The sequence below is a fragment of the Hypanus sabinus genome, chromosome 11, assembly GCF_030144855.1.
Source record: "Hypanus sabinus isolate sHypSab1 chromosome 11, sHypSab1.hap1, whole genome shotgun sequence".
NCBI lineage: Eukaryota > Metazoa > Chordata > Chondrichthyes > Myliobatiformes > Dasyatidae > Hypanus > Hypanus sabinus.
The window spans coordinates 33,454,502-33,526,590 of record NC_082716.1 but is presented as its reverse complement, the minus strand read 5'-3'; the positions used below and the strand labels follow the sequence as shown (position 1 = coordinate 33,526,590).

Here is a 72,089-nt window from a genome sequence, read left to right as displayed (position 1 = left end):
AGTATGACTCTTTCCATCAGAATCGAACAAATCCACTCCAACTTTGAAGGACGGTCTGAATGGTACTGAGTGTGGTGCGAGTAGTTCTGCTTGTTGCTTTGATCTGTAGATAAGTCATATTTCACATGAAGCAGTGGTCTGGCTGATGTCTTGGTTCATTTTTGGCCAGTAAATCACCTTACAGGCTCTTCATTTACAGTTTTCCTCACCAAGATGCCCTTCTGGGGCATTTCCTTGCATAGCAACACTGGAATCACAAATCTATCTCCTTGGAAGACCGTATCTTCCACTATTGATAGTTCAGCTTTGTATGTCCAATAGTCTTGAATATACATTGGACAGTCATTCATAATTGCTGCTGTTCTGACCTTGGGGATTGTGCAGTCTGCCCATCTTCCTGTCTATTTTTTCCTGTTCAACTTCAATGAGGATTGTGGAGATATTTTTGATCTCCAATCTTTAACTGACAGATGAAGAGAGACACACTGTTGACCATAGCTGCGTGATGTGGAAGCAAGGCTTCACTCAGAGAGTGGTGGGTGTGTGGAATGCAGTGCCAGTGAAGGTGGTAGTGGTGGACACAATAGAGTCTTTTAAGAGGCTCTTAGATAAGTACACAGCACTTAGAAAAACAGTGGGCTATGCTTTATTGAAATTATAGGCAGTTTCTACAGTGGGTTACATGGTTGGCACAACATTGTGGGCCAAAAGGCCTGTAAAGTGCTGTGAATTTCTATGTTTCTGTTAAGGCTGGTGACTTCTTCATCATGTTCACACTGTGCAGCACTGGCATCCTGACTGTCATGCAGTTATAGCTGGTACAGATGTCCATGAAAAGTGGAGTTCTTGTGCTTCCCTTGCATTACCTATCCGGAGTTCATATGATGCTGTTACGGGATCCTTAAGTAAGAACAGGTAAGCAGCTGAGCCCCTCAAAGACATCTGCATACTCTTCCATGAGTCTTGTGTGGTCCTCTTAGATCTGCAAAGCTACTATGAAAACTCTTTTCACCATGTTGAACGTTTCGCGTATTGGCTGTACTTTCTTAATTACAAACAGTAGCTGTGCCTTTAGGTGCTGCTCTTTGTGCTTGAAGGTCACTATACAGCCTCCTTTTACTGCAACGTTCTCCCCTGCATAGCCTGTAACCTTTAATTTAACTGGGTAAATCTTGCTGTTTACTTAGAGACTCTCGTAATCAACCATGGATACCTATTCACTTGGGGTCTGTTGTCCAGCTTGAATGGAATTACTGTCTCACTCACAGTCAAATTCTGTCTTACCAGCACCAGCTGTCTGTACAGAATACAGAATTAATTTCTCCATTTCCTCAGTAACTTGTGCACCTCTCTCTTGGTAGCTCCAACTTTGCAGCACTTTGATTCCTCTTCCTACAATGACTGCAGGACTTCCCATAAGCAGGACACATCTTTGGGAAATGCCTACCGCCATGTTTGCTGCATTTACTCTTTGAGCCTACCTCTTCGCTTTACTGTTGCTTTGGGAAATGCCTTGTGCTCCGCCTCCACTTTCACAGCCTGCATTGATATTTCTGCCGTGTGCAGCTCCTTAGCTTGAGATTGTGTGTTCTCGCAGCTCTACACATACCCATAGCCTTTTCCAGAGTTAAATCTTTTTCGCAAAGCAATCTTTTCCTGGGCCCATTATTTGAAGTTCTGCAACCAATTTTGTCTCTACTAGTGAGGCTCTCAAACCTCCAGTCTCACAGGACTTGCTCAGAGTGTGAAGCTCAGCTAAGTATTGGTCAAAGTTAACGCCTTGTTCCTGGTGACAGGAAAATAACTTGTATCTTTCAAACATGATGTGTTTACTTGGGACAAAATAATCTTCAATTTTTTATATCAGAATGTCCAATGTAAAAACAGTGTCATCAATTTGAAAGCTTTTGTAGATGTCCAAAGCATCTTCACCAATTATGTTTACAATGATAGATGCCTTCAATTTCCCATTGCTCCTCTGGCTGTACTCGCTGCTAAATATATATTAAATCGCCTTTTGAAGTGCTTCCAGTTATCAGCTGGATTTCCAGTCAACTGCATAGGTGCAGGAGAACTTAACACATCCATTACAGAACTTTTCAGGCCCTCTCACCTGAATTTCTCTTGGTGACATCGGTGAACAATGGCAGCAAAATAAGCTGTGTGAAATAAAACAAAGTTCAGGAAACAAAGCAAAAAGATTGAACATAGAACACTGAAGAGCCTAACACAGAAAGAGCTTCTTCTGCTCTTCATGTCTATGCCAAGCATTGATGTCAATGTAAACTAATTCCTTCTGCTGCACATGTCTGTATCTCTCTATTGCCTGCCTGTACATTTGCCTGTTTAAATGCCACTGTATGTGCTTCTATCATCTCACCTGGCAACTATTCCCTGCACTTGTGTAAAATGTTTACCTTTGTAAATCTCCTTTAAACTTTCCCCCTTTACATTAAAACTCTAGTATATGACATTTCCACCCTGGAAATACAACTCTGACTATCTACCCATATCTATGCCTCTCCTAATTTTATATATTTCTACCAAGTCACCCCTCAGCCTTTGATACTCCAAAGAAAACAATCCAACTCTCCTTATAGCCAATGCACTCCAATCCAGGAACATGCTGGTGAACTCTTCTGACCCCTCTCCAAAGCCTTCACATTCTTACTATGGTGTGGTGACAGAGCTGCGCAGATCCATGCGAAGATCCCAGCAATCTCCTTATTTGCTTCCTTCAGTTTTCCAGGATAGATCCCATCAAGCCCTGGGGAATCACTAACAGGAGAAAATCTGCAGATGCTGGAAATCCAAAGCAACACACACAGAATGCTGGGAGATCTCAGCAGGGCAGGCAGCTTCTGTGGAAAAGAGTAAACAGTAGACGTTTTGGGCTGAGACCCTTCTCCAGGACTGGAAAAGAAGGGGAGAAATCAGAGTGAGGAGAGGGGTAGAGCAGAGGGAGGAAGAAACACAAAGTGGCAGGTGGGAGGTTGAAACTGTGAAACGGGGAGGGTGAAGTAAAGAGTGGGGAAGTTGGTGAAAGAGATAAAGGGCTGGAGAAGGGGGAACCTGATAGGAGAGAACATGAAAGAAAGGGAAGGGAGAGGAGTTAAGATGAGAATGGAAACCAGAAATGGGGAATGGTGAAGATGGGAGTGTTAATTACCAGAAGTTCCAGAAATCGATGTTCACGCCATCAGGTTGGAGGTTACCCAAACGGAATATAAGGTGCTTCTCCTCCAATCTGAGTGTGGTCTCATCACAGCAGTAGAGGAGGCCATGGACTGTGATATCAGAATGAGAGTGGGAAGTAGAATTGAAATGGGTGACCACCAAGAGAACCTGCTTCTTTTGGCAGATGGAGGTCTCCCAGTCTACATCAGGTCTCATCGATATAGAGGAGGCCACACCGGGAGCATCAGACAGAGTAGGTGACTCCAACAGTCTCGCCGGTGAAGTACTGCCCCACCTGGAAGGACTGTTTAGGGCCCTGAATGGTAGTGAGGGAGGTGGTGTAGGGGCAGGTGTGGTATTTGTTCCGCTTGCAAGGGTAAGCACCAGGAGGGAGATCAGTGGGGGAGGAAAGAGTGGACAAGGGAGTAGCGTGGGGAGCGATCCCACTTGAAAGTGGAAAATGCGGGAAGGTGTAGAGGGAAAGATGTGCCTGTGTGTGATCCCGTTGAAGATGGCACAAGTTAAGTAGAATCATGTGCTGGATGCAGATGTTAGTGAAGTCATAGATGAAGACAAGAGGAACCTTATGGTGGCAGGAGGATGGGGTGAGGACAAATGTGTGCAAACGATATGGTGAAGTGGGGTGGGGGAATCAACATGGTGCAATAGGAATGGGGATTAGAATTAAAATGGTTGGCCACTGGGACCCATTTCAATTCTACTTCATTCCTAGTCCAACGTGTCAGTCCATGGCCTCCTCTACGGCTGCAGTAAGGCCAAACTCAGGTTGGAGGAGCAACAGCTTATATTCCATCTGGGTGGCCTCCAATCTGATGGCGTGAACATTGATTTCTTCGACTTCTGGTATTTGCCTCCCCCCTGCATCATTCCCCATTCCCATTTTCCTCTTTCACCTTATCTCCTTGCCTGCCCATCACCTCCCTCTGATGCTCCTTTAGTTTTCTATCCCCTCCTGTCAGATTCCCCCTCCTCCAGCCCTTTATCTCTTTCACCAATCAGCTCTTTACTTTACCCCCTTTCCCCTCTCGGTTTCAACTATCACCTACCACCTTGTACTTCTTCCTCCCCTCCCCCCCCCCCCCCCCCGCCTTCTCACTGTGACTCCTCATTTTCCTTTTCAGTCCTGAAGAAGGGTCTCAGCCCAAAACGTCGACTGTTTACTCCTTTCCATAGGTCCTGCCCAGCCTGCTGAATTCCTCTGGCATTTTGTGTGTGTGAGGCCCTGGAGATTTATGTTTCTCCAAGACTCCTGAAACCTTCTCCTTCTTAATATTGACGTACTGGAACACTAACATACCTTTTCCTGATTGCACCGTCATTCTGCTCCTTCATGAATACTTGTGAAAAGATGAATTGTGCACTTGCAAGTACCAGAGTTTGTTTTACCCTGGCTACTTCCATCCTCCATTCCAGTCCAGATGAAGAGACTCATCCTGAAACAGTGACTGTTTATTCCCCTACGTGATGTTGCCTGACTTCCTGGGTTCCTCCAGCATGTTTTGTTTTCTTAATTTCTTTCAATTGACAAATCAAGACATTATCTAATTATGTGTATATACTTAGAACTGATTTAAAATGGAACCAAAACAAGAGGAGCTTAGAAAGTTAAATATGTATATTAATGAATTTCAGGGAATAGATGAAAATGCTGCATTCTAATTGAAAGGTTCTATTGTTTACAAGAAGCATGGAAATCCTCAGGATAACTACAACACTTCCATACAGTCTGTCTCAGGAAGGCCACATCCATCATTAAGGATATCAACTTCCAGGTCATGCCCTCTTCTTGTTGCTGCCATCAGACAGGAGATATAGGAATCAGAAGACACACTCCTCAGAGGCTCCTTCCCCTCTGCCATCAGGTTCTTGAACAAGCCTGAGAATCTCTAATTCTACCTCAGGCTATATTTCCCCCAGCTTGTACTGATGTCATTTCATTTTTGTTTATGTGCTCATGTATGGTATCGCTAATTTATGTCAGTCTGTCTTAACAATTTATAGTTGTCATGCACCGCACTGCTGCAAAAAACACTAATGTTCATGGCATTTACATCCTGTTTATGTATGCCCATGACAATTAACTTGAACATGAGAATTTAGATGGCTTGGGCAAGGAATCACTGTGGTGGCCACAATTTGTTTTTGTTTCTCTCTCAGCACGTTAGGCTTTTGACGGTCTTCTTTTTATATAGGTTCTTTTATGTTTGTTTGTTTTGTGCCTGCCTACAAGGAGATGAATCACAAGGTTGCATAATATATACATACTTAGATAATAAATGAACTTTGAACTTTGAGCTTTGAATTTCCAATCTAGGAAGCAGTTTGGTTGGTTTATGTAATAGAATAATGAAGCTTGGAAGGGACTATTGTGGTGATATTACATGCAATGATGTGCCAGTACATGATTGGACAGAGCACAGGATTGCTAGAATGTTCCAGCACGTGGCTGGGTTAAGACATGTTTGTTTATTACTGTAAATACAAGTTAATCTTCCAGAATATGATTCTTTATTGTTAACCCACAGTACGTTTAAACAGAAGTAAGATAACACGGTGTCAGAAGTGGTTCTGGAAGAATAATATGGGAGAATCGAGAATCAAAGATAATTGGAAAAAAAGAAGAAAAAAAAGTTCGAACTGTAAATGGTAAAATGGAAGGGTTACAACCCTCATCAAAACATCAAAACTGACTGGCAACGTAGCTGAGAATTGGAGGATATTCAAGCAACAGTTTGAACTGTACTTATCGGCGATCGATTATGAAGAAAAATCGGAAAATCCCAAAGCTGTGATTCTGCTCCATGTATTTGGGAATGGCGCAGTAGAGGTATATAATAATTTTGTCTTTGAAGAGGGAGATCATTTCAATGTAAAGTCAACAATGGACAGATTTGAAGTATTCTGTATACCTAACTGTAATTTAATGTATGAGCGATATAACTTCCTCACACATGTGCGCAGAGAGCTGCTGAAACAATTGATCAGTATGTTACTAAGTTAAGAAAGTGTAGTAGAACATGAGAGGCTGGATTGCTCACTGAATCTCTCGTTAAAATAGAATTGTTTGTGGCATTCGAGATAATGCTCTGAGAGAAAGCAAGATTTAAGATTTTCTCTGTTGAGAGAGCAAGATTTAAATTTGAAAAAGCTTTGGCGCTTTGCAAAGCTTCTGAGACCATGACGTTGCAGGCTGAAGAGCTTTTTGTCAAAAACTCCAATGTAGATGCTGCAAAAAAGCACAAATATATCAAGAAATATAATGGCAAACTCTTTACATTTGGAGAGACTGAGTATGTAATGAGGACAGAGGGGACATCTTTGAAAGGATATCGGGCCCTATATCGGACCTCCTTACGGGGTGACAACTGAGGTTTTTTGGTGCAGTGCACCTCTGCTGTGTATGTTTACTTTTTGCCTTTATATTTTTTTCTCTTTTGCTGCTTAATATTTAATTTGATTTTGCTATGGTTGTGGTTTATGTGAATGTTCTGTATTTTTTATGTTAGTTTTTTCCAAGTCTGTTCACATAAAATAATAAAATACATTAATTTAAAAAAAGAAATACTGTGGTGACCCGCTTCCCAGCGCACTCAAACCGGCTCACAAAGCGGCGCGTGCCGGCATTGAGGCAGGGCCCAAAGAGAGCGCCAAGCCTGGTTCACCAGCAAGGGGGAAAGCCCGCGCGCAGGACGGGACTGTGAATACACGCCCCCTACAGCATTCCCACCCGGGGAGGGCAGGATCAGGAAGGCTTTAAAGCGAGGTTGCGAAGTTTGAATAAACCTCTTTTGTAACTGCAGCTCATTGACTACGTGTCGTTATTTCAGCGCTGCGTGTAGCACACCGCTACAATTGGTGACCCCAACAACCCAAACGATTTTTGGACCGGAGATGAATGATGCCGCATCTGTTCATGCAGTTCCGTTAAAACTGCCAAGCTTCTGGACGCTGTGACCTCACCTATGGTTCCAGCAAGCAGAAGCCCAATTCCACATTTGGCAGATAACCTCAGATGCCACACGTTACTACTACATGGTGAGCTCCCTCGACCAGGAGACAGCCGCCCAGGTTGAGGAGTTCATACAATTGCCCCCAGCAGACGGCAAATACACAGATGCTCATAAGGACTTTCTGACTCTCACGGCACGAGCGGGCTGCCTGCTTACTGCACCTGGATGGTTTGGGGGACAGGCCACCATCGGCTTTAATGAATGAGATGCTGTCCCTGGCTGGAGGTCACAAGCCCTGCCTCATGTTTGAGCAGGCATTCCTGGAGCAGCTGCCCGAAGACATACGCCTGCTGCTGTCCGACGTGGATTTCAGCGACCCCCGGAAGGTGGCGGCCCGGGTGGACTTGCTGTGGAACACCAAGAAGGAGAGTGGGGCGTCCGTCGCACAGATCACCAGGCCATGCTCCCAGCAGCAGACCAGACCAGGCCCGGCCGCAGAGCCCGCCAACCCCAGAGGCAGGGGTGAGGAGCCCAATGAACAATGGTGCTCCTACCACCAGTGGTGGGGCGCAGAAGCCCGCCACTATAGCCTGCCCTACAAGTTCCTGGGGAAACGCCAGGGCCAGCCGCTGCTGATGGCTATGGCAGCTGGCCATCGGGATAGCCTCCTGTATGTCTGGGACAAGCGGTCAGGACGCCGTTTTTTGGTCAACACCGGAGCCGAGATCAGCGTCTTACCTCCAACGAGTTACGACACCCGCAACAGAGAACCGGGTCCCACCCTGAAGGCCGCAAACAGCAGCACAGTAAGGACCTATGGCACCCGTCAGGTGCAGCTACAGTTCGGCTCCAGCCAGTTCACGTGGGACTTCACACTGGCCGCCGTAGCCCAACCGCTCCTGGGTGCGGATTTTTTGTGGGCTCACAGCCTACTGGTCGACCTGCCAAGGAAGAGACTGGTCCACGCCGAGACCTTTCAGACGTTCTCCCTGGGTGCAGTCCAGTTTCCAGCCCTACACCTCGACTCCATCATGCTGTCCGACAACGACTTCACCAGAGTCCTGGCGGATTTCCCATCGGTTCTGGCACCGCAGTTCACGGCAGCCATGCCCAGACACGGCGTACAGCACCACATCCCGACCCAGGGACCACCCCTCCATGCCCGTGCTCGAAGGCTTCCCCCGGACAAGCCCCGGCTGGCGAAGGAGGAGTTCAAGAGGATGGAGGAATTGGGGATCATACGGAGGTCCGACAGCCCATGGGCCTCCCCCCTGCACATGGTGCCCAAAGCGACGGGAGGCTGGAGACCATGCGGTGACTACTGCAGGCTGAACGAGGCTACAACACCGGACTGCTACCCTGTGCCGCACATTCAGGACTTTGCAGCAAACCTGCACGGCGCACGGATCTTCTCCAAGGTAGACCTCGTCCGAGGGTACCATCAAATCCCAATGCATCCTGACGACGTCCCCAAAACGGCTCTCATCACCCCGTTTGGCCTTTTCGAGTTCCTCCGCATGCCGTTCGGCCTGAAGAATGCCGAACAGATGTTCCAGCAGTTAATGGACGCGGAGGGACGGGACCTGGACTTCGCTTTCATCTATTTGGACAACATCCTCATAGCCAGCAGCAGTCGTCAGGAGCATCTGTCCCACCTCCGTCAACTCTACGCCCGACTGAGTGAATACGGCCTGACAATCAACCCGGCCAAATGCCAGTTCGGGCCCGACACCATCGACTTCCTGGGCCACAGGATTACTAAAGATAGGGCAACCCCTCTGCCCGCTAAGGTAGACGTGGTCCGCAATTTCCCCCGACCCACCACAATCAAAGGCCTTCAGGAATTTGTGGGTATGGTGAATTTCTACCACTGCTTCCTCCCTTCAGCTGCCCGAATCATGCACCCCCTGTTCGCCCTGATGTCGGGTAAGGGCAAGGACATTACCTGGGACGAGGAGTCCGCCGCCGCTTTCATTAAAACCAAAGAAGCCTTGGCAAATGCCACGATGCTAATGCACCCCAGAATGGACGTCCCTACCGCCCTCACAGTGGACACATCTAACACAACAGTCGGTGGGGTGCTGGAACAACTCGTCAAGGGTCGCTGGCAACCCCTGGCATTTTTCAGCAAACACCTGTGACCACCCAAGCTCAAATACAGTGCTTTCGACTGGGAACTGTAGGCGCTATACCTGGCAATCTGGCATTTCAGGTACTTCTTAGAAGGTAGGCCCTTCACCGCGTTCACGGACCACAAACCAATTACCTTTGCATTCACGAAAGCATCCAACCCCTGGTCGTCCCGCCAGCAGCGACATCTGTCCTACATCTCCGAATATACGATGGATGTCCGGCATGTCTCGGGAAAGGACAATATCGTGGCGGACACCCTCTCCCGCCCTAACATCCTAGCCCCGTCCCAGGGGGTAGACTATGAAGCACTGGCGGAGGCACAGCAGGCAGATGAGGAGATCCCGAGTTACAGAACCGCAGTCTCCGGTTTGCAGCTCCAGGACCTCCGCGTAGGCCCAGGTGATGTCACCACCAGCCAACCCCACCCCGTCATCCCGGCAGCCTGACAGCAGCGCACTTTCAACTCCATTCACAACACCGCACCCCTCCATCAGGACAACTGTCCGGATGGTGGCCAACAGGTTCGTTTGGCACGGACTCCACAAGCAGGTCAGTGAATGGGCCAGTACGTGCATGCACTGCCAGACGGCCAAGGTGCAACGGCACACCGAAGCCCCACCGCAGCAGTTCCACCCTACCCGCCGGTGTTTCGACCACATTCATGTGGATATCGTGGGCCCCCTGCCAGTGTCATGAGGAGCTCGGCACCTCCTGACTATCGTGGACCGGTTCACAAGATGGCCAGAGGCGGTCCCGCTCACCGACACCATCTCTGAATCTTGCGCCCGAGCCCTGATCGCCACCTGGATATCTCGCTTTGGTGTACCGGCCCACATTACCTCCGACAGAGGCGCCCAGTTCACCTCCGGCCTGTGGTCAGCTATGGCCAGCCTTTTGGGTACTCAGCTGCACCACACAACTGCCTACCACCCACAGTCAAACGGACTAGTGGAGCGTTTCCACCGTCACCTAAAGTCGGCTCTCATGGCCCGCCTGCGAGGAGCTAACTGGGCGGACGAGCTTCCCTGGGTCCTACTCGGCATCCGCACAGCGCCCAAGGACGACCTGCACACCTCGTCGGCCGAGTTGGTATATGTCGCGCCCCTGGTCGTCCCCAGGGAGTTCATACCAGCCCCAAGGGGGCAAGAGGAAGAACCCGCAGCAGTCCTGGGCAGACTACGCGAGAGGCTCGGTGACCTGGCCCCCATACCAACTTCTCAGTATGGGCAGAACCCGACCTGCATACCCAAAGACCTGCAGAACTGTAAGTTCATTTTTGTACAACAGGGCGGACATCGGGCACCGCTACAGTGGCCCTACGAGGGGCCGTTTACAGTGATTGGAAACAACGGGTCCACGTTCGTGCTGGACATTGGGGGGAAAGCGGAGGTTTTCACGGTGGACCAACTCAAACCGGCCCATGTGGACTTGGCGCAGCTGATCGAGCTTCCGGCACTGCAGCGCAGAGGGAGATCTCTCAAACAGAGTCCGACCCAGACTGAGGACATTGGGGGGTGTATCGCCGGTTCTGGGGGGGTTATGTGGCAACCCACTTCCCAGCGCACTCAAACCAGTTCACAAAGCGGTGCGCGCCGGCATTGAGGCAGGACCCAAAGAGGGCACCAAACCTGCTTCACCAGCAAGGAGAAAAGCCTGCGTGCGGGACAGGACTGTGAATATGCGCCCCCTACAGCATTCCCGCCCGGGGAGGGTGGGATCAGGAAGGCTTTAAAGCGAGGTCGCAAAGTTTGAATAAACCTCTTTTGCAACTGTCAGCTCACCGACTCCGTGTTGTTATTGCAGCACTGCGTGTAGCACACCGCTACAATATAATAATATGTCAACAAGACTAACAGAGACAAGGCGGCACTTGAAAGTAAAAGGTCATGTGATAGCTGTGAGCAGGAACATCATCCAAATCAGTGTCCCGCATAGGGCTAAATTTGCAATGGCTGTAGTATGAGTAATCATTTTTCACGCTGTTGTAAAAGTAGACAGAAGGAAAATAAAATGAAACAAGTAAATGCTGTGGTTGAAGATGAATGTGAAGAATTTTATATAGATGTGCTTTGTGAAAATAAACAAAGTAAGAATGACTAGACTGTTCCATTGCAAGTGAATCAAAACAATATTCTGTTTAAACTTGATACTGGAGCACAAGTAAATGTTCTTGCAGAATCTGAGTTTAAAGCTTTAAAACCAAGACCGCAGTCACATCAGACAAATATAAAAGTGACTGGGTATTCAGGTGCAGACTTTCCAGTTAAAGGAACATTGAGGCAAAAGTATCACAGAAAAATATGGTGCGCACGCTTTCATTTGTGGTCGTGCCAAAAATGTACAGTCAATTCTGGGTTTATCTGCCTGTGAAAGACTTAATTTGTTGAAAAGAGTTTTAGTCTTGGATAGCGACGCAGAGCTGAAGCGACAGAATGTTGCATTACAGTCGGTGAATGGTGATGTAAATCGACTGCAGGTCCAGCTCGTGGAGGCAAATGCTGACATCGAGAATATAAAAGCTGTAGCTGCAGCGTCTGAGACAACCAAACAGGAGGCGATTGATGATATGAAAAAGCAATGGCAGGAGAAGGTTGTTTCAATGCAAGCGATAATGAAAGAGACACTGAGAGAATATGAAATTCGGTTTCATCACCGTCTAGAGCAAGAACGCTCACAGTGGGCACAGTATAAGAAAGAAGTGAAAGCACAAGTGAAGGAATTGAGAAGTTTTATTGAAATTATGAAATCTCAGATAAGAAAGAGATTACACAGTTAATGAATGAATTCGATGAGGAAAAGAAGATTCGTATTTCATTACAAATGGAAGTGGAATGTGAATTGACTGATCCAAGGAGAAATTTGTCTGAAGGACAAGGAGACAAAGTGAGGACACAAGATAAAATAAACACATGGACAGAGACCAGATCACACATGGTCCAAACAGAGGAGGGGGCAGTGTTAAGAAGAAATCACAATGACCTTAAGAAAGAGCCAACTTCAGAGTTTCAGTTATCTGATATAGGTGTGTTTTGATTAATGTTGTTAATTGTTTTTTCTTCTTAAGGAAAGGAAGATGTGGTGATATCACATGCAATGATGTGCCAGTACATGATTGGACAGAGCACTGAGCATGCGCAGGATTACTAGAATGTTCCAGCACGTGGCTGGGTTAAGACGTGTTTGTTTATTACTGTAAATAAAAGTTCTCTAATTCTTCCAAAATATGATTCTTTACTGTTAACCCATGGTACGTTTAAACAGAAGTAACATAACAACTATCTAAATAGGTAGATGCCTATCAAACTCTGAAATGTACTCAAGTAATCCAACCGGTTGTTTTTTTCTGTGTTTTCTTTCTTGCTGCCAGTCAGCGGGTGAGTGGCATGTTACATTTTTTGGGCAAGGAAGGGGTTGGGGATCTGAGGTCTGATGTTCTTGATGGTGTTTTTCCATGTGAGTGATCTGCTAGATATTTGTATGCGAGAGGTTTGGGGTTTGATGTTACTGTCAGTGCTTTTTTTACATGGGAGGGGCTTGGGGGTTAGGGGTTTGCTGTTTTCGCTGCCGTATCCGGGTGAGTGACCTGTTAGATTTCGTGCGAGGAAGAGGTTGGTTTAGTGGTTTGCGAGTCTTGTTTCTTTTTCTTTCACGCGCGGTGGCGGGGGGGGGGGGGTGGCGGTTGATGTCTTTCCTTTTAATGACTTTCATGGTTTTTCAGTATTTTATGGCTATCTGAAGAAGACAAATCTCAGAGGTGTATTCTGCATGCATGCTTTGATAATAAAATGAACCTTTGAAACTTTGACTTGTGGTGGAATAGTTCCAAATCACTGAGCATATTGAAGCAGGAATAGGTAGATTTTTGATTACAGAGGGAATCAGGGAATATGTGGTTAATTCAGGAAAGTGGCATTGAGGTAAAATATCACTGAATTGGCCCGGCAGCGGGTAAGGCTGAATGGTGTAAACTTCTTTGTTTCTTAACTTGTGTCATGATATTAACTTATGCCATCAAATTTCAACTAATTTATAACTACCTGCAATCTCACTACAGAGTTGATCCTACATTATGCTGGTTTTATGTCACTTCTTTTTTGTCATTAACTGCAACTCTCAGTCAAGATTGGGGTATAATGTAATCAAGTGACTAATCTAATAAACAGTTGATGATTAACTGTTTAATAGCAACATATCTTACAAACTAGAAAAAAGAGCTTTCAATTCCAATAAATGTTTAGCCAGTATGTAAATTACCAGAAAGTTAGAAAATGATTCTTCGTTTTCTTGGAAAAACCGCAGTAAATCATACGAGTTGACATTAATAGATAACATTGCTGCTATTTCAATTGCGAAAGTTGCATTAATTAAAGATTGTCTAACATTTTTTCAAAATAATTCATATTATTAGGAGCCAATGTCATTGTACTGATACTGAGGGAGGTTTCTGTTTTGTTTCAACAGGCTGGAATCAAAGGCAGAGTAGCAGCTCTAACAACCCAGGGTCCATCCTCATCTCCAGTGCTCCCTTTGTGGTATTTTTTAACTGTATGGTGTTTCCTCCCACATCCAAAAATCTGCTGGTTGTTAAGTCAAATGGCTGCTAGGTCAAATTGTGCCTTGTATCAGAGGGCAGTAGGAGAATCGGTGTGGGGTGAAGGGTATGAATGGTGAATCACTGGTAAGGGAGGAGAATGGGATTGCACTGAAAGTCAGGCCAAGTCAAGTCAACATAGATTTCAATTTATATAAAGGAAAATATGAGACAACACTTTAAAAGACCATTAACAAAAAAAATTGAGTTCCTTGCAAATCCAGCACAAATTGGTCATGTATCGGGAATAGGCTGAGAATCTCTGACGTTGAAGCCATCTCAAATGTTGTTCGATTAGCTGCAACTTAGATTGTGAAATCTCCCGAATTGATTCAGACTAAACTCCTCCATATCACTTCGTTCATGAGTTTGAAAATTATCTATCAGTACAACAGGGAAGTGACTTTTATTAACAATAACACTGAAGGTAAAGTGGTTTTTACAATCTGAACACAAAGTTCACTGCACTCTGGGTGAAGAAGCTTCTTCCCGCCCCAGTTCGGAATGGCAGACTCTGTATATGTGATCACAGACTGTGATCTTTCATTCTAGATACTGCTACTTCAAATCTCATGTCATCTTCTGATCTCAAGAGATTTAAGGCCAGTCCATTTATTCTCTGCACATGTGACAAATCCATAGCATAGTGGCTAATGTAATGCTTTACAGAGCCAGCTGTAAAATCGGGGGTACAATTCCCACCACTGCCTGTAAGGAGTCTGTACGTTCTCCCATTGACTGCATAGGTTTCCTCCAGGTTATCTGGTTTTCTCCCACATTCCAAGGATGTACGGTTAGGGTTAGTGAGTTGTGAGCATGCTCTGTGAGCACCAGAAGCATGGACACACTTGCAGGCTGTCCCAGCACACATCTGACTGTGTTGGTCATTGGCACAAACAATACATTTCACTGTATGTTTTGACAAACAAATAAAGCTAATCTTTAACACTAGGAATCAGTCTAGTGAGCTCTCACTGCACCTCAACCCTCACAAATGTGAGCCCCTTCTTGAATAGGGAGACCAGACCTGTACCCAATAATCCAGGTGCAGAGTCACCATGGCCCTTAACAGTTTCAGTAAAACTATTTTTATTTTTGTACACAAATTCTCTTGCAATAAAAGGCCATCATACCACTTGTTTTCCTAATGGCCTACATGCTAACTTTCATCTCCAGGTGCCTCTGAACACCAGCATTTCAGTCACTCCTTTTAACAAACACTCCACCTTTCTGATCTGTCTCCCACAGTGGATATCTCATTTTCCATAGTTTACTCTGCCATGTCCTTGCCCATTCAGTTAATGCATTTGTGTCTCTCTGAAGCCCCTCTGCATCATCCTCACAACCCACACTTATATTACCGAGATCAGCACATACTTCCTAATCATTTCTAGAAACATTCAATCACTTAGACTTGAATTAATCCACACATTAATTTTAAACAAAGGCTTTCAATACTGCCTATTCTTACAAGTCAAGAGTTGCACCTCTCACAAAATTTAAACCCATTAAATTGATATGAATTACCAAAACTGAAGTAAATAAAATAATGAAATGGTCCAAGATGGGTTTGTGGACTAAATTTTTAAAAATAAAAATGAAAACTCTGTGATCAAATGACAAAGCAGACTTTATTCTGCTCCTGTACCTTCATGGTGTCTTAAAAGCCCCCATGGCAACAGCAAACCAACATATTTTAAATAAGATTTCTAAACTTCGAGAAAACAAAGCCGATCAGACAGTCCTCAGCATCATTGTAATAAATGGAATCAAAAGAAAGGGTTCTCACTTAAAATTTATCTTACAAATCACAGGTGGGATTAGTTTTATGATGCTGCAATCTAGCACTCCTATAATTTAAACCCCACCTTCACTTTCATTTGATTACTTAACAATTATATGTACATAAAGGAGATTGAAGCTATTGAAAATGACTCACTAATTGCAAACCCCACCTCTATAAACGACCTGGCTCCAGAACCATAAACCTATTTCAAAATAAGCATAATCCATTTAACCCTCCCCCAACAGCAACAATGTGGATTGCAGAATCTTTCCCACAAAATGAAGATTGCCCTGCAGATGAAGAAGTTAACCTGAGATCAATTCTAAATAAAAATACTAGAATAAATTATTAAGGTCATGATAACAGAGCATTTTTATCACAACGTAACATGATTAAGCAGAGATATGACAGATATCTTGTAGCATTTTAAAGAATCCAAGTAGCCTGGATAAGGAAAACACAGTATATTGGATGAGATGTAATTGACTATGAGGTAGGCCAGGACTCGTGGGAAGGACTAGCTTATGGAGAGAAAATAGAACCAGCTCATCTTAATCATGAAGACTCCCTTGAGGGAAACTCACTTCCCTGCACCATGCATCTCTTCCTGTACAAACAAGGAAGGAAAGAGATGCCTGGGATGGCAAGATTATGATAAGAAAAGAGATTTGAGTTAATTCTGCCTATATTCACCGACGTTTAGAAGAATGAGATCATAAAAGCCTCTAAAATTCAAACAGACCTGTACAAACTAAACACTAGGATGGTGACCTGATATCTTAGGAATCCAGACCTTCAAGATACACAGAATGCCATGTGGAACTGAACTCTGGAGAAATTACTTCACCAAGAGAATAGGGAAGCTGTAGAATCCTCAAGAAGAAGGTAGGTGTACCTCTGAATGCCAAAGAATTCAAGGGATATGGGGAGAAAGAACAATTTATTGAAATGGATGATTATTGAATGATAGAACAGGGTCAAAGAGTCTAATTGCCTATACTTGCTGCTATTTTCTCTATTTTCAGTCCCATTGTGTATCAGAGATCTTGTTCAAAAGTAGGGCTGTCAGTCATTTCCCAACAGCAAATGTTCAGGGAAAGACCAGTGCCATAGCAACATCTGCTTAATAATGTTACTGACAGTAGGAAGAGGGATTTCTATCTGTGTGGATTGTATTGCATTTTAGAAAGTTTAGTTGTTTGATAATCAAAGCAGAATTTCAGTTATCAGATTACGCTTTAACTCAGTTTTATCACCAACATGATTGCAGAGTTAACATGATGATTTACAACTCAAGTTGGAGATCATTACTGTAGAATCTTCAGTCACTGTTATTACTCATACAACCTGGATGTAAAATCATAGATTAATAGCATTGATTTTCACTGGAGATGTAAGGCAATGATAATGCCACAGTAATTGTTTCATTCAATGTACAGGGAAAGAGAAAAAGTCAGCTCATGTTAAGAGCAGAATAGTCTCCTGCCTATAGTAATGGACAGGACATCAGGAAAGTAATGTTTATAAAGTATGGATCTTCTGTCCTTTCTGCCACTCTATGTGGATTCATATTGTGATCCAGATTTAAAAAGAGAATAATGAGGTTACCTGCTCTGAAACATCATCATTACCACTCTGCTACCTGCCGTCACAGTCATTTTAAAGTCTCAACACCTAAACAGTAGAAGTGTTTTACTAATATGCGTCTGGTGGGACAACAGCCGGGTCAGGAGGCTGAGGGTGCGAGTGTAAATTTAGCCCTGGGCCAAAGGCTTTGATGTTGTGAACAAGAGGGTAAGTGGTGTTTAGGAGATTCTTTGGAGCTCCTGGCTCAGCACGCCTGTTCCTGCTGGACAGCAAGAAAGCTGCAGAAAACTTCCATTTTTATGCTTCCTTTGGCCTCTTCCTGCCCTCTATCAAATTCTAGCAGACCTCTAAACTGTGGAAATTGTGAGGCCATTGAAATATGGGAGAGCTATTGAATTCTGGGCAGTTCTGCAGAAACATAGTGGCTTTTCCTCGGCGTCCATTTTAACTGAGCCCCTGTGTCACTTCTGCAGGCCAGTCAGGGTTAAAATCAGTCCCTGTTGCATACAGTCCCTTCGTGCTCAATGATTCCAAATTGTTTCAATGTACTCACAAGTTTTTAAATATAGCACCAATGTGAACAAATTACCAGGAAAATATACACTTCTAAAAGTAAACTCTGACAATTTGAAGTGCAATATTATCTTCAATATTTTGAAAACTTCTACAAATCACTTCAGTGGTTTATTTATAGCCAGATTTAATTTCCCTAACTTTTCTTCATAAATTCCTGAGATGTACAGCTAAATGAAGACATGTGGCTAGATCCTCCTTGCTTGCTGTTTTGGTAAACTACATTGGACTCAATTGGTCTACCCCACCATTTTGAGAATTAAACCATGCCCTGATTATTCATAGACTTACAACTAAGAACGGCAAAAGGGACAAGTAAAGCGTTTCACAAATTGCAAAGGTATTTGATTTCCCCTTCATGCACAAACAATCTGCCAAATGTTAAGTAAGTACATAACAGGATATCGAATTCAAACAATCAGTGAAATGTTATAAATAATAGTTTTACACACTTAGCCTAAAGCTAAGAGCCTCTGCTAATGTCTGGATTCCAGTGTGTACAATATATTCCCTTAAGTACAAGCTGTAAGTTCCAAAGCCAGGCTTGTTAAAATTTAAGGTTAATTGAGCAATCTGTCTTGCATCAAGTCTGTAATCAGACAAGAAACCTTAACGTTGGGACACCTTATAAAAATTTTAAATGAAGTATTATTAGTTTTAATTTTTGCTTTTTGGTCACTTTGGGTAATACTACATCTTACCAAGGGCAGTTATTGAAGTCGGCCTTCCTTGAACGGGAAATGTATTAGCATACAAGCTAGACCAGTGTGCTGCGATTGTTTTGTTAGCAATAATAGCTTACATGCTGGAGTATGGCTCTGTTGGCAAAGAGACGAATAGCCATATAATCCTGGTATTAACGGTGGGAGAAATGCTGCTGTGTAAGCAAGCAAGATGCTCCGCACTGGTTTCTTTCTATAGGGTGGGAAATAGATTTCAAAGAAACACTGAGAAAAGTGAGAACAACAAACCTTTCTCAGAGGAGGCTAGGCACATGACTTCATGGGGGTGGAGCTAAATGTTTTGCAATGGAAAATTGAAAGTTGTAGAAATATATTGGGACAAGCTACAGATGAATTTTCTGCTTCGAAGAGTGGGAAATGGATTATTTCACAGAAATGCTGCATGCATCAACAGATGGACCCTTCGGATTGAATTTTGTAATATGCTGTTAGTAGCATTATGAAGAAGTAATAGATAATAACTAGTATTTCTTTAAGTTGACTGCGCTCTTGGTTGCAACATAACATTACCGTGGAATACTAGCCCCACAGCTCATAATGTTGTGCCAACGTTTTAACATACTCTAAGATCAATCTAACACTTCCCTCGTACATAAACTTTGATTTTCCTGTAATCCATGTGCCTTTCTAAGAGCTCCTTAAATGCCTCTAATGTGTCTTTCTCTAACACCACACCTGGCAGGGTGTTCCATGCACCCCCAGTCTCTTTGTAAACAATTTACCTCTGATTTCCCCTCATACTTTCCTCCAGTCACCTTAAAATTATGTACCCTTGTATTAGCCATTTATGCCCTAGGAGAAACTCTCTGGCAATCCACTTAATCAATGCCTCTTATCGTCTTGTACATCTCTATCAAGTCACTTCTCATCCTCCTTGAATCCAAAGAGAAAAGCCACAAATCTCTCAACCTGTCTTCATAAAACATACCCTCTAATCCAGGCAGCATCCTGGTAAATCTCCTCTGCACTTTCTTGCTATCTGGATCCCAGTGAATTTCCTGGCATACTCACTGAGTTTTGCTTTCCATTGTTAATGCTTATGAATCTCACTTTTTTTTCACAATTACCTCTCAGGCTCTTGACCACAACTGTAGTTTCCGAAAATGTCTGTGGAAGCTAGTTCAATGTGGTTACTCAGTGTTACTTCACTGAGCGACCCCCAGTGATGATCTCATTAAATGAAATACTGACTGCCCTGTAAGGGCAATAAGCACTATATAGGCATCCAAAAACATTTTGACTGAATGAGTAACTTTCCTCTATTCACAGGTAGTTGTTCAGTTCACTATCACCTCCTCCTGCCGCTTCTTTAATTTTGTTGGTGTACAGTTTTTATTTAATTCATTTTCATGATCTGGGTGACACAAGCACTTATAATAGCACTGGGAGAGTGGCGGTGAGCTGTCACCTTGAGCGACTGCAGTCCTGGTGAAGGTACTTTCAGGATTTAGACCCAGAAGAACTAGTGAATCTAATTGTGTATGACATGCACCCACTGCCCTTATCATTCTTGGTGGGAGGTGTTGGCGAATTGTTGGTGCATTGGCGAAGAGAAGGTGCTAATCAATCGCCACCTAAATGGTCTTGAGCACTTGACACTGTTGTTGTTCAGTCATTGAATCGAGTCTGACTCTTTGTGACCTCGTGGACCACAGGCAAGATACGGAAGTAGATTGCCAGGCCTTTCTTCCAAGCAGATACCGCTGCTGCCCAGGATGGGACCCGGCTGGCTTTGAACGCAGGACCATCTGCCTTGAAGTCCAGTGCTGATGCCACTACACCACCAGCTGGCCTGCCACTGTACTTACCCAGGCAAGTACAGAATATTCTATTATACTACTGGCTTTTCCTTGTGGATGGTGGAAATGACTTGAATCAGAATCAGGCATGTGTCGTGAAATTTGTTAACTTAGCAGCAGCAGTTCAATGCAATACATAATCTAGCAGAGAAAAAAAGTAAATAAAATTGAAATATTAATAATAAATAAACAAGTAAATCAATACATATATTGAATAGATTAAAAATACACAAAAACAGAAATACTATTTTTTTTTAGAAGTGAGGTAGTGTACAAAGATTCAATGTCCATTTAGGAATCGGATGGCAGAGGGGAAGAAGCTGTTATTGAATTGCTGAGTGTGTGCCTTCAGGCTTCTGTACCTCCTACCTGATGGTAACAGTGAGAAAGGGGCATGCCCTAGGTGCTGGAGGTCCTTAATAATAGACGCTGCCTTTCTGAGACACCGATCCCTAAAGGTGTCCTGGGTTCTTTGTAGGCTAGTGCCCATGATGGAGCACTCATGATGGAGCTGACTAGCTTTACAATCTTCTGCAGCTTCTTTCAGTCCAATGCAGTAGCCCCTCCATGCCAGACTGTGATGCAGCCTGTCAGAATGCTCTCCAGTACAACTATAGAAGTTTTTGAGTGTATTTGTCGACATGCCAAACCTCTTCAAACTCCTAATAAAGTATAGCCGCTGTCTTGCCTTCTTTATAACTACATCAATATGTTGGGACCAGGTTAGATCCTCAGAGACTCTTGACACCCAGGAACTTGAAGCTGGTTGCTCTCTCCACTTCTGATCCCTCTACGAGGATTGGTAGTTCCTTTGTCTTACCCTTCCTGACGTCCACAATCAGCTTTTTCGTCTTACTAACGTTGAGTGCCAGGTTGTTGCTGTGGCACCACTCCACTAGTTGGCATATCTCACTCCTGTATGCCCTCTCGTCACCATCTGAGAGTCTACCGACAATGGTAATATCGTCAGCAAATTTATAGATGGTATTTGAGCTATACCTAGCCACACAGTCATGTGTAGATAGAGAGTAGAGCAGTGGGCTAAGCACAGACCCCTGAGGTGCGCCAGTGTTAATTGTCAGTGGGGAGGAGATGTTATCATCAGTCCACACAATTGTGGTCTTCTAGTTAGGAGGTCGAGGATCCAATTGCAGAGGGAGGTACAGAGGCTCAGGTTCTGCAACTTTTCAATCAGGATTGTGGTATTGTGGTACCATCGGTCCGATGGTATTAAATGAACTGCCTCTGACCCACACTCGCAACCACAATATTAACGATCAATGGTGATTTCCAGAATATTGGTGGGAATTTTGCAATGGTAATGTCATTGAATCTCAAGGGTAGGCAGCAAAGCTTGTTCTTGTGGCATAAGTGTTACTTATTACTTATCAGTCTATGCATAAATTTTGTTCTTACATGCAAGTATGGTCTGCTTCATTGGCTAATTTGCAAATGGAATTGAATACTCTAAAATGATCAGTGAACGTCCCCACTTCTGGCCTTATAGTGGAACGAAGTTTGTTGATGAAACAGTTGATATGTTTAGGCCTAGGAACCTGGCTTGAGAAACCCATAAAGTGATTTCCCGAGGTCAAGGTAATTGATCTCAGACAACAATAACCACCTATAATAAACACAAGAAAGTCTGAAATTGATGAAATTTAAAGCAACACGCACAAAATGCTGGAGAAATTCAGCAGGTCAGGCAGCATCTATGGAAAAGAATGAACAGTTAATGTTTCGGGCCAAGACCCTTCTTCAGGACTGAGAAGGAAGGTGGAAGATGCCAGAATAAAAAAAAGTGTGAGGAGGGGAAGGTGGCCAGCTGGAAGGTGATAGTTGAAAGCAGGTGGGTGGGGAAGGTCAAGCGATGCAGAAAAAAGAATCTAATAGGGGAGGAGAATGAACCATAGGCTAAGGGGAAGGAGGAGGGGACCTGGGGGAAGTAATAGGCAGGTGAGAAGAAGTAAAAGTTCAGAGTGAACAATAGAGGAAGGGGGAGGGGGAATTTGTTTACTGTCATACCCTCAGGTTGGAAGGTACCCAGATGGAATATAAGGCATTGTTCTTCCACCCTGAGGGTGGCCTCATCTTGGCACAGAGAGGCATTGAACCAGCATGTTGGAACAGGCCTTTAAGTAAGATGTAACTCCTGTTACTGCAGTATGATGCTCAGTGACTATGGTCCAATGCTGCCTTACTGTCAAGGGGAGTCACTCTGTCTTACCTCCAGCGTCTAGCTCGGCATTCTATGTTTGGCCCAAAGCTGTGACGAAGCCTGGAGCAGAGTGGTCAGCAAAACACAAACTGGGCATTGATGAGAAGGTTGTTAGTACCACTTGATAGCACAATCAATGATACCTTCCACCATTTTGTTGATGATTTAGAACAGATATATTAGATAATAATTAACCTTACTGGATTTTTCCAGCTCTTTTTGTTGCCAGGCAACTTTCCATATTGTCAGGAGTTGCCAGCCTTGCAGATGAACTAGAACAGCTTGCCTGAGGCTCAGCTAGTTCTGGTATGCTTTGCCAGTAAGACAGCTGGGTTACTGTCTGTTCTGATTGTCCAATGCCTCAGTCAGTTCTTTATATCACAAATATATTTGTATCATTGAACGGAGTCAGTTAGAGACAGGTTTCTGTGATGTCGAGGCGGATCATATACCGGACACTTCTGGATGAAATTGCTTGAAAACGTTTCAGCCTTTTCCTCCTGGGCCCCATGGTTGTTGTGGATAGTGGTAGTCTTAGAACTTCCTCCTCTTAGCTATTTATCTTTCTATCCTTCTACTTCTACTCCATAATTAAGACATCTTTCATCATTTAAAAAGCAACACTGCTCTTATAACAAGATTCTTTTATGAAGCTGAACATGCTTTTCTACCCCGTCCTGCAGAATCCTCATGATATGTTTTCTTAAGTCAATGTGTGAACCAGTGACCCATCAAATAGCAGTGATTAGTCACAAGGATTTCTTCTGACATTTACAGATTTAATTATATTTAATGATTCATATGTCTGGTATGATAGTCACCATACCCATAGCCTGACAGATCATACAATTACTGTCAACTCTGTCTCCACCTGCAGGGCAAACACATAAATGCATTGCTTTGTTTATTGAAAGATATGAGCTTACTTTATTGCTGCTTCCTCCATAAAACTCTTTACATATAGTTAAAATTGTTAATGAAAGGATGCAGGATTATAAACTGCAGATATATTGCACCTTACAGTTTAATGAATAGCTCTTGTTGGACCATCTGCAAGGCACCTTACCGTTAGTGAATAGCTCCCGTGCCTCTGAGTCAGAGAGTTATCCTTTCAAGTCGTGCTCCAAAGCCAGGAACATAAAAATATGTAAGAGTGCTGCACAGTGTTTCAGGTGAGGACCTTCAACCAAGATCTTGTACTTTTATTAAGAGGAAGTAAGAGAAGTGGTGCCAGCGTACAGAAAAGCAAGTGAGCTATTACAATATCCTGACCAATACTTACTTCTCAATCACTGTTGCTAAATACAGTCACCACGTTTATGCTAGTCAAAGGAATCTGCCCTCCGTAAATGGGCTGCTGAAATTCTTCAATCACAGCAGTGATTATACTTCAGAAAAAGATACCTAATTACTTCCAAATCCTTTTGGAGCATCTTGAAACAGAGATCAAAGCTATCGTGGTCAAATCTCACAGTCCAAAGTAAATTTATTATCAAATTATACACTCAGTGGCCACTATATTAGGTACAACTATTTGATAAATGCAAACATTTAATCAGTCAATCATGCAGCAGTAAGTCAATGCATAAAAGCATGCAGACATGGTCTAGAGATCCAGTTGTTGTTTAGACCAAACATCAGAATGCAAAAGAAATGTGATCTAAGTGACTTCGACCATGGGATGATGGTTGGTGCCAGACAGGGTGGTTTGAGTATCTCAGAAGCTGCTGATCTCCTGGGATTTTGATGCACAGCAGTCTCTAAAGTTTACAGAGAATGGTGTGAAAAACATCCAGTGAGTGGCAGTTCTGTGAACAAAAACATCTTGTTAATGAGAGAGGTCAGAGGGAAATGGCCATTCTGGTTCAAGCTGACAGGAAGGTGACAGTGACTCAAATAACCATATGTTACAGCAGTGATGTGCAGAGGAGCATCCCTGAAGGCACAAGACATTGAACCTTGAATTGGATAGGCTACAGCAGCAAAAGCCAACACCAGATTCCACTCCTATACTTAATAAAGTGGCCACAAGTGTACCTCAACATATAATTCCTTGAGATTCATTTTCTGGCAGGCATTAACAGTAAAACAAAGAAATACAATGAAGATGAAGTTTTACTTTCTGGCTAAGTTCTGGTTGGTTACTTATGCCAACCAGCCAGTGATGTAGTGGCATCAGCACTGGACTTCAAGGCAAGTCTCTGTAAGGCCCTGGAGAAAGTGTTTTGACTTCAAATGACAAAATTTTTGGATTTAAAAGGAAACTGAATCTTTGGAAAAATCCTGTTGCAAACGGAAATCTTGAACTATTTCCACTGCTGCTTGGGCTTGAGAGTGAGGAAGAGTATCAGAAAGTCTTATTGAAAACAGTATTGAAAAAACTGAACAGTGTTTTTCTTCCCTTTCAACACAAGTGTATGACTGGGTGAGGGACTCTTTCTCCGAAACTTCTGTTCTGCCTGAGAACTTGACTTATAGTGAAGAGGAAGAACTTTGAGAGCAACTCTGATCGGGCACTTGATGAGATTTACTTACCTGCCCCAGACAAGTTCTGGATTTCTGTGGAAGAGAGTACCTGCCTTCAACTTGTCGCAGCCTTCAACTTCTTACATGTGCGAGCAAGCTTTTTCTTGTTTAATAAGCATCAAGAGCAAAGACAGAAATCATTTCATTTCAGTTGAAGGCAAAATCCATGTGTGCTTATCTCAAGTTCAACCCAGAATTGAGTAATTGTACAGAAAAAACAAGTACAGTTTTCGCATGCTAGGCCTATATTTGAGCCTGATCATGACACATAGTAAGAAAATGTTATTTCAACGTCTTGTATAAAATTGTGTCTTAGGCCTATTTTTATTCATATTGCTTTGATTTATGGTTTTTAGTAACTTTACTATTCAACATTGTCAATAAATTTTCATGTTTTTAAGTAGCATTAATTAAAATCAATTTACAACCTTTATTTAAATTAAGTCTACCAAGCCTACCTTTAGAAAAATTAAATCCCATTTTGGCTTAAGCCAGATATTTAACAGAAATTTATTATGCTTGCCTTTATAAGTTTTAAAATTTATGAAAAGGAAAGAAAGAGATTAATTTCAAGAAAGATTGGCTAAAAATTTATTCTATACCTAAAAGAGTATTGACAATTATTTTTGGATTATTATATCTACAATTTACCGATCATGCTGTAGATATGATAATTTTTACACAGATGTTCTCTGATACCTGAAAATTATTTCAAGGGTTCTTCCAGGACAGAAAGGTTGAAATAAGCACTTTTCTGATAACTGTCACAATTTCACTGTTCATATACAACGTAACAAAGGATCAGGTTATGCCTTTCCTTGGGGCTGCTTTGGAGAAAAGATCAACCTGTCAAAAGAGCAGCCAGGTATTTCCAAGATGTACACCTGCTTTGCCATCAGCCCAGAGCCATCTATTCAAGAAGGACACCAAAAGGTACTCACAAGATCTTCTACTGAGTACTTGGGGAAGTGAAATGAAGGGAGTTCAGGTATGTAAGGACCTAAATCTCCAGCCTGAAAAACAAGATTTCATGCATAACCTTTCAAGACAGCTTTGGTGCAATCAGACTCTAACACTGCTTGAGCCAATGAGTTGAAATGGGACTCAGCAAACAATCATGTGTACAGCAGACAAAACCAATTTGTTCAGAAAACAGAAATTTGATCTCATAATGTTTCTTTCTTTTTCAAAAGCTGAAAGTTGCCTAACTCAGAGTTAATGACATGTCCAGGTCAAAATTCTATGGGGCATTTTTTGTTCTGAGTCCCCTGTGTGATATGCAAGTGATTTCTGCTTGAGGACGGCACAGACTGATTTTGTTCCCTATGAAAATCTCCTTTTGGAGCACCCTAAGAGAACATGAACCATGTTGTCCTGTTTTTCCCATCAATGGGTAACAGCAGAGCAGAAATGAGAAATCTTTCGGTTCCCCTACCTCCCCTGATACTTTCTGACAACCCTTTCCCACCAGTCTGCTGACCCCTCAGCAACATGCATCCAGACCAGCCCCCAGCCCATCAATGTGATCCTGTCCCTAATCTACTCCACTCCTTCAAATGCAAGTCTCAAAACCTCATCTCCTCACATCAAGTATCCCAACCACTTTCCATCCTCACAACGCACAGTCCTGCTCCACAATCCCCACCACTCCATGTAGGTGCTGCTTGCCTCGCACTCCAACCTTGTGCAGTCCCACTCCCTGACAACCCCTGTCTCCCGCTTATCAATCACCACTCCAACCACATCATCCTCCAAGCTCCTCTTCTCTGCTCCAACCATATCACATACCATCCCACCCAGCAACGTGATGCACCACTCCCCAATTTTGCCCCCTAACTAAGCACAGTACTGCTCCCCAATTCCCCCTCCTTCATCATGTGCTATCCTCTCTCCCAATTCTCTCCGCCACAACAATTACCATCCCTCACGCCTGTTACCAGCAGAACCAAGTTCCCTGACTCAAGTCCCATCTGTTTCTTTGATTCTGCCATCTTCCTCTCTTCCCTGTTGTGTCTCTCAAAGTCCTTAAGTGGCTCCTATAAAGCAAGGAACATTGCTGACCTGAGACCTATCCCCCCCCCCCCCCTCTCTCTCCCTCTCTTCCTCTCTCTCACTCCCTGCTTCTGACTTGACCCTGGAAAATCTTTAATATTTTGAAATGAGCAAAGCTTGGTAAATTGTAACTGTAGACTCTTCCACTGGATTTTGTTGCGTTGAAGAACAACCAGAGGAGTTTTTGTTCCACTGCCATTCCTACACACCCTTTAGAGGGCCCCAGAACTTCTCCGGAAACCTGAGGAAAGAGCTGCGGAAATGGAAACCACAGCAATTTCTTCCATAAAAGCTAAATTCTTTCTCCAGAAGTATGTGGTGAGTGGAAGATAGGGGATCGTGCTCGTAATTTGGTGCAATTTCTGACGGGGGAATTAACCAATGCTTCCATTGTGGCCATTATATTTGCAATGAGTTAAGGTATGTTTTCCTTGCCATGCAGAGCACATTGAAGAGTGTACAGGAGATATCTGCTCCCTGATCAAACATTCCCAGCAAGAGTGTGGGCTTATAGACAAACAGACATACTTTATTGATCCCGAGGGAAATTGGGTTTTGTTTCAGTCGCACCAACCAAGAATAGTGTAGAAATATAGCAATATAAACCATAAATAATTAAATAATGATGTAAATTATGCCAAGTGGAAATAAGTCCAGGACCAGCTTATTGGCTCAGGGTGTCTGACACTCCGAGGGAGGGGTTGTAAAGTTTGATGGCCACAGGCAGGAATGACTTCCTATGACGCTCAGTGTTGCATCTCGGTGGAATGAGTCTCTGGCTGAATGTACTCCTGTGCCTAACCAGTACATTATGGAGTGGGTGCGAGACATTGTCCAAGATGGCATGCAACTTGGACAGCATCCTCTTTTCAGACACCACAGTCAGAGAGTCCAGTTCCACACCCACAACATCACTGGCCTTACGAATGAGTTTGTTGATTCTGTTGGTGTCTGCTACCCTCAGCCTGCTGCCCCAGCACACAACAGCAAACATGATAGCACAGGCCACCACAGACTCGTAGAACATCATCAGCATCTATTCTGTATAGCACTATTCTGTACGGATATTATGGGCAATAAGGTTTATTTTGAAGTATTGCCACAGAAACTGCGAAAGCCAATACACAAATATCAACATGACTGCAGTTCTGATTATCCAACATAGATAGTCACTGCCGTGATTATTGCTACTTACTCTGGTTTCAGGGATATGAATCTGTAATTCATCCTGTTGCATTTTTTTTTAATCATGAGGACTGCTCTAATGGATTGTCACATTCCATGATCATAAAGATGATTTCATTAATAGCAGACATTACTAAAGTGCAATAGCTGGTTTAAACTACACTCATTTCTTTTAAAAGGATGCAACTTCTACATGTGAAATCCATTTGTTGTGCATCATGAAGAAATAAACTAATCCAGAGTGACAGAACCAGCTCTCTCTATGAACTTTTAATCTCAGCATTTTTCTTGGAAACTGTGCATCCTGCAGCATAAACGGAAAGAAAATTCTGAAAATAAGAGGAGCATGGAAAAACGCATTCAACCCATTTTACTTGGCCTGGCCCTTGAAAGAGTGGACCATTTCGTGGCACACGCTTACTGTTTTTCCATAGCAAAATTCTCCCCGACAGATTTTCCCAATCAAATCCTCCATTTCATGCCATTGATATCAATAGGAGGGGTAGTTTTATACCCTGGTAAGCATTACAGTGCCATGCTTTTGTAGACCTGGCTTTAAACGACATTACAGTGTTTACTAACAAACAAAGCTCAGCAGCGACAATGGGATCACAGGATACAAGACTTACAACAAAGCTTGAAAATTAGCATTCCTCATTAAACTCACTTTACTGGAAAGTATTCTTAGACCTAACATCTTATTTGAAGTCCTCGTGATCCCTCATTATAGTCACGTGTTAATTGTAGAAAGCCCAAAGCAATTTCCAGGCAATAAGGTTTATTTTGAAGTGTTGTCACATAGAAACTGTGAAAGGCAATTCTCAACATGACTGCAGTCATAATTATCCGACAAGCATGTGGATAGTCACTACCACGCACGCAAAATGCTGGAGGAACTCAGCAGGCCAGGCAGACCAATTGAAAAGAGCACAGTGGACTGTACTCTTTTCCATAGATGCTGCCTGGCCTGCTGAGTTCCTTCAGCCTTTTGTGTGTGTTGAGTGGGTCTCCAGCATCTGCAGATTTTCTCTTGTTGGTGATTGGATAGTCACTACTACACTATTGGTACTTGGTCTGGTTTCAGCCCAGCGGCTTAGTGATATCCAGTGATTACCAAACACTAACTTCTGTTTTCACCATCCCGCCCAATGCCACTGGGGAAAATTATCTCAAAGCCTGTGCTCCAGAGGCCGGCCCTCCTTCCAGGGATCCAGGCTGGTTCCTGAATGGAGGCCTCCAGTCGTATGAGTCCCCAGGAAGCTTCAGAACCTCTGGTTCAATCTGGATCTCACTGGGGAGGCTGATGGGTGATATGATTGGGAAGTGGGGGGGGGGGATTAGGTCTGGGTGGGAGACTTGGTGTTCAGATAACTTGGTGTTCAAGTTTCACATAATTTTTGCCATTCACAATCCTTTAGCGAAACTAAAAATTTTCATTAATTTCAATCAAACGGATCAAAAATGGAGGACATATCACACTTAAATTTCATTTTATTGTAATATAGTATGTAATGCCCTGTGTAAGATTTCTACTACTGTGCTGTGAGGTATTTTTATTTTAGCAGTTTTCTGCAAAATAAGTGTGCCCTGCTAGTAAGAGTGTTTTGGCTTCAGCTAAAGGTAAGGAGCCATGTTGGCCAACTTAGGAATGTTCATAACAGAGTCAGTTTATTCAAGGTTGTCTTTGAGGGAAGTCAGAACTATGTTTGGTGTCCCTCACGCAGAACATGGGTTCAGCGCTGGGTGAAGCGATACACTCGACTACTCCAGAAAGGAGCTCCAATGTTTATGTGCACATTGGACTGGTTTAATGTAATGGGCCCTTTTATCTTTCTTTTCTTTTTCTGTAGCTGTTTGTTAAAATTGGAAAATTGGTAAATATATTTCCTTTGTAATTTTATGCCATTGTATAATCTGTTATTTTTCTGGCGAATGATAACTTTGCATGGGGCAGTGCTTACACAGTATTTGCTACAATCTATGTTCCGTAATCGGAACATCCCAACTTTCCTGTTTGGTTGAACCCCAAATCATACTGAGCATAGACGTATATCATTTATGAGAAGTGGCCATCTCACCGGTGAGTCACGTGGCTGTCAGCAGAGTTAGCTACTGAGCCAAGTTTGTATACGAGCCCCAGTGAGACCGTTACCGGTAAAACAAAATAACTTTGATCAGCAATGAGATGTCATATAGCAGGAATAATACAAAATTGATGAAGCACTAAGTGGGTGATATTGAAACAAGTAAAGAAAAATCATCCCAAGGTTGTGATCAGAGAACACAACAATCGATTTAATGACACCATTTTAGAAAGGGATAGTCAAAAAAAACTTCAATTAAAATTTTAAAACCTATTAAAATGAAGCATGCAACGTCTTCTATAATCAAATGCATCTGTGAATATAAAGGGGCGAATTCACACAGTCTTTCTCACAAGGGAACCAAAAAATGAGAGGGCCTGAGCTTAAAGTGAAAGAGAAAAGATTTAAAAGGACAACTTCTGCACAAAGAAGTGCAGCATATATCTAATAAGCTACCAGGGAAAATAGTTGAGGCAAGCACAACAAAAATATTTAAAAGACGTTGGGTTAAGTACATGTTTCAAAGGGATATGAGCCAAACATCAGCAAATAGAATTAACTTAGGTGGGCACGTTGGACAGCATGTACAATTTGGGCTGAGGGGCCTACTCCTCAATGTTGTTACTCAATGACTTTATCAGGTGAGGTACTGAGTTCAAGGGTCAGGAAGTTATATTCCCTACCCTGGCTATAAAATTCTAGTTAGACTGCACCTGGAGCATATCATTCATTTCTGGTCACTCCCTTATAGGAAATGACTTAGGTAAGTGTGAAGTCATTCAAACCAGGTATGACCTATGCAGTGAATGGCAAAGCACTGACAAGTATAGTGGAACTCGGATCACAACCTGGGAGTAGAAGTGCACATTGTCAAACTGGAGATGGTGCAGAGTCCATTTTCAAGAATGCTGCCTGGATTAGAGGGCCTGAGTTATAGGGGGAGGGTGGCCACACACACTGAGTCTTTGTTCGTTGGAGCACAGACAAATGAGGGGTGACCTTATAGAAATTTATAAAATCATGAGAGGCATGGATAACATGGACAGTCATTGTCTTTTCTCAAGGGCAAAGGGGGAGAGATCTGAAAGATACTTGAGAGGTAACTTCTTTGCACAGAGGATAGTGAGTACCTGGAACAAGTGACAAGTACGTTACAACATCTAAGGGGTACATAGAGGGTTATGGTCTAAATGCGGGCAACTGGGACCAGCAGGGAGGATGTTGTGCTCACCATGAACCAGTTGGACTAAAGGATCTGTTAGCATGCTGTATTATTCTGCGACTCTAAGAAAGATCTGGAGGCTTTGGAGAGGGTGCACAAGAGGTTTACAAGCATGGATTAGAGGGCACATACTATGAGGAGAGGTTAAGCAAATTTGGGAAGTGAATCATTTCACACTTTCCATCTGCCTCTTCTCAGCCCAGCTCTGCATCCTGTTAATGTCCCGTTATAACCTACAAAAAAATTCTACACTATCTGCAACAGCACCAACTTTCATGTCATCTGCAAACTTGCTAATACATTCTTCCACTTCTTCATCCAAGTCATTTATAAAGATTACACTGAGCAAAGATCCTATAACAGGTCCCCGACCTCCAGGCAGAATGCGCTCCATCCACTGCTACCCTCTGCCTTCCAAGTACAAGCCAATTCTGAATCCATGTGGCCGAGTTCCCTGGATCCCATGCCTCATGACCTTCTGAATGAGCTTACCATGGGGAATCTTGTCAAATACTTACCAAAATCCATATACACCACATTTACTGCTGTGTTCTGTGACTACTTCCATGTTAGAATGCATAATTGGTGGCCGACAAATAAAAGAATATCATTATGATTTGTCTCCTTCCTAGAGGATGCACTGTGGTTTCTGACACTGATACCCACTCAGATCACTAAGTCAACAAAATGGGAAATAACAACCATTATCCCAGCACGACAAAACTATGTTGCTGTTCTCGTGGGATTCACCCACTTTCCTACTCAAACTGTACAATCTGGATTAAAGACTGACAAAAATGCATGTAATTCAAATTTACTAAAGCTCAGATCCCACCTATAGGAGACGACCAAATAATACAGTTGACCATCTAGGGCTGGTTCTGTAGCGCAGTGGTTAGCACAACTGCTTTACGGTTCCACGATCGCTGAACCAGTTTCAATCTCTTTTGATGTCTGTAAGGAAGTTGAACATTCTCCTCACAACCTCTGGGTGCTCCAGTTCCTCCCACATTCCAAAGACATATGGTTTGGGCGAGTGAGTTTGTGGATTTGCTATGCTGGCAGTGGAAGTGCCACAGAATAATCCTCTCTGATTTGATTTGACACACATGACTCATTTTACTGTATACATGTGACAAATACAGCTAATCTCTTTCATTGAAAGCAGTGACTATCAGATCTAGCGCAAGGCTGGACATCTGATGGCATTGCAGCCAAATACCAACAAAGCAAGCTTACTTTCTTATATTAGTCCATGACTTGTCCTCTTAAACCCATTCCCAATCATTCTATTGCCATCACTGGCTTGTTCTTCAAACCTACATCAGCATAAATCTTTTATTAATGAATAGCTGAATATTTGCAGCTAAGAAATAATCTCCTTGGGGGTGTGGCTTTAAAGCTGACATCATCAGTGTGAGCGGGTGTAACTTCTCCCCATTTGCTGACAAATGCAAGATGGCAGCTTGTCTGTCATGGGGATCGGCCTGCAGTACTCTGGTGGGATTTTGCAGACTCACATTGTGGCCACAATTAAATACTGTGGAAACTGCATTGGCCAGAACAATTGGGATAACACTTTCACTCTTCTTCAAAATGGCAGTTCAAGTAGATCTTGAGAGAGAAGATAGTGTCTTATTTCATGCCACATCTTAGGTACAGCTCTCTCTTGGTATGTACAAGAGCATCTTCGGGCTCAATTTTTGGAGCAGGACACAGAACTTGAACACACAACTTTCTGCCTTAGAGGCATTAGTACTACCCACAGAGCAACAGCTGACACAATATAGGACAACATTAAAGCCAGTCTGGAACAATGTTTTGTAAAAGCAGATATATATGCACTACTGAGCACAAATATAAGGTCATGGATCCAATTCAAAAACTGAATCACCCGAGTCCTGAGTGAAATGGTTGATGCTGGAAATGATTTAGACTGAATCATGAGTCTGGAAATAAAGACTTCCCTTAAAAAAACATAATTTGCAGTTGGAAAAATCTAGAGAATAGAGTCCGAATGAATCATTGCTATTTAATGGAAAAATTAACAGTCAACAGAGGCTTAATCTTTTTCAAAGAAAAATGGGGGTTACCTAGATGACTGAACTCAGCAGAAGCAGGGTCTGCTTTAACATCAAAGACTAATGTATGAAGGAAAAGATACAGGATAACTCATTTCGCCTGCAACTGTAGCTTCTGTTTAGTCAAGGAGTGAATTTCAGATTTCCAGTAATATCTACTGCTTAATTCTCTCCCCGCTTTCCCCTACTTTGAGTTACTGATTCATTCTCCATTCTCTGGATCTCCTCCACATCAGAGCTTTGTTTCATGTTATACTTGAATCCTGCCAGCTCACTCATCTGTCTTCACTCGGCTTCCAATAAATACCTTCATATTCTATCTTGCCCCCTAATTTCATTTTAACATTACGATCTTCTACTGCCAGGGTTATTCTTTTCATTCTCATTATGTCCCTTCCAGATTCTTACTTGTAAAATCAACCAGTCTCTCTGGATTTTCTTTCCATATCGTTGGTTCTGTTACATCCCTACCGTGCGCTGTATAATCTGATCTAAACCTTGCTGGCCACCCAGGTTTTGCAGTCATCCTAAACGTAAGCAGAGAAATTTTTCAAGCATTTTTGTTCTATACTCCATGGATATAGAACTAATGCTTTCGGGTGATTAGTATGCGCATATTGCCTCTCAATTGTAATAAGTAAACTGCTTCTGTAGCTATCTAAGATTACAGTTATGGTAAAGGTTGACTGAATAAGGTTGGTTTCAGGGATAAGACTTCAATAGGCACTACTACAGTCCGGCAAACGGTGTGGAGCATCAGCTCAACAAGACACACAGATCTACAGGTAAGGGACGTGCAGCAGCAGAATGGATTTGGACATGAAGAAGCAAGCCCCAACAAAAAGCAGGAATACACCAAGGCATGAACATGCCCCATTTGGGCACATCTACAGCAAAAAAAAACACCAAAGAACATACGAGCCACAGTAAAGGGCATATACCTGCAGAATTATCCTCCAGTAAAATGAAAATCAACTATAGAATGCTGCCCCAGCAAGATGTATGCACCTTATCAGCCAGGTCCATGCACCTATGGATAAAGCCACAGTAATACATTCTAGTAAATGGCATGAAACTTCAGAACAGTACCTTCAAAAAGGGCTCGTCCATCCCAACACTTACCAGTCACCTCTTTACCCCTTTCCTATTCACATATTTTGTGCATGGTTATAATACCATGATAAAAACTCTGTAAATAGTAGATATTGATGCTGATATAGACCCTCAGATTCTTTTACATCACCAACGCTGCCTTCACAGGACAAAATCTAAGCTCTAGTCATTCATCCTTAACTTTTTCTGCCTTTCTATTTCTGACTCTTTTGTGACACTCATGTTAAAAAAATCCTTTTATCAAGATTTGGTTCCTTGTCCCAATAAGCCTTTATGTGACTTGGTATTAAACATTAAAGCACTTTGGGACATTTTAGTTTTCAGCCAGAACAGAAAGCCAAAATAAATTTCTCACAAGACCGAGGGAGTAAATCAGAGCCAAGCTCGGGTAAGATTTCTTTTTATATACGTACATCCCTCGTGGGGCCAGGAGCAAAAGGCCTTCTCTTCCAAACCATAGGAAATCTTTTCCCTTCCCTAGAGCTACTATTCTCACAGCATAGAGTGTCTTTACACGGGATTTGAAGATCCTACAATATTTTGTGTTATATAAACTATTTCAGGATTTATTGCCAAGCAGTGGCTGAGGATGACAGAACTGTCCCAAGGTTAGGTCCGACTCTGTAGCCCTGGATGCTAAACCTTCAACATTTCCTCCTGTATGTTTGTGGGGAGTGGGGGTGTGCTTTCTGATCCTCACCTCACCAGTGTGGAACCAGGAACAGTAGAAACTGCTCCCCTGCCTTTATTTCAGGGTTTATTGTGAGTTTTCCTGCAAGTTACTTCTCCACAAGTAGCTTGCCCACACATTCACAGCCACTGGCTTTGCTGAGGTGGATTTGGAACAAATCTTGTTGCTGAAAGTAAGAAATATACTTCAGCGATTGAAGTGGTTTTAGTGTGTGTACTGAGGTTTGATTTGGAGGGAATGTGTACTTTTAGAAAGACATTCGCTGACCAAAGTCATTATTTAAACAGAACTGACACAGGAAATAATGTGAGAAAATTAACAGAGTAAGAATTTCTCATGCCAAAGAAAGGTAGATGTAGCAGCTTCAGGATCAGAGAAATAAACTCGATTTAGATGGTAAGAAACAAATTAAAACCAAGATTGATAGTGTTTTTTTAAAATTTTATTCCCTGTAGATTGAAGAAGACAGGAAAATACCAAAGTATTACAAGTTATTGGCTTGATCATTTATACTGTAAAGTTATTTTAACCACAATTTAAAAATATATTTTATAATTGTTATCTCACCACATGCAATGAAATATGACATGCACAATATTTACACTTGAATATAATTTACATTTGAAATTATTCCTGCAATGTATGGGTGTACCAGAATGGTGCATAATATGGCAGCAGAGTTATCTGTCCACCTGACTGCATATTTCCCTTGCCATGTTTCTTTTCACAACACATAGTACGTCAACTCGGACGTATCAAATCCAAGACAATCAAACTGTTTCCTGGACTCGGCACTATGCCAATATACATCTGTCATATTCTATTGACTAACATTTCAAATCTACTGCTGAAGAATGCAAATGGAAAAGGACAAAGATTGCACTTAATCCAACCTATTAGTAATATATCTTTTCAGAATGCACGCTGAGCATTTTTTTAACTACCTCAAAACCCATTCAAGACTCATTTCATAAATAATCATTTTTTAATTTTGGATCTATCTGAATTCACATCATAAAGTTATTCTTAGTATTTTTCAGCTGTGAATTCATTAACTTCTAACAATGGTTGTTGGGTAACTGATTAATGAATTCATATAAATTACTTCTCATTCAGTTCATTAAAGCTCTCACTAACTTAAAAATCACTTTGTTCAACTTGCTTCTCTTTCCTCGAATGTGAACTAATTCTTTTTCTTGCAAAGACCAATCTTCTAAAAATCAAATGTCATTGATTTTGGTTATGACTGTTCAAAATTCCTTGCCACAAATTTAATGTCTTGACAAGATCTGACTGTTATCAAGTTGTACTGATTTCTTAATTCAAATAAAAATTTACTTAGAATTCATTCAATCTGTCTGATATCCTCTGAATGTTGTGACTCAGCAATTTAAAACTGTATTGACCTTATTTATTTCAGTATCACTCAAACCCAAATTCTAAAATAAATCTGAGGACACTCTAGGGTTACAGGAGCAGCAGCTTACATTCTGTCTGGGTGAACATGAACATGTTGACGACATGAACATTGATTTCTCTAACTTCTGGTAATTTCTTACCCCCCCCCCCCCCTTCTCTCTTCACCTAACCTGCCTATCACCACCCACTGAAACCCTTTCTCCCATGGTCCAATCTCCAACCAGAATCCTTTATTTTCAGCCCTTTACCTTTTCCATCTATCACCTCTCTGCTTCCTATGTTGTTCCCACCCTCCCACCCACATACCTTGCCGCTCACCTGGCTTCACCTCCTCTCCATGGCCCCCCCCCACCCCACCCCACCTTCTTATTCTGGTTTCCTCCCTCTCCCTTTCCCGTCCTGATGAAGGGTCTGGGCACAAAACATTAATTCTTTATTTGTTTCCACAGATGCTCCCTGACTCACTGAGTTCCCCTCCAGCATTTTGTATGTATTACTCTGGATTTCCAGCAACTGCAGAATCTCTTCTGTTCTAAATGAATCTGTGTAACTCAATTATAATGGTCCATTAAGATACCCTAAGATCCAAGTTTACTGTATATCTTCATAAATGCAGCTGACTACTATAGAATATGAACAAAATGATTTTGTATTAATTTATATTTCCATATATAACAATCGAAAATAATTCTAACTAAATCCTGCTTTATTTGTATTAAGTTTATACGTGCAATCCATTAAATAAAAATGCAATGGGTTACATTTACCTGTCAATTTCCAATAGGTTGAACAGATCTTTCATCAATCACACCTGTAATTTCATTAAATAAGCTATATCTTTCCACTAATTCAAATTACTAAAAAATTCCAAATGGTACACTCATTTCCCATGAATTACCATTATATAATAAATTTGATCCAAATATAACTCTAAAAGCAAAGCTTGTTCTAAGTCCAAGTTTTAAGCTGTTTTTCTTTTGAATTGTTTAAGAAGTGACTCAGTGGGCTGTGGCAAGAAAGGTTTTCACACTGACTGCTTCCATCTCAAGTTTATAGAATTCCAAATCCTAAGGGAATACTTCTTGGCAACCAATTACAAAGGATTCATTTGTGCTTCTGAAGTTGGTTGAAGGTAAATCATTTTTTACAGTAAACCGCAATACTTGGCCATATAGTTAAGTGCTACTCAGTGAAGGCAAGCTCATAAACAAATTAAGAACTTGCATGTCATATTACTGTTAGTACATTTGCCCTCGAGGAATTATCCAGGCCAAACAAAATGGCCATCTGTGACTGTGTATCTTAAACATGTTTATGTACAAAGAATTTATAACTGTTAAGACTCTGCAGTGATGAACTTCATTTCTGCATTGCCACTCCCAGAGGTCACATTGTTGTCCCTGACTTTATGTCTGAACATAAATGGAAAAGTCTTTTTAAAGGACTTTCTAAAGCTGGCTCCCATAAACCCATAAACAAAGGGATTGATGCAGGAGTTGGCGTAAGACATGCAGTTAGCCCAAGTTTTGATCTTGTAAGTCTCGTAGTTGGCCTGGAATTTTGGGTAAAATGCCTGGAAGAGGATAAAGAGTTGGATGGGCCCCCAACAAACTGTAAAGAGGAGCACAATCACCACCACCATTTTAGAAATCTTGCTTCTCATTGCAATTGTCCTTTCAGACAGCAGCTGAACCTGGATGAAAACCAATACACTGTGTATTAGTGCTTAATTATCAAATGGCAAACATATGACTTTTGAAAAGCTGCAGTTTAAAGGATAAAGAACTAAGAAATCAATGAACAACAAAGAAAGGATGGACTGAGAAATGGCCAATTATAAGATTGAATGTTGCTGATTTTGCTGTAATTTTTTGCATTACAATAATGTTCACAACTTAAGCCATATGGCTCAAATATCTAATATTATTTTAAAAGCTCTCGAGGAAATGAGTTCACCTGCATCTATATTTCTGAGTAACGCCTCCTCATCAGGAAATTCCATCATCTCCCCAAACACATAAATGTGTTTTTGGGTGCAGCCTATTACTTCCATTGAAAGGTCTCCAAAAACCACTCCCCCTCCTCTCAGGAGCACATTGTGCTGAGATCACCAATAAGACATTAGTTGAAGATTTCCTCATGTATGTCCACACCTTTGCCAAAAGCATCAGGCAGACTCAGTTTTCAGTGCTCATCACTGTTTGGTCCATCACTGATGGTCCATCACTGTTTGGTCCATCACTGATTCAATGCACAATCTGTGATCTCTCCAACACTACTCATTCTCCACCCCTGGGACACATACTGCATAAAATAATTGGGTTGGGCTACTATGCATATAGGAGAATGCCCAGAGATCCAAAGAATAAACAAACCTATCATCTTTACCCTAATTTCCTTCATTGCCATGGGTAGCGATCTGTGCTGCTGTTCCGTAACTGCCATGGGGAGTGTTTCTTTAAGCTCCAATACCTTCCAAACAACCAGCATACCCATGACTGAGGAGTTAGCAGATTATTACGAAGCTCCCACAAAGTACCACAGCAGTTTTATTTAGTGCATGGGTGTAAACCATTGTAGATTATAAGGGGGTCTTGATTAGTTAGGGAAGCAGTTTGAGAAATGGCAAGTGGATTTCAATACAGTTAAGTGCAAGTGTGATGCGTTTTGGAAAGTCAAACCAGTGTAAGATTTATACTGTGATTGGCAGGACAACAGGAAGTCATAGAATCATGGCAAAGTACAGCACAAAAACAGGCCCTTTGCCCCATCTAGTCAATGCCAAGTAATTTAAACTACTTACTCCAATCGACCTGCACTAGAAACATAGCTCCCCCACTCTCCTACCAACCATCAAGACTTTTTTTAACCATTGAAATCAAACTCACATGCACCACTTACACTGGTAGCTCATTCCACACTCCAACGTCCCTCTGAGCGAAGACGTTTCCCCTCATGTACCCTTTAAACTTTTCACCATTCACCCTCAACCCATGACCTCTGGTTGTAGTCCCACCCAACCATAGTGAAAAAAGCTTGCCTGCATTTACCCTATCCATAATTTTGTATACCTCTATCAAATCTCTCTCAAACTTCTACATTCTAAAGAATACAGTCTTAACCTATTCAATCTTTTCATATAACTCAGGTCCTCCAGACTGGCAACATCCTTGTAAATTAAACTATTTGAACCTTATTTACATCTTTCCTGTAGGTAGGGGACCAAAACTGCAAGCAATACTCCATGTTAGGCCTCACCAATGTCTTATACAACTTCAACATTACATCCCATCTCCTGTACTAGTACATTGATTTATGAATGCCAATGTGCCAAAAGCTTTCTTTACAGCCCTATCTACCTGTGACGCCACTTTCAATGAGTTGTGAACCTGCATTCCCAGATCTCTTTGTTCTACCGCACTCCTCAGTACCCTACCATTCACTGTGTAAGACCTACCCTGGTTGGTTCTACCTTACATATATCTGCCAGTTTTTAGCCAATTTTTCCAGCTGATCCAGATCCCACTGCAAGCCATAATACATAATAGCCTTCCTCACCATCCACTACACCCCTCAATCCAGGTGTCATCTGCAAATTTGCTGATCCAGTTAACCACATTATCATTCAGATAGTTGATATAGCTGACAAACAACAACGGGCCGAGCACCTATCCCAGCGACACTGCGCTACTCACAGGCCTCCAGTCAGAGAGGCAACCATCTGCTACCACTCTCTGGCTTCTCCCACAAAGCTAATGTATAATCCAATCTACTACCTCATCTTGAATGCTGATCAACTGAACGTTCTTGACCAACCTCAAATGCAGAAACTTGTCAAATCCCTTGCAAAAGACCACGTAGATACCATCCACTGCCTTGCCTTCATCCACTTCCCTGGTAACTTCCTCAAAAAACTTTATAAGATTGGTTAGACATGACCTACCATGCATGAAGTCATGCTAACTATCCCTAATCAGTCCATGTCTATCCAAGTACTCATCTATCTGGTCCCTTAGAATGCCTTCCAATAACTCTCCCACTATTGATGTCAGGTACACTGGCCTATAATTTCCTGTTTTACTTTAAGAGCCTTTCTTAAACTGTGAAACAATTTTGGCAATCCTCCAATCTTCTGGTACCTCACCTGTTGCTAAGGATGTTTTAAGTGTTTCTGCTAGGGAGCCATCAATTTCTCCACTTGCCTCCTGCAGGGTCCAAGACATCATCTTGTCAAGCCCTGGGAATTCATCCACTCTAATTTGCCTCAAACAGCTCCTCTTCTGTAATCTGTATAGAAGCCATGAAATTGATGCCATTCTGCCTCACTTCTGTACACTCTGTGTCCACCTCCTGAGTAAATACAGATGCAAAAACAATTTAAGGTCTCCTCCAACTCTTTTGGCTCCACACTTGGATTACCATTCTGATCTTCCAGGGGACCAATTTTCTCCCTTGCAATCCTTTTGTTCTTAACATATCTTTAGAGTCCTTTAGGATTCTCCTTCACCTTGTCTGCTAAGGCAACCTCATGCCTTCTTTTAGCCCTCCTGATTTCTTTCTTAAGTGTTCTCTTGCAATTTTTTATACTCTATAAGTACCTCATTTGTTCCTACCTGCCTATAACTGTAATGGACCTCATTTTTTTCTTAACCAGGGCCTCAATATCTCTTGAAAACCAAGGTTCCCCACACTTGCTATCTTTACCTTTTATTCTGACAGGCACATACAAGATTTGCACTCTCAAAATTTCACTTTTGAAGGCCTCTCTCCTACCAAGTACATCTTTGCCAGAAAACAGCCTGCCCTAATCCACACTTGACAGATCCTTTTTGATACCATCAAAATTAGCCTTTTTCCAAATTAGAATCTCAACCCACGGACCAGACCTATTCTTTTTGCATACTTACTTTGAAACTAATGGCATTGTGGTCACTAGGTGCAAAGTGCTCCCCTATACAAACTTCTGTCACCTGCCCTGTTTCGTTCCCTAATAGCAGATCCAGTATTGCACACTCTCTCGTTGGGTCTTCTGTGTGCTGATTAAGAAAACTTTTCTGCACACACTTAACAAACAGTTCCCCATCTAGTCCTTACAGTCAGTTTAATCAAACAGAAGGATTTATGAGTACAAGTGCACAGTTAATTGAAGGCAGCAACTCAGGTAAACAGAATGGTGTTTAATTCACTGATGGTCATCAGTTACGGTATTGAACATAGGTGTTGGGACATAATGCTGCGGTTGTATAGGTCACTCAGAGTACTGTGTACAGTTTTGGTCACTATATTATAAGAAAAATGTGGTTAAACTGGGAAGAGTGCAGTATAGATTTACCAGGACACTGCCTGGACTAGAGGTCCTGAGTTATGGGAATAGGATGGCCACAGTAGCTCTTTATTACTGGGAACATGAGAGAATGAGGAGTGACCTTACAGAAACAGTTAAAATTATGAGAGCTGTAGAGAAGTCTGTTCACGAGTGTAGGGAAGTCCAAACCTAGAGGTGAGGGGGAAAGATTTAACAGGAACCTGAAGGGCAACATTTTTTTTACACAAAGGATGATGAGTATATGGAATGAGCTACACGAGGCAGTGGTTGAGACTGGTTCAATAGCATTGTTTAAGTAGCGATTGGACAGGTATCCCCAGGGTGGAGCTTAGAGCAATTTGGGCTGAACGCTGGAAATTAAGACTAGCAGGGTGGGCACTGTGGTTGACATGCCCTCGTTGGGTGCAAAAGCCTGCATCCATACTGTATTGCACTATGACTCTAACCATTTAGGTACTGTCATTGATGCATTAGTAACATATTCCATATTTCTGATGGATTTAATATTGGATATTTGTACAATAAACAACACCTGTATATAAAGCACTATAAAGAGTGAAGTCTATTTTCCAACCCCTTCTATTGATCAGTATAATTACAGCGCTTGGTCAAGTGGTTAGGGCATTTGTCTAGTGATCTGAAGGTTGCTAGTTCGAGCCTTGGCTGAGGCTGTGTGTGTGTCCTTGAGCAAGACACTTAACCACACATTGCTCTGCAACGACACCAGAGCCAAGCTGTATGGGTCCTAATGCCCTTCCCTTGGACAACATCAGTGGCATGGAGAGGGGAGACTTGCAGCTTGGGCAACTGCCGGTCTTCCATGCAACCCTGCCCAGGCTTGAACCCTGGAAACTTTCCAAGGCACAAATCCACGGTCTATCGAGACTAACAGAGGCCTACATAATTACAGCATGTGATCCCCTCTTTTTAAACGAAGCAGTAACCAAATTTGTACATTCAAAATAAAATACTTGCTCAGATTTTGCTGTGATTCACAGCAAAATCACAGCAATCTGCATTCAATTAGGTACACCCGTACATGTGCCCATTAATGCAAATATCTAATCAGTCAATCATGTATCAATAACTCAATATATAAAAAGCATACAGACCTAGTCAAGAGGTTCAGTTATCAGCTTCATATTCAAATTTAAAATGTTTGGATGTGTTACAAGCACAGGCTTTAAGATTGTGTTGTGATGCAATAAGGTCATCCCCTGTTTCGGGTTTGAAATGGGACAATTGCCCTTGCAGAGGATGAAGTTGATGTTACCATACTGGATTAATCTGAGGGGGCAAAGAAATGATCATCCTATTAAAGGTGTGTTGGAGGACTAATAGAAACAAGAGTGTTTGAGTTTTGTTGGCTCGGTTGTTACCATGCAAGGAATATTGGTTTGATGGATTATGCAATATGTCCTGCTGTAGCTTTTTCAGTAATCCCAGTTTGTTTTTTTTCCAATTATTTTAGCTGATTTTAAGTTACACAATTAAATAAAATCTAAGGACTCTGTTAGTTCATCAATATATTAAGGAAAATTATTAGGATACGTTAACCATTTTTACAGATAGGTCAATAGATAATTTAACAGGGAATGTTGGTGTGGCCGTTTTTGTGCCTGAATTACAGGTGACGATAAAGAAAGCATCTATCAGTATATACAATAGAATTGGTTGCCATCGTTTTAGGCTTATGTTGGGTGGAGGAAATTTGTCCTTGCAAAGTTGTAATTTGTTCAGTTTCCTTTTCAGTTTTGATGTGTCTTAAAACTGGTCGTTTTAGCAGTAGGTCAGATCTAAGCTCATCAAACATTATTTCATATACAAAATATTGGTTTACATGCCTTCTTCTTATGAGTCCCTGCATTTAGAGGTGTTGAGGGGAATGAACAGGCTGATTGCTTAGCTAAAATAGCTGTAAAAATTTCAAACTTCCAGTTAGCAAATCAGAAGCTAAGGGGGTGGTATGGTTAAGGATTAAGGGGTTATACACACAAAATGATGGAGGAACTCAGCAGTCCAGCAGCAGGTGCTGAAGGGTTTTGGCCCGAAACATCAACTGTACTTTTTTCCTTAGATGCTGCCTGGACTGTTGAGTTTCTCCAGCATTTTGTGTGTGTTGCTCGGATTTCCAGCATCTGCAGATTTTCTCTTGTTTGTACTTCAGGGATAATGGCAAGACTTGTGGGATAATGGGCATAAGGGATGACACATTTACAGAATACATAAAACTGTTGGGTTTCTGGGAGAAGGAGGTAAAACAAGAAGGGAAGGAATTATTTTGACACAATTTAGAATTGGGCATACCAGGTTAAATTATTCCTTATATTTTGTTGGAAAACATCATTCTGGGTTGTGTAGGTTTTATCGTTATTATGAAACAGTTGAACATATTATTACAGTATGAAGCTGATAAGGTTGAAAGAAATCAAATGCAGGCTTCATTACAATCCTTAGGGGGTTGATAATCTCTAGAATTTACAGAGAATGATGTGAAAAACAAAGAAAAAATCCAGGGAGTGGCAGTTCTGTGGGTGAAAATGTGTTTCTAATGAGAGAGGTCAGAGGAGAATGACCAAACTGATTCGAGCTGACAGGAAGGCGACAGTAAGTCAAATAGCCATGAGTTACAGCAGTGGTGTGCAGAAGAGCAACCCTGAATGCGTAACATGTCCAGCCTTGAAATAGATGGGCTAGAGCAGTAGAAGACCATGAATATAGCCTCGGTGGACACTTTATTGGAGACAGGATGTACCAAGTAAGCCAACTACTGAATGTACATGAGGTGTTCACAGATGCACTCTGCCAATGGAGTTCAAAGGCTATGCAAATTTCACTGAAATTTACCAACACTTAAACTTGGCAAATCCGCTCTCAGATTCTGGAGCAGACTGGATCCATGGGCCCATTTGCTTGAATGAGAAATGAAGGGCCTGAGTTAAAGAACGGGAAGAAGAAGGTAAGTTGCAATTTTGTTGGAATTATTTGGTTTGGTTTATCTTTCATAATTAGTTAAATTGCTTTAGTCTTTTAAGCTGTTTCTTTAACTTAAAATGTATAGCAATTTTAACGTGGTATTTTCTTTCATTTTAATAGTTTTTTTTTAAGTGTTCTGGAATAGTAGAAAGGTTCAGAAATGTTGAATAGAAAACAGCCTATGTGACCTGTATTCAAAAAGGGAGAAAGACGGTAGGCAGAAACCAGAGGCTAGTTAGTTTAGCATTTATCGTTTGCAAGTTGCTAGAGTCAATAAGTAAAGAGGAAACAACTAATCATTTATGAAAACAATATAATCAACTTGAATTTTATAAACGGTAAATAAAGTTTGACAATATGGTTCTAATTCTTTGAGGATGTAACAGGGTGAGTTGATCAGAGAGGAACCTGTAGATGTAGCATATTTAGATTTCCAAAAGGCATTTGACAGGGTGTCACCCCTGATGCTTGTGTATGAATTAAAAGCCCATGATCCAGGTAATCTAATTCAAAAATCACAAAAGTCTAGCAATCTTGTCAAATGCAGTTAAGAAGACAAATGGCGCATTAGCCTTTATTGCAAAGGAGCTCTAGTTTAAAATTAGAGAGTTTTTATTTATATTGTTGCACATGGTGTTGACGAAGCCACACCAGGGACAGTGAGTGGAATTTTAGTCCGCTTGCTTTAAAATGGGGTCTGCATTCCTTGTAAATGGAGAGAGGCTGCAAATGAGTAGACTACAGGGGACTGAGGTGTGGTTCTAGGAGTGACTTCACTCAAACATGCAAGCTCCTAAGAGTGAATATACAGGGTAGATGCTAAGATTTGTTTCCATGAGCAACCATGAACAAGGGAACACAGATACAAAATAAGAGGCTAATCATGTAAACCTGAGGTACATGGACTCTCTGAAATTGTCTTCCCAAGAGTCCTGAAGCAGAGATCATTGGGTTTTCTTAAGGTAGAGAAAGATTGAGAAATTGAGGCTTATGGGGAACTGACACAGACCAGGATAGATCAGTAATGATCACACTGAAAGAGTCTGACGGTGTATTCCTGCTTCTACTTTCTTGTGTTCTTGAAATAATCCCTGACAAATTTGGTAGGCAGCAAAGCCAGGGATATGTCTTTGCCACCTCTTAAAGAAGATACAGACCCACATGACACAATCAAGGTTTGGGACCCAACGTCAACTGGAAGCATCTTCATTTGGTCCCAGCACAGTCTACACAGCAAAGTTAGCTTTCTGTTTCTGGAGAAATTATGTTCAGGGGAATAAAGAACATAAGTAGAGACTGGGGGCTTTAATATCATATCTGCAAGTGATATAAATGCAAATCATACTACCTGACACAATTCAGAGCATTAGCACTGACTTTACCAGTAATATAACAGGATATGGTTACATTGCAAGATGTTCTTTTTACAACATCTGGTTAGTTTGTGAACAAGACGCATACATTTTTTCCAGATCAACATTGAAAGCTAATTATTTTTATTCAGCAATCTTTCAGAAAAGATCTTTTCCTGTAGATTTGTATTAATGGCGGTTTTTAAACAAATGCTATCAGAAGTAACTTATCTTGCTAATAGCTTTTCCTCCTATATTTGTCTCTTTAACAGCATAGTTGACCTGATGTAAAACATAAGCAAGGACAAAACTTCCACAAAAGAAGTGGATAAGTAATATATTAACTTTGGTGGTGAAAAGATTAGATCAATCAAGAGAGTGCATATTATCAAGGGTTTGACAAGGATCATAGTCTTGTAATTATATCTAAGTATACTAAAGCAAACACACGGCAGAAATTGTCAAAAAATCTTTGGTGTAATTCATGGACTGACAATGCTGAAGGCAGAGTTATTAATTCTAACATGCAACATCAATGTTTCTGTCTGGAATCCAACAGCTGCTGCATTGTCACCTCAACAACTTCAAGGCATCTGCAATGAGCACCGACTGCAAGCCGGTGTTTGCAGCCTTCTCCCAGACAAGGCACAGGAGGCTATACCCCGATGCAGGGAAGAAGGGTCAGGACAGAAGCATGCAATGGTTGGCGCAGATTGGTAGGCCTATTACTTCATGACTCAACGACATCATGCTACTAATAACTCTCTACTATATAGTCAGAGGTTCAGGAGAAGATCTGTGAATTAACCCATGGGACACTTAACAATTAGAAAATTCTGACCATTCTGTCTTGAAACCCATTGCATGTTTCAGTTCTGTTTCCTGCAGTTTCAGAAGCCAAAAAGATTGTTCCATGGGGCCTCTGTGCTTTCTGCTATATATCTGCCTTGCTCCAAACTGTTAAGTATAAAACATGTCAAAATTTCATGATGTGGTTTGACTCCAGAGCAAATGGCATTCAGAGCATAGACTTGTGACTATGGTTTGGAAATAAAATCACAATAATTACTACATTTATTGCGTCGTGTCTGTCCTCCCAATTACAGACAGAGATAGTCCATACACACAGTCAAGCCAAATTCGCTTCTGATGTTCAGCCTGAGGCAGCTGTACAAAACTGCATACGCACCTGATAGCTGTTGTCAGCAGGCTCAATGACAGGTTTGCCCACTCTCTTAATCATCAAAGAGTAGCAGAGGGAGATAGTGAGCAAAGGCAGAAAGTAGACAGCAAGAAAATGGTACAGGATGAAGCCCTTCTGATGGGCGTCTGATGGAAAGGCCTCGGCACAGTATGTTCTGGGTCCGTACCAGTATCCCTTTTCTATCTTCTGGTACATTATAATTGGGAAAGACAGGACAAAGGAACCTAGAATGAAAACACACCAACGTTACTGAGATCAATCATGAATCAGCATTGTGAAAGTCACACTGATGCATCAGTGGAGATTGACTACAAGGCTGCAAATAACTCAAAAGGTTTGGATGCCATTTTATTTATTTTGACAAGACTCTCATGATATATAATTGCTTTGAAGCATATTCCAGGACTTATTGTTTGCTATTCCTCAAATTATAGTCAACTACACATGGTAAGTGAAGAAGCCTAATGGAATGTTGGCCTTTATTACAAAGGGAATTGAGTACAAGAGCAAGGAAATCCTCTTGCATTTGTACAGGGCCCTGGTGAGACCACACCTGGAGTATTGTGTACAGTTTTGGTCTCCAGGGTTAAGGAAGGACATCCTGGCTGTAGAGGAAGTGCAGCGTAGATTCACAAGGTTCATTCCTGGGATGTCCGGACTGTCTTACGCAGAGAGGTTAGAGAGACTGGGCTTGTACACACTGGAATTAAGGAGATTGAGAGGGGATCTGATTGCAATATATAAGATTATTAAGGGATTGGACAAGATAGAAGCAGGAAATATGTTCCAGATGCTGGGAGAGTCCAGTACCAGAGGGCATGGTTTGAGAATAAGGGGTAGGTCATTTAGGACAGAGTTAAGGAAAAACTTCTTCTCCCAGAGAGTTGTGGGGGTCTGGAATGCACTGCCTCGGAAGGCAGTGGAGGCCAACTCTCTGGATGCTTTCAAGAAGGAGCTAGATGGGTATCTTATGGATAGGGGAATCAAGGGATATGGGGACAAGGCAGGAACTGGGTATTGATAGTAGATGGATCAGCCATGATCTCAAAATGGCGGTGCAGGCTCAAAGGGCGGAATGGTCTACTTCTCCACCTATTGTCTATTGTCTATTGTAAATACAAACCCCATTTCCAGAAAAATTGGGATATTTTCCAAAATGCAATTAAAACAAAAATCTGTGATATGTTAATTCACGTGAACCTTTATTTAACTGACAAAAGTACAAAGATTTTCAATAGTTTTACTGACCAACTTAATTGTATTTTGTAAATATACACAAATTTAGAATTTGATGGCTGCAACACACTCAACAAAAGTTGGGACAGAGTTAAAATAAGATTGAAAAGTGCACAGAATATTCAAGTAACACCGGTTTGGAAGACTCCACATTAAGCAGGCTAATTGGTAGCAGGTGAGGTATCATGACTGGGTATAAAAGTAGCGTCCATCAAAGGCTCAGTCTTTCCAAGCAAGGATGGATTGTGGCTCACCCCTTTGTGCCTAAGTTCGTGAGAGAATTGTTAGTCAGTTCAAAAGGAACATTTCCCAATGCAAGATTGCAGAGAATTTAGGTCTTTCAACATCTACAGTACATAATATTGTGAAAAGATTCAGAGAATTCAGAGACATCTCAGTGCATAAAGGGTAAGGTCGGAGACCACTGCTGAATGCGTGTGATCTTCGAGCCCTCAGGCGGCACTGCCCAAGAAACCGTCATGCTACTGTGACAATTATAGCCACCTGGGCTCAGGAGTACTTCGGAAAACCATTGTCACTTAACACAGTCCATCGCTGCATCCAGAAATGCAACTTGAAACTGTATTACACAAAGAGGAAGCCATACATCAACTCTATGCAGAAACGCTGGCGAGTTCTCTGGGCCCGAGCTCATCTCAGATGGACCGAAAGACTGTGGAACTGCATGCTGTGGTCAGATGAGTCCACATTTCAGCTAGTTTTCAGAAAAAACGGGTGTCAAGTTCTCCGTGCCAAAGATGAAAACGGCCATCCTGATTGTTATCAGTGAAAGGTGCAAAAGCCAGCATCTGTGATGGTATGGGGTTGCAACAGTGCCCACGGCATGGGTGAGTTGCATGTATGTGAAGGTACCATTGACTCTGAGGCGTATATTAGGATTTTAGAGAGACGTATGTTGACATCAAGGCGACGTCTTTTCCCGGGATGTCCATGCTTATTTCAGCAGGGCAATGCCAGACCACATTCTACACGAGCTACAACAGCGTGGCTTTGTAGACACAGAGTGCGTGTGCTTGACTGGCCTGCCAGTCCAGATCTATCTCCTATTGAAAATGTATGGCGCATCATGAAGAGGAGAATCAGACAACGGAGACCACGGACTGTTAAGTAGCTAAAGTCTTATATCAAGCAAGTATGGACAAAATTTCCAATTGCAAACCTACTATAATTAGTATCCTCAGTTCCAAGACAATTAAAAAGTGACATTAAAAGGAAAGGTGATGTAACACAATGGTAAACATGCTTCTGTCCCAACTTTTGTTGAGTGTGTTGCAGCCATCGAATTCTAAATTTGTGTTTATTTACAAAATACAATTAAGTTGGTCAGTAAAACTATTGAAAATCTTTTCTTTGTACTTTTGTCAGTTAAATAAAGGTTCACGTGAATTAACATATCACAGAATTTTGTTTTTATTGCATTTTGGAAAATATCCCAACTTTTCTGGAAATGGAGTTTGTACATGCTTATAAAATAAGCTAGACTTTTTTTTCTACGATGTACCAACAAATCTGCAACGATGAGATTATGACTTGGACAACAGAGGGATAAATTAGTATAACAAAACCAACCTCTAGTTCTGAGATCCTGAACAAAAATAAATTGCAGAATTCTTTTTACCTTTGCTACTTAAAAACTTTTTTTTAAATTTTTTTATTAGTTTTTCAAAACATTTTACAAATTAAAAACCCCAAATCCCAATGAGGAACATTAAAACAGTGCAAAATTAAGCATACAATAACAATATGTTACAAATGAAGAGAATTTAGCAAAAAAAAAGCACCTAAATTAAAGACAAGTAAGCTTAGTGTCCTCCCCAAGCCCCACAACACAAGAAAAAACAACAGCAACTCCAGACCAACCACAACACAATATAGAGAGTATAAGTCAGGACAGCCAAGCTCCCAGACTGTGAATACACTCAGCAACAGTGGATAATAATGCCTTCTACCAGAAAAAAAAAAGGAGCTGAAAGCAAGGGAAAAAAAGGGAAAGAAAGAGAAAAAAAACCCTAGTCAAGAGGAAGGTTATGAAAGTACTCGATAAAAGGTCCCCAGACCTTATGGAACTTTAGATCCGAATTGAGAACTGAATAATGAATTTTTTCGAGGGCTACTTAAAAACTTCAGCGGGCCAAAGGAGAGGTCCCATTCTCTGGTGCTGTTTTTACTATAAATGGCAAGGTTTTAAACTTACATTCTTTATTTTAATCTCTCCCAAACAACACTTTACTCTCCCTTTTCCTCCATCTTCATCTAGTCTCCGTATAGGACGTACAGCTTTCCCATGTCATTTCTCCCAGAAGGACACCAAGTGTAGGGAGGTGCAGACCACAGCCGGTATTTTACTCAGTGCAACAGAATATTTAACAGAGGATATTGTGGCTGCATATTGCAGCTGATGATCTAGAAACAAATTATTTGCTTAGATGAGAGAAATGTATAATCCAGGAAGTATGAAGGCTTGTGTTATGACTGGCATCTGTTCCTCCTTGAAATCTTTCAACAGAAAAAATCCTTAAAAAAGTAGATTACTGTGATATGGAAATTGCGTAAACAATAAATATCTCCTTGCAGTTCTTAAGGCTCTAAGGAAGGGAGGGGGGATATTTTTTCAATCTTTATGGTATTTGCACCAAGGGGATGAGCATGCTTTCATTAGCTGGAAAATTCTTTAGAACTTACACATCCAAATGCACACACTGACCACCATGGCAACCTTGGGAGTACGGCGCCTCAGTGACTTCAGTGGGTACAACGTGGCATAACACCGGTCAGCACTCATCGCAGTCAAGGTAATACAGGTTGCCTGTACAGTAACCTATTAAAACAAGTACAAGCGAGCCCTGTGTTAGTCATTCAGGTTATGGAAATTCACCCTGATGGAATTCACAAATAATTATCCAGAAGTTTCGATATGCGGAATAAAATTTGCTCACAGAATTTATGTGAAGAAAAGTAAATGCACCGACACAGCATGCCTTTCTTGAATCACACGCAGATGATGCAGCTTTGCATTATGGAAAATCACCATACAGAGCCCCTCCCTGGAATTCAGGGGTCACTTTTATGTTTCACTGTAATTAATGTGATGAGAAAGGAATTCATTCTGAATATTGGCTTTTGAAAATTGACAAGGAGACTTTTCTGATTTACATGATGGACTTATTACTGTTAACGCTGGTATTTATCGCTCCTAAGTTAAGGAGGCAGTTAAGAGTGAACCTTGTGGCCTAGGATCGCAAATGAGTCAATATGAGGGCAGGGATGTTAGTTTACCAGGCCTGACAGACTTTGCTTACTGACTGCAATCATGGGGTTTGGGAGGGTGGCTAGATTGCCCTTCACGAGCATTCTGTTCCTGCAGTTCCATTTCCCTCACTGATTTCCCTCCACTCCTACAACTTCTTCTCTCCCACATGCCCTTCAAATCCCCTTTGATTCTTTTACCACTTGGGTAAATTTGCAGCAGTAATTAATCCATCGCTACCTTTTTGGAATGAGGACGGAAATCAGGAGAAACGCGTGGTCGCAGGAAAAATGTTTGAACTTCACACAAGCTGCATCCATGGTCTAGATCCAAACCAGAGACAATAGCTAACTAGAAACATAGAAGTTAGGAACAGGAGTAGGCCATTTGGCCCTTTAAGCCAATCAATGTGCTCATCCATAATCAGCTGACAGGAAACTTCTTCACTCAGAGAGTGGTCTGACTGTGAAACAAATTGCTAGCAGAAGTAATAGGTGCAAGTTCAATTGTAATACTTAAGAAAAGTTTGGATAGGTATGTGATGGGAGAGGTAAAATCTGGGTGCAGGTAGATGGGATGGGGCTGCTACGGAGAAGATGGGTCGAAGGGCCTGGTTCTGTGCTGTAGTTCTCTGTGCTGACTCTTAATTCAGTACCTTGTTCTTGCTATTTTGCCAGATACCTTTATCACTTAAACACTAAGAATTTCTGGAATCCATTTACTGGTTTGGCTACAACTCCTTTCCAAGATAGCCAATTCTACAATTCACAACAATCCAGTAGCTTCATATTTTACTTTAAGTTCACATCTATTTTATTACTCAATATTAATCCACCACCACCAACCCCCCCCCCCCGCCCCGTCCAGCTGCCAGGCTGGAAAACAAACTTGTGTCTTCGGATCAATGGCCTAAACCTTTGGCTGCCAGTCCAGTAACATGATCAATACATTACTGCAACCTGTTGAAGTTCCATCTGAAGTTGAAAATATCAAGGTCCATATGGATAAAATGATACATGCCTCCTCTCGAATGAAGAAAGGACTTATGAATTTGTAACAAAATCACCTTGAGCAAAGTTGATCAAAATTTGTGAACCCAATTTTAGGTATCTCAGTTCACTCGTTCAGTTGGCAATTGAATACTTTCCTGGCCCTTGTACATCAGGCTGAATTATTTATTTCCTCCTCTGTCTGTCACATTAAGATCATTTTCATAAAATCATTCAAAAGCAGCCCCTTGCGTGTGTAAAATAACTGACTTTTTTAATGAAATGTAAGTTGCTTGTTGAGGTCATGATTGAGAACTGGTAATGAGTATACAGCTCTAAAGTCAATCTCTCCTCCCCTACAAACAAAGCATAAGGACATAAGAAACAGAAGCAGGAGTAGGCCATCCGGCCCATCAAGCCTGCTCCGCCATTCAATAAGATCATGCCTGTTCTGGCCATGGACTCATTTCCACCTACCTGCCTCATAACCCTTAATTCCCCTACAATACAAAATTCTATCCAACCTTGTCTTTAATATATTTACTGAGGTAGCCTCCACTGCTTCATTGCACAGAGAATTCGACAGATTCACCACTCTCTGGGAAAAGCAGTTTCTCCTCATCTCCGTCCTAAATCTACTCCCCTAAATTCAACTAACCCAAACCAACTAACTCTTTCCCTTAATACAGGATTCCCAACCTGGGGTCCACAGACCCTTGGCTGAATGGAATTAGTCCATGGCATAAAAGTAGTTGGAAACCCCTGCCTTAATATATGCACTTGATAATTTATGACCCAAGTACATTTCTACCTAAGAACAATCACATTATTCAGTATAAATCAATCAAAATATTTTGGTTAAGTAGACAACTAAATCTGATATGTCAAGAAAACTCTCCCTAATGTACTGGAGAGAATTTACTGAGTAGAGGGACAAAGCAGGAATTCTGAATCAAACCAAGTGTATTTAAAGAAATTAAAAACAGATTTTTATTTTGTTCCTTTCAGTGGTACTTTGACATGTTGTCTGAATATTGAATTAGTTGTAGTCCAAAGTACTTGATAAAACCCAATAACACTTACTTTTTCTGTAAGTTTTACAGTTTTTTATGTGAATTACATTATAGTTTTGGTAGTAGGCATTGTATTTTCTTTATATATATTTACAGCTCTGTGGGGTCGAATGCTCCAATTAATTTTTCTTTTACACATTGAAATGGTTGGCCTGGAGTTTTGTAGTGGAAGGGTGGGGAGGATACTAACTTTATATGATTTTATTTTGGGTGCTTTTTCCTTATTGTTATGAATTATATATTAGACACGTTTGTTTTAAACTGTATAAATCTCCATTTTATGATTTTTTTTGTAGTTGTATTGTAGAAACTCATAAAAATTAATTTAAAAAAATAACACTTGATAAATCTTCCCAGTACACTAAATCACCAAAAATCATGTCTCCCTTTCAACAGTTCCCACAGCTGCAGCTAGCTAACAGCAATTCCCTATACAGGCTCTGTTTGCCTATCATTGCCTATCTGTGCTGGGGTACAGCGGTGCTCCATTAACTCGGTGTCTTTATGACTATGATGTCTTTATCACTCCGAGTACTTAACAACAATTGCAGCTGATTGAAATGCTGAATTACAACTCTGCCTCAGTGAGTATAAATTCACTGACCAGGTCAGCATGCTGACTTAGCAGTAGCAAATTAGAAAGGCCACCAGCACAATAAGTGCGGAAGAGCATCATCAATATTGCATTCATATTTTAGACTTCTGCTTCCTTAAGTTCAGTTTTTTTATGTTGACGTATTTATTTTTTTATTGAGAAGCAGTGCAGAATAGGCCCTTTCAGCCCTCCAACCTGCTCCACCCAGAAACCCCCGATTTAGCCCCAGCCTAATCACAGGACAATTTACAATGACCAATTAACCTTTGACGGTATGCCTTTGGACAATGGGAGGAAACCCACACAGTCACAGGGAGATGGCACAAACTCCTTACAGACAGCAGTGGGAATTGAACCTGCATCACTGGTTCACAATTGTGATCACAAATCACAATTATTGGCCTCACTCTTCCACGTCTCTTTAAAATCCCCTACATCTGCAATTTATTTAAATATATTCCTTCAATTTTGCCCTCTTGCAGATCTTTGATTTTAATCACCCTATCATTTGTATTCTGAATTCAGCTATAAGGTCGTTGGCTCTGAAATTCCCTCCCTGAATCTTTCTGCATTCCTACTTCACTCCCCTATTTTCCAGTAATTCTCTTGGCTGATGTCTTTGTCCAACCCTTTGGGCATCAACACAATTTTCTGGGTAAGTGGTCAATGACAGATTTTCTCCATTCAACTTCCTGCAAGATGTCTTGAAATGCAAATTGCTGAAGGACAGAGGTTACAGATTTAAAGCTTTGGCCAGGTATTACAAAGGCGATATGAGATAGTGCTTCCTTAACCAAATTAACGAAAACAGTGTAAGTGCAAAATTTTTGTTGCTACTTAGTGAATATTCCTAATCATTTTGAAAATGCCATTTAAAACTTTCTGATTTCAAAGTGGGAACCGAAAGCGTGTCTTCCTTGATGCTTTCTGGAACACCACAAACATCAACAATTTGGGTTGGTTTTTATCCGGCAGGCAATAGTTCTTGTCCACACATTTTCTTCCTGCTTACCTGTTGCAGGTAGTTGACAAACTTGCACATGAAGTCACCAAAGATCCAGCCAGGCAGAGGGTACAGGGTGGCAGTAAATGGCACACAGCAGACCAAAAACATGATGTCCGTGGCAGCCAGGTTAGCTTCAAAGAAAATCAGGAATATGACAATCACGATTTGGAAATCATAATGGCAAAAGAAAATAAAGATCAGAAGGAGATTTAATCAAGGTTTAGAAGATCATGACTGATTGAGATAAGGTAAACCAAATGGAAACCATTATCCTTGCAGATGCTTGAAGAACAGAGGATGCAGAATAAAGGTTTCGTTAAGTAATAAGAGGAGAAAATATTTCCTTACATGGAGAGTAGTTGTCACCTAGAACTCTTTTTTATGGAAATTCAGCACTGATAAAGGCTCAAGGAGCCATGTGCCCATTTACACCCATGTGACCATGAACCTACTAACCTGTATGTCTTTAGAATGTGGGGAGACAACTGTGCACCCAGAGGAAACACATGCGATCACAGGGAGAATGTACGAACTCCTTACAGACAGCAGTGGAGTTGAACCCATGTTGCTGACGCTGTAATAGTGTTGTTAACTGCTGTACTCTCGTGTCACTCTAACTATAGACTGTGGAGGGGATAGGACCTCAGTTAATCAAGGATTTCACAGAATGAAAATAACTTGCAAGATTAAGGACAAGTAGTGGGGGAGTAAGCATCCTCTGGTGCAATAACAATTTTACAATTCTATAAGGTGCCCCAGTGAAAATTTACACTTCAAATGGCGAATTTATGAGTAGGCCTGATGTTAAGTATGCGAGAACCTGATCATGCTGCCCTCCGCCTCCAGTTCATCGGAGCCCCATCCACCTGTCAGCACCCATCTTAATGTATTATATTCTGGTTCCATAGCACAGAGTTTATAATTTATCATCCCCTCCTGCCTATTGTGAAACCAGACTTTGTTACCATCAGCAATAAATGGGAAAAAAAGCATGTAAACTGAAGGAAAGCACTGGAGCAAAGAGCAGAGTAGCCCTAAATGCTCAGACTATTTTAATTTCATAATCTATTGAATTACCTTGTCGGTTCTGTGTGTCCTGCGTAAATGCAATTGCTTTAAATTATAATGGAGTGGTCTCAAAAGTTTGAATTCGTACTAGAGGATTATGGTATGTGTGAATAATGGCACAGCTATGTCATAAATACCAGGCCATTTCTCTCACAATCTTCAACCATAAATTAATATAGACCAGTTGGTCCCAATCACATATTGCATAAATATGGCAGAGAAGAGTTTGCATCTGAAATGTTCCCTTACTGTACTGCCGGAAATGTCTGACTCCCTGCTTGTTTCCTGAATGTGTTTTGTTTATTCAGCTGCCCAGCATCTGCTATTTTTCTTAAAATGTTTAGCCTACGGTATGGCATTTTCTAAATTTCCACTAGACGGCGGCAGTTCACTGCATAATGAAGCTGAAGTTCCGAACGTTTCTCCACCGTGCAATATTCCAATCATTTGTGAAATGGTATATTTGAAGTATAGTCATCAAAGAGTTTTAAAGGGCCGAACAGAAAAAAAAGTATAGAAACTGTTTCAAATGAAATAATGGGTGAAGATTTAAAGTAAATGTCAGTAGAGCTGGAGACAGTGAATGGCAATTGAGCGTATAGGAAGGAGATTGAAAATCTGGTTGAATGAAGCCTCACTCAAGACCAGCAAAACCAAAGACCTGACTATTGAATACAGGAAGAAGAAACCAGAGGTCCATGAGCCTATCCTCATTAGGGGATCGGAAGTGGAGAAGGTTGGTGATTTTAAATTCCTTAAACGTAATGATATCAGAAGATCCCTCCTGGCACCAGTATGCAAGTGCATCCACCAAGAGGCACAACAGCACCTCTACTGTTTTAGAAGTTTGCGTAGATTCGGCATGTCATCTGAGACTTTAAACAAACTTTTTTTGATGCACAGTGAAGAGCATCCTGACTGACTACATCCTGGCTTGGAATGGAAACACCAAAGCCCATGAGAGGGTAGAGCCTACAAAAAATGCTGGACGTAGCCAAACCGAAGCCCTCTGCCCCGTTGAGAACATCTACAAGGAGTGCTGCCATAAGAGAGCAGCATCTATCATCAAGGACACCCACCATCCAGGACATATTCTCTTCTTGCTGCTGTCATCAAGAAAGAGAACAAGGAGCCTTAGGTCCCACACCACCAGGTTCAGGAGCAGTTATTACCCCTCAACCATCAGTCTCCTGATCCAGCATGAATAACCTTAATCACAACAAACCTGAACTGATTCCACAACCTATGGAATTACTTTCAAGGTCCCTACAACTCATGTTCTCGCTATTATTCATTTACTTATATAATGCCCAGGTTCACGTCTTTACTGTTATGCTATAAGTATTTCATTCAGCAGCTCTGTAAGAGCTGTTTGTTCTGGTTTCAGCCTGTTTGGGTTATTGTTGAAGATAAGGGATGATGTGGAATGTGCGCCATCCAACTAGCAGGAGGTTTTCTTGGTGAGGGACAATAGGTTGGTCTTGGGCTTGTGTTTGGCGGGAGATGAAGAGAGAAGACGTTGGGGAGAACCAGCTGTTCCGTACGATCCGGTGAGAGACCTGTTTGTTCGGGATGGATTGCAAGCAACGTTCAGAAGGTGATGTGTGCTTTCATGTTGATCGAGGGCCCAGCACTTGAGTGACAGAGAAGTTCAAGGTGAGCTCCAACTTGTGCACATTTGACTGTTTAATTAGAATGACGCTTTTCTTGGTGTTATTCTTTACTAACCTTTTATTAAGATTCATGAAATATAATTCCTTTAGTCATATGCATTGAACTGTTGATTATTTTGTGGCAGTAATTTGTAACAAGATAGCAAATTACACAGCATCCACACAAACAGGGGGATCGGTGGGGTGCTCATGCCTCAATCTCCCACGTTTGGGGGGGGCCGAAGATTGTCATCCCTAGACTTACGCAGCCGAGGAAACCAGGGTGGTTCACTTATTTATTTACATTTATTTGCACAGTTTGTCTTCTTTTGCTCACTCGTTGTTTGCCTGTCTTTGTGTTTTTGGTTTTCATTGATTCTATTGTGTTTCTCTGTTCTACTGTGGATTCCTGTAAGAAGATGAATAAAACCAAGCAGAGATAGTCAAGTGGTGCAGTTGATGTTCATGCCAAACATCAGAATGGGGAAGAAATGTGATCTAAGTGAAATGATTGTTGGTGCCAGACAGGGTGGTTTGAATATCTCAGAAACTGCTGATCTCTTGGGATTTTCATGCACAACAGTCTCTAGAGTTTACAGAGACTGGTGCAAAAAACATCCAGTGGGCAGCTGTTCTGTGGGGAAAATCATCTTGTTAATGAGAGAAATCCAGACGCATTCAACCTGACAGGAAGGTTTCAGAAGAGGCAAGCAGAGCAGTCAGGGCATTCTCACGCCACAGCTCCCTTGGAGAGGTTAGATTGCGGAGTGGCAAAGAGATTTCAAACGAAGTGAGCTGGGGCAGTCGGGACGTTCTGCTCACCGCAGTTCCCTTGGAGACATCGGATTAGACACTTGGTAAGGGATGAACAGCCATTGTGTGAGTAGGCAATTGTTAAAGTGGTGAGTTCAGGCTTTGGCTTATAGAGGTTTCAGCAAGGAGAGGCAATATCTGCAGGTAGAATTTCTCATTTAATTTTTCTTTCCTTCTTCCTTGTTACACAGTTAGAGCAGAGGGGTTGCCAGGCAGTATAGTGGAATGCTCTTATCGGATGTGGGGCAGCAGGGAGATCTCCAGTGTCCCTGATGACTACACCTACAAGCAGTGCATCTAGCTACAGTTTCTTTCAGACCATGTTAAGGAATCGGTGCTGAAGCTGGATGAACTCCAGTCTGAAGGGATTGATTGAGGGGTGATACAAGGAGATAGTTATAACCAAGGTGCAGGACACAGGTAACTGATGACCGTCAGGAGGAGGAAAGTGCAGAGTACCCCTGTGGTGATTCCCATCAACACTGCTTTGGGTACTGTTGGGGGGGGGGGGGTGGGAGGGGGGAATGATCTAGCAAAGGAAAGTCTTAGCGGTCAGGTCTCTGGCACAGGTTCTGACTGTCTGGCTCAGAAGGGAAGGGGATGAAAAGTTGAGCTGTAGTGACAGGGGATTCATTGATCAGGGGAGCAGACAGGAGATTCTGTGGAAGAGAACGAGATTTCCAGATAGTACGTTGCCCCCCAGGTGCCAGGATTTAGGGACATTTCAAACTGAGTCCACAGTGTTCTTAAGTGGGAGGGTGAACAGCCAGAGGTCACTGTCCACATCAGTACCAATGACATGGGTAGGAAAGATGAGAAAGACCTGCAAAGTGAATTCTGGGAGTTAAAGGACAGGGTTGTGATCTCAGGGTTGCTACCTATGTCACATGCTTGTGAGATCAGAAATAGGAAGATTATACCATTTAACACTTGACTAAGGAGATGGTGCAGGAGGGAGGGCTTCAGATTTTTAGATAGATGGGCTCTCTTCTAGGGTAGATGGGACCTGTACAGAAGAGATGGTTTGCACCTGAACTAGAGGGAGAGTAATATCATTGCAGAAAGTTTGCCTTCTGCATGAGAGGGAGGTTTAAACTAGAGAGGCAGGAGGATGGGAATCAGAGTGCCAGAGCAGATAGTGAAATGGTTGTGGAGAAAGATGTTGTTAAGTGTACTGTACATACAAAGTCAGGAATCAAAAGATTGAGCATAGTGAGCCCAGTATTCTGAATTATGTATATTTCACTGCAAGGAGTATTGTAGGAAAGGTGGGTGAGCTTAGGGTGTGGATCATCAGCAGCCAATCAGGACATGGGAGTTTTGAGAGGATGGGACTTCAATCAGAATTAATTTTGGATCATCTGGAAGGTTGAGGGGGTGATAGATATAGAGAGGTAGTTACACCAAAGGTGCAGGACACAGGAAAGTGGATGTTAGTCAGGAAGGGGAAAGAGGTTAGGAGCCAGTGCAGAGTACCCCTGTGGTGAACCCCCTCAACAAAAGGTATACCACTTCTGGATTCTGTTGGGGGGGGATGACCTAACAGAGGAAAGTCACAGTGGTCAGGCCTCTGGCACTGAGATTGACCTTGTGACTCAGAAGAGAATGGGGGAGAAGAGGCACGCTGTGGTGATAACGGACTCGTTATTTCGGGAAACAGATAGGAGGTTCTGTGGGCGAGAACAAGATTCCCGGATGCTAGGTTGCCTTCTGGATGCCAGGGTCCATCCGGCATATCTCAGATCGAGTCCTCGGGCTTTCTTTCATTCATCTAGACATAAGACTTCTGGATCTTTGGGCTCCCTCCCAGGGAAGGTGGGACCTGTACAGAAGGGACAGATTGCATCTGAACTGGAGGAGGACTATTACCTGAGCAGGAAGGTTTGTTAATGCTGCATGATGGGGTATAAACTTGAGTTGCAGAGGGATAGGAATCAGACTGCCAGAACAGTTACTGGAGAGGTTGTGGAGGCAGATGTTGGTAAGGCGGCAGACAAAGTTAGAAATCAAAAGTTTGAGCATGGTGAGACTAGTGTCCTGAACTGTCTGTATTCCACTGCAAGAGGAATCGTAGCGGATAATCGTGCTGAAGATGAGGTAGCTGGTTTACAAATGGAGGCAATGTGTAGTGAGGAGAGGCTGTTGATATGGCAAGACTGCAGATTCAAAAGAGGTCCTCTGGAAGATCAGAGGTCTCATCTGTACATTGAGCCCAGAGTTATGTGGAAGATCTTAAACAGAGTTTTTGCATCTGTGTTTACTCGGGAGATGGTCACGGAGTCTATTGAAGTGAAGCAAAGCAGGAGTGAGGTCATGGACAGTATTAGACAGGAGGAGGTGTTTGCAGTCTTGACACAAATTAGGGTGGATAAATCCCCAGGTGTTCCCTTGGACCCTGTGGGGGCTCATGCAGAAACTCAGGGGCCCGAACAGAGTTACTTAAAACATCCTTAGCCCCGGAGCATTGGAGGATACCTATGTCGGTCAATTGTTTAACAAAGGCTCAAAGGATAAACCAGGAAATTACAGGTTGGTGAGCCTGACATCAGTCATGTATAAGTTATAGGAAGGTATTCTAAGGGACCAGATATATAAGAATGTGGATAGACAGGCACTGATTAGGTATAGTAAATGTGGCTTTGTGCATGGTAGCTCGTGTCGAACCAATCTTATAGAATTTTTGATGAAGTTACCAGGGAAGACGATGAAGGCAAGGCAGTGGATGCTGTCTACATTGACTTTAGTAGGGCTTTTGACAAGGTCCCACATGGGAGGTTGGTCAAGGAGAGCTTGTAGATGGATGGTTGCCTCTCTGACTGGAGGGTCATGTCTAGTGATGTGTTGAAGCAATCAGTGCAGGGTCCATTATTTGTCTACTATATCAAGATGATAATGTGGTATATTGAATTGGCCAATTTGCAGATGATACCAAAACTGAGGGAGTAGTGGACAGCGAAGTTTGTACTGGAATATGGACCAGCTCGAAAAGTAGGCAGAAAAAAAATGACAGATGGAATTTAATGTAGACAAGTGTGAGTTGTTGCACTTTAGGAGAATAAACCAGGGTAGGACTTACATGGTGAGTGGTAGGGCACTGAGTAACGTGGTAGGACAAAGAGATCTGGGAATATAAACTCCTTGAAAGTGGTGCCACAGGTAGATAGAGTCATAAGGATGTATTGGCCTTCATAAATCAAAGTATTGAGTACAGGAATTGGGATGTAATATATCAGTTGTATATGGCATTGGTGAGGCTGAACTTGGAATATCATCAGCAGTTTTGATCACCTACTTATAGGAAAGATGTCAATAAGATTGAAAGAGTCCAGAGAAAATTTACAAGGATGTTACAAGGAACTGAAGACTTGAGTTATAGGGAATGATTGAATAGGTTAGTATATTATTCCCTGGAATAGAGGAGAATAAAGGAAGATTCAATAGAGGTATACAAAATTATGAGAATTACAGATACAGTCAGTGCAGGCAGGTTTTTTTCCCACTAAGGTTAGTTGAGACTAGAACTAGAGGAATTCAGTTAAGTGCCATTGTCATTATGTTCTGTGTTGTATGAGGTGGCTGATCATAGTCTTTCCATGACCATGATAACTTCAGGCAAATTTGTCTATAAAAGTGGTTTACCATTGCCACCTTCTGGTCAGTGTCTTTGCAAGATGAATGTCCCCAACCATTATCGTTACTCTTCAGAGGTTGTCTTCAATAGGTTCAATAGGTACATTTAATGTCAGCAAAATGTATACAATATACATCCTGAAATTCTTTTTCTTCGCAAACATCCACAAAACAGAGGAGAGCCCCAAACAACGAATGACAGTTAAACGTTAGAACCCCAAAGCACCCCCAGCTCCCCCCACCCATACACAAGCAGCAGCGAGGCAATGACCCCCCCCCCCCCACCCATCCACCAGCAAAAAAAACAGGCACCTTCTGCCGAGCACTCCAGCGGGCAGCAAAGCATCAATAAAGACACAGACTTACTGTACCCCATAGGCTACTCATTCACCCAGTAATTTGACATACCACAGGCTCTGTTTCTACTAATAAGGGAAATAGAGGTGTCCCCATTTTACAGCGCGAGAGGAGACATAACAAAACAACTCACTGATTTATGATGTTAAAAGTCTGTTGCATCACTTTCTCCAAGCTCAGAGAGTCCGCACCAGGGCTTGGGTCTCTGGACACGCATCCCACAGCAGCTAACCCATTACTCCCGATGTTCCATGTTTTCCCGTGTCTTCATGGTGTCAGTGGTCACATAACCAGGAACTTTGATATGCACCAGCTACTCATATGGTCATTCCATGAGTTCCCATGGCTTCACATGACTGTGATCGTGGGTGCTAAGCAGGTGCTACACCTTCTCCAATGATGATGTGCAGACTAGTGGAGCCAAGGAGGGCCTTACAGTTCTTTGGGTAGGGATGTATCTCCACCCCACCACCCAGGACTAAGTGTAAAAGGTGAAATATTTAAGAGGAACATGAGGGGGAGCTTCTTCACTTGGGGGGGTGGTGAGAGTGTGGACCAGGCTGCCAGTGGACATGATGGTTGCAAATTCAATTTCAACATCCACCCCTCAATCTCCTCACCTCAAACTCCTCACCTCAAGGCCATAGTTGGGAGCTTAACATGAAAGGATATACTTTGTATCGAAAGGACAAGCAGGAAGCCATAGGCGGTGGTGTGACTGTGTTGGTAAGAGATGGAATTACATCTTTAGAAAGAGGTGGCATAGGGTCAGAGAATGTTGAAACTTTGTGGGTGGAGTTAAGAAACTGCAAGGGTAAAAAACACTATATTGGGAATCATATATAGGCCTCCAAATAGTAGCCAAGATGTGGGGTTGAGATTGCAAAGACAGCTATCATAAGGGTAATGACACAATAGTAATGTGGGACTTCAATATGCAAGGGGATTGGAAATATCAGGTTGGTTTTGGCTCGCAAAAGAGGGAACTTGTTGAATGCCTATAAGATGGCTTTTTAGAGCAGCTTGTGCTCGAGCCTACTCGGGGAAAGGCTTTCTTAGATTAGATGTTGCGTAATAATCCAGATCTTATTAGGGAGCTTAATGTAGAGGAACCCATTAAGGGGCAGTGATCACAATATGATTGAATTCATACTGCAGTTTGAGAGGGAGAGGCGCAAGTCACATGTATCAGTATCGCAATGGAATAAAGGGAATTGCAGAGGTATGAGAGAGGAGCTTGCCCAGGTGGTTTGGAGGAGGATACTGCTGGGGATAACGGCAGAGCAGAGATGGCTAAAGTTTCTGGGGATAATTCATAAGGTGCAGGACAGATATATCCCTCAGAGGAAGAAGTTCTCAAATGGCAGGTACAGGCAACCTTGACTAGGGAAGTTAAGGACTGCATAAAAGCCAAGGAAGAGCATATAATGTAGCAAAAGGGAGTGGGAGCAAAAGTTGGATGGTTGGGAAGCTTTTAAAATCCAACAAAAGGCAACTAAAAAGCAATAAGAGGGAAAAGATGAAATATGAGAATAAACTAGCCAACAATATAAAGCAGGATATTAGAAGTATTTCATTTATATAAAGAATAAAAGGAAGGTGAGAGTTGATATTGGGCTACTGGAAAATGATGCCAGTGAGGTAGTAATAGGGGAACAAAGAAATGGCAAATTAGGTACCTTGCATATATCTTCACTGAAGAAGACACTAACAGTGTGCCAGAGGTCCATGACTGTCAGGGAGCAAGAGTGAGCACCATTGCTATTACAAAGGAAAAAGTGTTAGGCAAACTCAAAGGTTTTAAGGCAGGTAAGTCACCTGGACTACATCCCAGAGCTCTAAGTGAGGTTGCTGAACAGATACTGGACATGATCTTTCAAGAATCACTTGATTCTGGCATAGTTCCGGAGAACTGGAAAATTGCAAATGTCACACCACTCTTTAAGAAGGGAGGAAAGCAAAAGAAAGGAATTTATAGGCCAGTTAGCCTAATCTCAGTAGTTGGGAAGTGTCAGAGTCCATTATTAAGGATCAGGTTTCAGGGTACTTGGAGACTAATGATAAAATGTCAAAGTCAGCATGGTTTATGTCACAGGAAATTTTGCCTGGAAATTCTGTTAGAGTTCTCTAAGTAAGTAACAAGCAGGATGGATAAAGGAGAGGACAGTGGATGTCATTTACTTGGATTTTCAGAAGGCATTGATAAGTTGCCAAACACGAGGCTGCTGAACAAGATAAAATCTGAAGGCGTTACAGAAAAGATACTGGCTGCAAGATAGAGGAATAACTGACAGACAGGAGCCAGCGAGTGGGAATAAAAGGGGCCTTTTCTAGCTGGCTACCAGTCACTCGTGGTGTTCCTCAGGGGTCAGTATTGGGACTGCTATTTTTCACATTGTTTGTCAATGATTTAGATAATGGAATTGATACCTTTGTGGCAAAGATTGCAGATGGCATGAAGGTAGGTGGGGAAGGGGGTAGATAGTGCTGTGAAGGCAATGCTAATAGAGAAGGACAGACAAATTGGAAGAATGGGCAAAAAAGTGGCAGATGGAATACAGTGTTGGGAAATATATGATAATGCATTTTGATAAAAGGAACAATAGTGTGGTCTAAATGGTGAGAAGGTTCAAACATCAGAGGTGCAGAAAGACTTTGGAGTCCTCTTGGAAGATTCCCAGAAGGTTAATTTACAGGTTGAGTCTGTGGTAAAGAAGGCAAATGCAATGTTGACATTCATTTCAAGGGGAGTAGAATATAAAAGCAAGGAGATAATGCTGAGCCTTTATAAGACACTGGTCGAGCCACACTTAGAGTATTGTCAACAGTTTTGGGCCCCATATCTCAGAAAGGATGTATTGTCATTGGAGAGATTCCAGAGGATGTTCACAAAGATGATTCTGGGAATGAAGGGGTTAACATGTGACGAGCTTTTGGCCACTTTGGGCCTGTACTCACCAGAATTTAGAAGAATGCATTGGGACTTCATTTAAACCTCTCCCCTAACCATCTCCCCTATACCCACCACCTCTTCCCTGTCTCCCCACCCTTTCCTCCTATGCCCTACCATCTCCCCTAGACTGTCTACCTCTCCCGTCATCTTCCCAATCCTCATCTTCTCTCCCCTGACCAATGTCCTCCACCTTCTCCTCCACTCACCTGATGATCTCCCCACCCTGTCCTCCAATCCTCAGCCATATGCCCACTGTCTCCACCTTTCCCCTGGCATCCCCCCACCCTCACCCCCTCTCCATTAACCAAACTCCCCCAAACTTTCCACTTTTCCCCTGACATCTCCCTCACCTGTATTCCCTGGCCATTTACCTCACCCTCACCTCCGTTTTCCTAAACATCTCTCCAATCCTCACCTCTTCTTCCCAGACTATCTCCCCACACTTGCTTCCCCTGACCATCTCCCCCACCCTCACTTCCTCTCTTCTGATCAAACTACCCACTATTGTCCTCTTGTCCCCTGACCATCTCCCCACTATTTCCTCCTTTTTCACCCTGGCCATTTCCCCAAACCTTTCCTACTCTCCACTGCTCCACTGATGATCTTCCTCTCATTCATCTCTTCTCCCCACATTCTCATTTCCTCTGTCCTGATCAATCACCCACCCTACCTCCTTGTCCTCTCCCCAGCCATCTCCCCCATCCTCACCTCCTCTCCCCTGAGCATCTCCCCAACTCTTGCTTCCTCTCCCTTGATCATCTCCCTCACCCTCGCCTCTTCTCCCCGCCAATCTCATTCACCCTTGCCTCCTCTCCCCTACCCAAACACCCTCACTTTCTCCACATCTCCCGACATCTCCACCACCTTTAACTCTCCCCTACCCATCTATCCCACCATCAGCACCCCACCCCTGACCAACCTCCACCTTTCTCCGATCGAACAACCCCTCCTTCTCCTCCTCTCCCCTGACCCTCTCTCCACTTGTCCCTACTCTCACCTGCTCTTCCCTGAATATCTCTCCCAAACTCACCTCCTCTCCCGTGACCAACTCCCCCATTCTCTCCACCTTGCCCTTACCTGCATCTGCTCTCCCCTGAAAATCTCACTGCCTTTGCCTCCTCTCCCACCCTTGCCTCCTCTTCCCTGACCATTTCCCAAACCTTTCCATCACTCCCGTCATCTGCCCCACACTTGCCCTCTCTCCCCGACCATCTTGCTCATCTTCACCTGATCTTCCTCAATCAACTCCCTCACACTCATCCCTCCTCCTTTGACCAACCTTCTCCCATCCTTGCCTCCTCTCCCCTGACCATATCACTACCCTTTCCTCTTCTCCCAATACTATCTATCTCATACTCGCCTCCTCTCCCCTGACCATCTCCACACACTTTCCACCTATCCCCTGCCATCTCACCCACATACTACCTTTCCCATGTCATCACCCCACTCGCCTCATCTCCCTTGACCATCTCTCCCACTCTGGCCCCTCTCTACTATCTCCTCACACTCTCTACCTTTCCCCTAACATATCCTCAGAAATCTCCTCCTCTCTCCTGACCCTCTCCCCCACCATCATCTCCTCTATCATGACTATCTCCCCATCTTCATCTCCTCTAAACTGATCATCTCCCCCACTATTTCCTCTCTCCTGACCATCTCCCCCACCCTCACCTCCTCTCCCATGACCATTTCCTTCAAACTCAATTCCTCTCTCTGACTATCTCCCCCACCATTGCTTCCTCTCCCCTGACCATCTACCCAACCCTTGCCTATCTCCCACACCATTGCTTTATCTTCCCTGACTATCCACCCCATCCTTGCATCTCCCCTGACCATCTCCCCCATCCTCACCTCATCTGCTGAACACCCTCCTCACCTATGACTAACCCCTCCCACCTTTTCCACATTTGCTAACATCTCTCCCACCTTCATCTGATCTCTGCTGACCGTCTCCCCTACAGTTGCCTCCTCTGCCCCGGTGATGTCTTCACCCTTTCTTCCTCTCCCCTGAGCACCTTCCTTACTCTTGCCTCCTCTTTTCTGACTACCTCCCCATACTCTGCTCTGCCTCCTGGAGCAACCTCCACTATTTTCTCCTCATCTCCCCTGACATCTCCCCACCCTATTATTCCATTCCCAGACATTTCCCTCACCCTTTCCTCACCTCCCCTGATATCTCCCCCACCCTCATTCCTCTCCCCAACCTCCCCACCCTCTCTACCTTTCTCCTAATCAACCACCCTCACCCTCTCCTCCTTTCCCCTATCTCCCCACTCTCTCCATCATGCCCCTGACATCATCCCCCACTCTCGCATCCTCACCCCCGACTCTCTCCGCTCATCTGACCATCTCGCCCCCTATACCCCGACATCTTCCCCGCCCTGCCTGACCATTGCTCCCATACTCACCGATGTAGAAGTTGGTGGCCGTCTTCATCTGTGCATGTTTGCTAATCACGTGGATGACCAGGGAGTTGCCGAGCAGCCCCAGCAACAGGATGAGAGCGAGGAACAGCGGCACCAGCCAGGCGTCGGTGAGCAAGGGCAGCACCCCGAGCTCCGTGCCGTTCGTGACGGAGGCGTTCAGCTCGGAGATGGGGGGTGCCTCCGGGAGTACATCGAGGCTTCCAGTAACGGGCTCCATCGGTCACACCCGCGGTCTCTGCTGTTGTGCTGGTTCTGCCCGTCCCGGGGGGGGGCTGGTCTTAATCCCACCGGTCCCAGGAGTTCCGACCTTTCTGCCTGTGCCAAGAGTTGTTAGCACTGAAGCTAATCTCCGGAGGTTCTGCTCTCGCTGGTGCCGGCACTGCTCACCCCGTTGATACCGGGACTGAGCACCCTGTCAGTACCGGAGTCTCTAATCTCCCTATCGGTGCCTCAGCTCCGATCTCTCTGATCTCACCAGAGACTCAGATCTCCCTGTTAGTAACAATAATCAGATCAGTGAGATGTCGATTTTAAAAAGTACCTTTAATTCTAATCTTACTCTCCGTACCGTAAGTTTGTTACTTCCATTTGTCAGTAACAAGGGCTCTGATCGTTACATCTCATTCCCCCATCGGTCCCGCTCTCTCATACAACCTGGAGGCGGGGTACCTGGTTTCCGAGCCACCGCGTCTGATCGCCGTCGCTAACGGGCTTTGATCCCCGGCTCTGCTCTGCCATCTCTTTATAGATCGCACTGGTGATAACACGTGGAAATTTTTTCTAGCATTTTGGGAGGTGTGTACCTTTCCGAGACCGAGGATTGTGCCGAAATTGCACCTGTCCTTTCAATCTCATCGAGTTAATATCTGAACCCAGCAAACTTGACTATCGGAAATTCTGAACTATTGTGCACTATGTATAGTGGATAATTGTATAATTGTATTTTTGTATAAATGTATATTTGGGATTGGCTTGTTGTTGAGAGTAAAGAGCTTTATTTTGTATGCCAGACAGACCATTCCATGCATGCATTCAGTGCCACTTTATTAGGTACACCTGTAGCACTACTCATTACTGGAAGTATTTAATCAGTCAATCATGTGGTAACAACTCAATACATTAAAAACATTCAGACATGGTCAAGAGCTTCAGACCAAACATCAGAATGGGGAAGAAATGTGATCTAAGTGACTTTGATTGCTGATGCCAGACAGGGAGGTTTGAGTACCTCAGAAACTGGTGATCTCGTGGAATTTTCACACACACACACCAGTCTCTAGAAAGGTGTGAAACACAAGCAAAACAAATCCAGCCAGCAGCGGTTCTGTGGGCGAAAACTCTGAGCTAGGGCAGAGGAGAATGGCTAGACTAGTTCAAGCCGACAGGAAGGCGACAGCAACCCAAATAACCACACGTTACCAAAGTGGTGAGCTTAGGAGCATCTCTGACTACACAACACATCGAGCACTGAAGTGGATCGGCTACTGCAGCAAAAGACCATGAACATATTGTTACGGATTCAGCAACAATAAATATATGAGTGAGGCGGGGCTTTGATAACAAACAAAACATTTATTAAACACTGAAAAACAAACCCCCAAAAGCAAACAAATCACTAACGTAACCAGAAATCAGCTGCTATGCGGCAGCTTAAACAGTTCTTAAAGCGATGTTGCAAAAACAATTCTTCAAAGTAGTATTGCAAAAGTTCAAAATGCTTACATTCCATTTAAGGGAGAGACTTTTTTAAGACGATTTAAATTCTCTTTCAAGTCGTGTCGCTGCAATTCCCAGTCGATCTATACTTTTCCCACGGAGAATTAACGAAGATGGAAAATGAAACGGCTTAAAGGCACTGACCTTTCCTTTACAAAACTGTACTCAATCCTTTCTGCTATTTCACAGGGATTAACATGAGCACGGACAACGAATTCCCTCCAAATGAGGATCAAACAAGGTCGAACCTGTTTCACTGTCAAAATCGATTCTCCTCGATCTTTTAACTCCTGAACTCTGATCTTCACTCTCCACTGGTTCTCAACTAGCAGTATTATAAAGAAACTGCTGGCAATGACCTTTTAAACTTTAGGCATTAAATAAAACTCCATTTTTCAACTAAACTGCATCATAACATTAAATCACGCAGTGGCATGAAGGCAACATGGCAAATCCAGCCACGAATTGCCCCTCCTCACAGGGAGGGGTCCTCCTTTTATACCCTGTAAAAAAAACCTGTCACATGACCTCTACTGGCGGGAAAATGACGTCACTCCACCATCACAAGACCATTATCTCAAGTCCAGTATAGCTTCAACACCTGTCACGTGACAAGTACACCACTGTCACGTCTCACGGGTACATAACACCTCCCTCCAAAAAAAAAATTTTTGGTCTGTCAAGAACAAAAATTTTAACAATATTTACAAGAAAAACAAATGTATAAATTTTATAACATACACAAATACATAGTATCATATAACATCTTACAACTCACAATATAGTGAGTGTTACAATTGTAAAAAACCACTCCATTAAAAAAATTACATTGTACATTTAACATCAAGATAGACAATCAGCAACCACATTATCTTTACCTTTAATATGAGTTATCACAATATTGTACTCTTGTAACATCAAACTCCAATTTAATAACCTTCTGTTTTTGTTTATCATCTTACTCAAAAAAACTAACGGATTATGATCAATGTAAACAATAAATGGTTTTTGAGTGGTACCATCATATACCTCAAAATATTCTAAAGCTAAAACAAGAGATAACAATTCCTTCTCTATTGTCGAATAGTTTCTTTGATGCTTATTAAATTTCTTAGAAAAGTAAGCTAATGGATGATCAACCTCATCACCCTCATCCCTTTGCATTAATACTGCTCCTGCAGCCTCATCACTAGCATCTACAGCTAATGAAAAAGGTTTTTCAAAGTCAGGTGCCTTGAGCACAGGTTGTTGACATATCATTGTTTTCAATTTTTCAAATGCTTCTTGACAAGGCACTGTCCACACAAACTTCACATTCTTCTGCAAAAGGTTAGTTAATGGAAGGGCAACATTAGTAAAATTCTTAGAAAATTTTCGATAATATCCTACCATTCCCAAGAATCTTCTGAGAGTTATTTTCCTTGTTGGAGTGGGAATCTCTAAAATTGCCTGAACTTTTGCCTGAACAGGAGCTACCTTACCTTGACCCACAACATAA

At 42.4% G+C, this 72,089-nt stretch overlaps 1 protein-coding gene across 1 annotated transcript; it reads right to left on the bottom strand.

The window, feature by feature from the left end:
* Positions 1 to 37,661: 37,661 nt before the first annotated feature.
* Positions 37,662 to 69,231, bottom strand: kiss1ra (KISS1 receptor a). Its single transcript, XM_059983579.1, has 5 exons — positions 68,858 to 69,231; positions 55,983 to 56,107; positions 51,749 to 51,884; positions 47,795 to 48,033; positions 37,662 to 38,644 (listed from the first exon to the last, which is right to left on the bottom strand). Exons 1-5 carry the CDS (start codon positions 69,090 to 69,092, stop codon positions 38,288 to 38,290), a joined length of 1,092 nt encoding a protein of 363 aa, XP_059839562.1. The 5' UTR covers positions 69,093 to 69,231; the 3' UTR covers positions 37,662 to 38,287.
* Between the last annotated feature and the right edge of the window lie 2,858 nt (positions 69,232 to 72,089).

Coding starts and splice junctions, on each gene's coding strand:
- kiss1ra (XM_059983579.1), bottom strand. CDS start 69,092: ATGGAGCCCGTTACTGGAAGCCTCGATGTACTCCCGGAGGCACCCCCC. Junction 56,108..68,857: donor GGCCACCAACTTCTACATCG/GTGAGTATGGGA, acceptor TTTTCTTTGAAG/CTAACCTGGCTGCCACGGAC. Junction 48,034..51,748: donor CAGTGTGTGCATTTGGATGT/GTAAGTTCTAAA, acceptor TTTTCATTCTAG/GTTCCTTTGTCCTGTCTTTC.